Here is a 72089-nt window from a genome sequence, read left to right as displayed (position 1 = left end):
AGATAAATGAATTGAGCATTCAACTAAAATAAAACTGGAAAAAGAACAAATTAAAAAGTTCCAATTAAAAAACAAATTAAAAATTCTAAAAAACAAAGGAGAGATGAATAAAACTGAAAATAAAAAAGTTGAACTAATAAATAAAAGTAGGAACTGGTTTTATGAAAAATTCAATAAAATAGATGAAACACTGGCTAATTTGATGAATAAAAGAAAGAATACCAAATGGCCAGTATCAAAAATAGAAAATGTGAGTGTACTGCCAGAGAGGTTGTAATTAAGGCAATTAAGAATTGCTTTGCCTAAATATATGCTAATAAAACTGATATTCTAAATGGAATGGATATTTATTTACAAAAATAGAATATTTAAATAATATTATTTTAGAAAACCAGAGTGAGGCATAAAGTAATAAATTTCTGGGATCAAATGGATCTACAAATGTATTCTACCAGTGGCATCTAAGTGGCTCAGCAGATTAAGAATCAGATCTAGATATGGAAGGTCCTGAGTTCAAAAGTGTCCTTCCTATCTGTATGACCCTGGGCAAGTCATTGAACCTTTATTGCCTAGCCCAGTCTTGGAACCAATATACAACATTTATTCTAAGATGATATATAAGGGTTAAAATTAATTCTACTAATGATTTAAAGGATAATCAATCCCAATATTATATAACCTATTTTTTAAAATGGGTAATGAAAGAGCCTTATTAAATTCTTTTTTTTTTTGACACAGAGATGGTATTGATACCTAAACTGTGGTGAACAAAAACAGAGAAAGAAAACTACAGACCAATTTCTCTAACGAATAAAGAAATTTAGGCAAAGTACTAGCAAGGAGATTATAACATGTTACAAAGGTCATATTTTATGACCATTTAGGTTTAATAGCAGGAATGCAAGGCTAATTCAATATTAGAAAAACTATATATATACATATATATATATATTTAGTCTGTAGATCTTATAAGTAACAAAATGATAAAAATCATGTCATCATCTCAATAAATGAAGAAAAAAAAATGGATAGAAAGTGAAATGAGCAGAACCAGGAGAACACTGTATACCATAACTGCAGTACTGTAATGATGATCAACTATGAATAACTGATTTGATCTAGACCATGATCCAAGAAAATTCCAAAGGACTCATGATAAAATGTTATCCACCATCAGATAGAGAACTGATAATTTCTGAGAGTTGATTGAAATACACTTTTGCATTGTTTTCCTTTTTTCTTTTTTATGTATGCATGTATGAATATATGTTTTGAAACATGGCTAATATGAAAATATGTTTTACATAACTTCAATCTTATGTTGCTTATCTTCTTAAAGGTTAAAGTGAGATAGCAATGAAGAAAATTTGGAACTAAAAAAGTAAAATAAAGTTTAAAAAATTTAATAGACTTCAGAAATAATGAAATAAATTAAAATATACTATAAAAAGAATGGTTTGTCCTTATCAAAATCTCTTAGAGTGTTTTTATGTAATTGTATCCATAACCTCTTTTTACACAGTCCATCTGATCACCCTCAATTTTTCCAAATTTAATGTGAGGACAAGAAATATTGCTGGTAAGGATGGAGTGGTAAGAAATGATTATTTTGATAATTATTCTACCCTGTAACCACCTATTATTGTAATTCTTACAGTATTAGTGATTTAGACCTAGAAAGGGTCTTAGAAGTCATCAGGTCCAATTCTGTCTTTTTACAGATGAGATAGCTGAATTACAGAGAAGTTAATTAATTTGCCATAGTTAGCAATTTTATGATGTGGGATTTGAAGTCAGGTCTGATCTAAATCCAGTGCCTTACCACTATGCTACATATTTTTTATTCTTCCTACTCTATCACCTTCCTCCAACTTCTTTTCTCCTTTCTTATCTTTCTCTACCCAGACAAAACTGTTTTCTACAATGGACTGGATATAATAATGTCTTATTAAAATTTAAGAACATTTTAATAGATGTGGCCATGCTGAAAAATCATAGTTTCCAACTTACATGAATGGAAAAACTATTAGATGGCCAGTGGAAGAAAACATGCCATGCAGAGACAGATTAAACTACATACTATCTCCATATATTTAAGTTTGAGTTGTGGCAAAGACAGTTTCAGTGAGTCTACAGGTGAGTTTATAGACATTTGATATAATTAAAATGTTTTCATCCACTTGTGCAATATTCTATCCAATACTAAACATGGAAGGCAGCTAGGTAATACAATGAATAGAGTTTCAGACTTGGATTCAGAAGACCTTAGTTCAAATCCTTTCATAGCCACTTTTTATCTGCATGATGCTTTGCAAATCACTTATTTTTCTCAACTTCACTTTCCTTGTCTAGAAAATGATATTAATGACATTCATCTCACAGGAATAGTAAGAAGATGAAGTAAGATGAAATATATAAAGAGCTTCATATACCATATAGTTCTATAAAAATGTAGTCATTATTATTTAAAAAACAATAGTAGAGTAACAACTTGTCCAAGGGTCATTTATATCTGAACTCCATTAAGCATAAGATGAGTAGAATGAGGAAAAAGTAGCTGATTCATAAAATATGATTTACAAAAGACTTCACATAAATTGTTTGTTGCTATTTAACTTTTGACTTTGACTGGTATTTGATTGCCACCTACTACATTCAGTTTACCTTGATAAATAATAAAATAATGGAAGCTAGATATAGGAGAACCAGCTGTCATTGAAATATTCCCAGCCTTTCTGAAATCTGGTGCTCACACTGACCACATACCTTGATTTCCTAAGCTTTATGCTTGCATTCCAGGTACTTGACATCCAGAATTGACAATCTACACCTAAATCTTTCTTTATTAGATGAATAAAAGACTCCCTTCCTCTTTCCTTCCTTCCTTCCTTCCTTCCTTCCTTCCTTCCTTCCTTCCTTCCTTCCTTCCTTCCTTCCTTCCTTCCTTCCTTCCTTCCTTCCTTCCTTCCTTCCTTCCTTCCATCCTTCCTTCCTTCCTTCCTTCCTTCCTTCCTTCCTTCCTTCCTTCCTTCCTTCCTTCCTTCCTTCCTTCCTTCCTTCCTTCCTATCTTCCTTCCTTCTTTATAAGCAATTGAAATAGAGTGCTGACAACTTTTGAGACTTGATGTTTTTAATTGACTGATCAAACTGGAGAAGGACAAATAGGACTGGAAAGTATTGAAGAGTTTGGTTATCTGTTATTTCTCCTAGTGGGAAAATATTGAGTGTTATCACTTCTGTAACTTTATTTGTTGATGTTTGGAGATTCGACTTTTAAAAAAATAAAATTTTACTGATTTCTTTGGTTTGTTATGTAATCTGAATTTCTGCTATATATCTTTCCCACATCCTTCTAGAGAGCCATCCCATATGACAAATAATATTTTTTTAAAAAAGAAAAAAGATGAGTTGAAGGAAATTATCAGCAAATCTGGTTAATCCAAGAACAATTTAAAGACATATATGGAATGCACCAAACTTAATCTATCTCCCATATCTGCAAAGTAATGAATGGGGGCTATCTTTTCATTTCTCTCATTTTGGCATAATTTACTGTAGTTGTTATAATTTTGAAGCATTTACATTTTTTTTCTTTTTTTGAGATTAGATCTTTGTTTTACATAGAGGTTGGAAGTTGTGCCCACTTATGGGTCTGATCTCCAAACTGATCAGCATGGAGGCTTTTTGACCTGCTTCATTGATCTCTCTCTTCAGCCCTAATAAGAAGCTCAACATATTGGTGCTGGACTTAGTGAATGGCTTGGTTGATTGCAGCTCAGAACTCATGAGCTAAAGATATCCATTATCCTCAGCTGGTAGATCCACAATAGTAGGGATTGCAGCCCTGTGCCAACACTGGTTGTGCTTTGCATTTACATTTGTTTTGTAGTCATTGTATATATTATTTTCTTGGCTGTACTTCCTTTATTATTGATGAGAATGTGTAATTCTTTACATGATTCTCTGAATGCATCATATTAATAACTATTTAAGAAAAATTATATTCCATGGCAATCATGTATCACATACTGTTTTAGTCATTCCTTAACAAATGTGCATTAGCTTTGTTTTCAATTTTTTACTACAACAAAGAGCACTGCTATAAATATTTGGTGTATACTGAGACTTTCTTTTACCAACAGCATCTTGATGTATAAGCCCAGTAGCAAAAAGGAGTTTCCTTTTTTAAGAGATTTATATACACCTCAAATTTAACCCTAAAATTATGGTTTATTTCCAGCTAAGGTTGTTGTAATCTTCTTGGCTAAATGGTCTCAAATATCATCTATATGTAGCCATATGATTAAACATACTGTTAACCTGAAATAGAGATGAGAATCATATCATTTTTAGGCTTGACCCGTTCTTTCCCTTTTCAAAGAAAAAGGTCACTATTAAACAGCTAAATTTCACTAAAATTGCTATATATTTTAAAATTGAAGGATAAATGTTACACATTTAAGAAAATATGGCTCATAAAAGAATTTTGTTCCTTTCTAGCTAACCCTTAACTGATTTGATTGACTGGTTCTTGCTTTTTGTACTTGAAGAGGACCAAAATGACATCATTATGTTGGAATCAATGTAAATGTGGCCATTTGTGGCTTATCAAACTAATATAAGTTTGGGAAGTTCTACCATAATTCAGAGATAAAAGGCCATATGAATATTTGAGCTAGAAATGTCTCTAACTTTGAGGATTTCACATTTCTCTTGAGCTACTACAATTCTATTTTGCACAGTGCAGGCTTGACGTTGTTGGTGATCCTGTGCTACTGTCTTCTGTGTCTCACAATTGATATCAAAGTTCTTCAGAGAAACTTTTAGAGTGTCTTTGCATAGCTTCGTGAGAGCACTTTCTTTGTAGGAATTCTCCATAAAACAGGTTTTTAGGCAAATATACTTGGCATTTGGACAATGTGGACAGCCCATCAGAGTTGCACTCTGTGGTAGAATTTGAATGCTTGGTCATTCATCTTGAGAAAAGTCCTCCAAGGGTTCAGTCTTGCCATGTGATGAATCTTCCCAAGACAATTCAAATGGAATTGATTCCATTTCTTGGCATAGCCCTGGTATACAATCCAGGATTCACAGGCATAAAACAATGAGGCCAGTGCAACAGTTCTGTAGAACTTTAGTTTGTTATTTTTTTAATTGAATTTCATTTTTTCAATTACATGTGGAAACAATTTTTGACAATTGTTTTCTGACATTTTGCTATTTAGATTTCCTTTCTCTATTCCCTGCTTCATTTCTCCCCCTTTTCCCAAGGCAGTAAATAGTCTGTTATAGGTTTTAACAGTTCTTTCATGCAATGTGTATTTCCATGTTCCCCACATCAGGACTGAAGACGTGTCTCTTATACAATAAAAAACTTAATAAGGAACTAAAGTAAAGGAACTGATATACAGTTACATTCCAACAATTCCTTCTTTGGCTGTGGATAGCAGTTTTTAAATCACGAGTTCCTTGGGGGTTATCTTGGAATCCAGTTTTGCTAATAATTTTAGTTCTTCACAGTTGATCATCCAACAATATTTCTGTTACTAAATAAACTGTCCTGGTTCTACTCACTTCACTTTGCATCAATTCATATAAGTCTTTCCAGGTTTTTCTGAAGTCATCTTGTTCATCATTTCTTTATGACTTAGTAGTTTTTCACTACAACCATATACCACAGCTTGTTTAATCACTCCCCAATTAATGGGGAGTTTCCAATTTTTTGCCACTGCAAAAAGAGGTGCTAAAAATATTTTTGAACACGTGGGTCCTTTTCCTTTATCTATGATCTCGTTAGGCTACAAACCCAGTAGTGGTATTGCTAGGTCAAAGGGTATGCACATTTTTATGGCATTTTGGGCATTGTTCCATATTGTTCTCTAGATTGGTTTTATCAGTTCACAATTCCTCCAACAGTGTATCAGTGTCTCAATTTTCCCACATCCCCCTCCAACATTTATAATTTTCCTTTTTATAGATTTTCAGTTTGGTAGGTAGCCCCTTCTCTTCCACATTTCCCTTCAGAGCCTCCCCTTCCCAAACCCTAAGCTAGCTCTGGCAATGCGTGCACCAACCTTATAATCTATTTGTATATCCCTGGAAAGTATCCAGCCAAGGTAAGTGAACTTATTCATAGTATTTCTCACAGATTTTATTGCCATTTAATTCAAACCCCGATATCCCTTAGCCTTGATTAGATTGCTACTTTAAACTCAATGTAAAATTTTAACAGTTTTTGAATTTCTTTTGAATTTTTTGAATTTTTGAATTTCTCTGTGTCTAGGACTTTAGACTAACAACATCAGGAACTCTTTTGAGCAGTTCTCAAATTCTAGCTGTTGGCTACATTTCATGGCTACATTCAATTTATTTTATTCAGACTAATAGAGGGAATTAAAAAGATAACCTGAGTTTATCTTTCCAGCCTTTAGGTTATTTAGGTCAGTGCCTAATTTCTTTTGACTTTCTTATATTGACTCATATAGGTGAAAAAGAAAGTTAAAATTAAGAAAAAATAACTGCATCCAAATATTGAAAGAACTAAGTGATTTTTAGTATAAAATTTCTGTCCACTTTTATGTATATATATGTATATATATATGTCTGTTTTTCTCCATTTTTCTCCATTTTTCATATTGGGCTTCTCATCAGGTGTTTATTTTTGCTTTCACATAAAAAATGAATTTCTATAGCAGTTGAGTTTGCCCCAAGTAATGACTTAGAATGTTTATGACTTACCTGAGATACAAGCTGTGATTAGAAAGAACTTCTTGTATTGACCTTAGGATATCATTTTAACCAATATTTTCAAACCAAAATTATAACAAAGTTTTAAAACAATGATCATTTGGGGTTGTATCACAGCAAGAATTTTTGCTTTAAAAGATTGTATATATTAGTGCATGATATGTGACCAGCCTGAATGCTTCTCAAATCAGAACTTTCAAGTCCTGGGCTTATTTTTTCTCTTCTGTTATGCTTAGATGTATGACATGTTTGATTTTCTGCTTCTCTGACTCGTTGCATCCAATGCTGATGTACAATCTGGCCAAAATGACAGGTTAGCGTCTGGAGAACATTTTAAATTCTGTCTTGGGCTAACCAAATTGCAATTATCTTAAGACCCCCCAGTGTTGGGTTCCAACCAGTCCTGCTGTGTCCCTGTCAGCATTTAAACCATGGCTCCCTGTCAGTGTTAATTGTACTAAAAAAATGTGGTTTTGAAAATCTCATCCTTAGTGAAATAGTTTTCGAAAGTTAGTTTCTTTCAAGATGCAGTTCAAGTACTACTTTTTAGTGGATTTTTTTTTTTTGTGATTCACTCAACTTCTAGTGCCTTTTCTCCTTATCTTTTATTTAATCGTATATTTATATTTTATTTATTCTATTTATATTTATTCTCAGATACTTATATATTTAATTATTATTTTTCCCAAAAATGCAAGTTCCTAGACAGTTGGGATTGCTTCTTTTTTTTTTTTGCATTTGTATTCTCAATGTCTAGTACAGTGCTCAGCACACAGGAAGTACTTAAATCAATATAGCCTTTGTATTAATCTGGATGGGGATGGACAGGGCAATATAAGTATCATCGCATCTACTTCACTGATTTCTGTTTCTCTATTTAGACTCTGTTATTCTAACTGCCTTGAAATAATATACTACTGAATAAAAGCAAAAATATTTCCACTGCTTTTTAAAATGAATATTTAAAAATCACATTAGGAATTTTTCTTCAAAATAATTTGGACAATTGACCCACTCAGATTTCTAATTTAAGATGAACAACAAGGGAGACTGAGTCATATAATGGCAGGAACATTGATAAAACATTATAATATTTATTATATTTCATTATATATTATATTTCATTTGATCCTCACAGATCACCTGGAGAGGTTGGAACTATTATTACTCCCATTTTGCAGTTGAGGAAACTGAGAATCTGACAGTCGTGTAACTTGGAGAAGGCATTGAAGGAAAATGTAGTAGATCATTGCTTTGGTCTCTGAGCTTTAACATTGAGTAATTACTTATGTTAGGCATAATTAACATACTGAAAGCCATAGCAAAGTAATGCTGATTGGTCTGCATGAGTTATTTCAGCTTCTCATTGTTTACATTGCCCATATTGTGCTTGGACACGTCAAATGGGAGTGACAGATGAAGGTTTCTTTTACATATACCAAATATTTGCTCTTGCATTGATTTTATAATAATAATGGATTTTCAACAGACACTTGCCAACTGTCTTCCATTATATATATATATATATATACATATATATATATTTATATTTATATTAAAAAAACTTTACCTTCTGTCTTGGAGTCAATGCTGTGCATTGGTTCCAAGGCAGAAGAGTGGTAGGGGCTAGGCAATGGGGGTTAAGTGACTTGCCCAAGGTCACACAGCTAGGAAGTGTCTGAGGCCATATTTGAACCTAGGACCTCCTATCTCTAGGCCTGGCTCTCAATCCACTGAGCCACCCAGTTACCCTCTCTTCCATTATATTTTTATTTTTCATGACTTTTCAGTTCTGCGTAAATTTGAACACTGATAGAGTAAAACTTTACCAGTCAGTAGATTTGCTGATAGTCATTCTTTTTTTTTGGGAGTAATACCTCAATTTGCTACCAAGATTGTAATAAATTGGGAGTCTTCCTTATATGAAGATTTAAATAATTTTTAAGAGTATTCTGTAGTAGAGTATAGGAAAAAGACTTTCCTTGCTATAGGGAAAAAGGGATAGGCTGAAACTATGAAAACAATACAAGTTGCTTTTTCCTCCAGTAGTGTGAACATTTTGCACTTTTTGATTTTGGAAGTTTGAGGTAGGTGCAATTCCAGATGGTTCTGGGTTCATTAAGAATTTTCAGCAAGAATGTAAGGAAGAAGATCATTGTTGTACCCAAAAGATTTTGAGTAAAGGTCAAGAATGATGTTTAAAAAAATATGGTGTAGTAAATAAAATGTGATCACATGGTTGAATTGCCTTTGAAATGAAACATATATTAAGTATATTTAAGATGTAATCTTGATTGGGCTTCTAACTCATTCAGGGAAATTATAGTTTTCTTAACTTTACTTATCCGTCAGATTTCTTCTTTGTGAAATCAGAAAGAAATTAATGAAATCTCAGATCCTTGGATTTTTAGGTGGAAAAAAGCCACTGACTAGCATGAGAAAGAAAATAATTGAAATGATTATCATTGTTGCTTTTAAAAATTTGTATGTATCATTTGATACAGACTATATGGCTTTACTAAAACACATTAAATGCATTGTTCATTTAATTTGTGAAATCTTTCTCAATAAATACAAAAATATAATTTGTACTTGATATATACACATATATAATATTTTTAAAATTTTTATTTTTATTTTCCTTTCAAAATAACCCCCCCTCTCACATCTATTGAGAAACAAGAAATACAATATCTATTATACGTATGAAATCTTCTTTGCACATTAGCCTCATTATAGGAAAAAGGAAAGGGAAAAAAAAAGCTTTAATCTATACTCTGAGTCAATTAGTTCTATCTTTGGAGGAAAATTGCGTTTTACATTATTAACCTTTTAGCATTGTGGTTGATTATTATATCAATCCAACTAAATCTTTAACAGTTGATTATCTTTATAATATTGTTGTTATTATATAGCTTGTCCTACTGGATCCAGTCCTTTCACTTTGTATCAGTTCATATAAGTTCTACTAGATTTTTCAGAAAAAAAAAATCTCCTTCATTTGTTTACAGAAAAATAGTATTCCATCACCTTTATGCACTATGATTATTCAGCCATTCCACAATTGATGGACATCTCCTCAGTTTCAAATTGTTACTCATCATCAAAAGAACTGCTACTGGAATATAGACCTTTTGGATGAGTCAAAGGCACAGTTTTTAGCTCCTTGGGTATAGTTTCAAATGGTTATTCAGAATGGTTAGACTAGTTCACAATTCTACCTGCTTTGGTGTAACTATTTTTCTACATCCCCTCCAGCATTTATTTTCCTTTTCTGCCATCTTAGCCAATCTGATCTGTGTGAGTTGGTACCTTAAGGTAGTTTTGATTGGCATTTCTCTAATTATTAGTGATTTAGAGCATTTTCCATTATTTTTGTTGTGGTTGTAATTTGACTAGTTCTCATCTTTTTCCATGTAATTCAAATACAAACAGTTGTGTGATGAGTTGCTCTCATGCTGGTATTCTCTTATATTTAATGTTCTATTGACTATTAAACAGTTGGATGAAGTAACTACTTTATGTAATTGAATAAATGTGGTATAGTAGAATTCTAGTTTATCCTCTGCAAACTTGCTGAAAATTTATCTCTATTAAAACATTATTCTTAATTTTATAGATTGATATTATATTCAGATACTTATGACCAATAATACTGTCTCTGAAAGTAGTCCTCTTCTGTATTTTATTGATTTAAGGATATTTTGAGGGGCATATTTGTAGTATAAGAGTTTATTGTTTGGTAGGACTTAAAATATAGTTTCTGATATATAATTCTAGTCACCAAGCCATGTCTTCCTGAGTATTCTACAGGTGCTAAATTGATTTAGCCTTCAGCAATGTGTTGCTCAATTTCTAGAATTTCTTTGCTGAATCTCCATTTATCACTCTTCTTGAACTCCTTAAAGCAACCTTTTAGCAATTTTTGGTGATAATACCTGATTCCTTAATTGCCATTATCAACACTGTTTTTCTCCTACAAACAAATCTGCATAGCTCAGCCATTTCAATACTTCTTTATTAAAAAAAATTATTGGCTGTGTTCATTTGGACATTGCAAATTGAGGCCTTTTTGATTCTATTCTTGGATCTTAATATCCAAAAGTTATCTTGTTTCCTTCCTTCCTTCCTTCCTTCCTTCCTTCCTTCCTTCCTTCCTTCCTTCCTTCCTTCCTTCCTTCCTTCCTTCCTTCCTTCCTTCCTTCCTTCCTTCCTTCCTTCCTTCCTTCCTTCCTTCCTTTTTTCTTTCTCTTTCTCTAGCTGCTTTCAAGGGTAGGTCCCTGGTGGTCTTAGTCAGCTGCCAAAGACCTAGAGGTGCCCCTTGCTTCACTTGCTGATTCTATCATGCTGGCTCTGACTCTGGCTCTGTAGATGGAGTGGGGGAGAATAGATCACCTTGTGTTTTGGTGGGAGCTATTTCACCCCCTTATAGTGTGGAAATGCCCAAATCCCACATACCTTCAATGCTGCACCTTAATGGGGAATCCCTTCTTTCATCTGAATTTTTTTTTTCCTTTTGAGGTAGTTTATATCGGTAGGTGGTGAGGAGAGGAAGGGTCCTGCTTCTCCACTGCAGTCACGTTAACCTGGAAGTCCCTTGTGTCTTTCTAACTTGTCTAGTAACTGTGCCACCCAGCTGCCAGTGGAATGGTTGCCATGTCTTTTAATAATAATAATATAAAAAAGCTGGTTAGCAAAATGAAATAACCTGTCAACTTGGAATGATAACATATGCAATGTTTCACACACACAATCCCACTTTCTTCTTCAGTCTCAACCTTGGTGATTGTAATTACAAAACATTCAGTTTTGAGGCTTTTGTTGTTGTTAGTATTTCCTTTTCCATTGCTGTCATCAATGTAAATGTCACTTTGCTGTTTCTATTTATATCATTCTACAGAAGTTAATATAATATTATCCTACATTCATGCATTCTTCATAGTCATCATTTCTTACATTACCTTTTTATACATTTTGTTTAGCCTTCTCCCAATCAATGGGCATTTACTTTATTTACTATATTTTACCACTATGGAATATACTTTAATTGCAGCTTTAATTTAATTCAAAGTAGTTTAAAAATCAGGATGTGGATGAAAATTGTTAGGTACAGCTTAAGAGTTCAGTCCAAATAGTAAAGGATAAATGGAATTTGAGGGAGTCCTTTGAAATGGGAAACATTTGAACAGAAAAAAAATCTTGCTTTTAGCTATTTGTATAGATTCAGTTGTTGAAATTCTGCACCTCAGAGCTCTAATTTCTCTTCATCTCTGCTCAGGGTTTTCATCAATAATCCTTTGATTAAAACTCATGTGATAAGGCTAGTTAAAGGGAAGCTTTTGCAAAATCTTTTGAATGCCAATTGTAATTTGCTATGCTTTATACAATTTAGAAAGAAAAAAAATACTAAACCTAAAATAAAAGAACTTAAGAGTAAACAAATATACTATTTTTAAAGTTCTATAAAAGGATCTCTAGGTTAAAAGGTAAGTATTATTCATGATTTTTGACCTTAGTGTAATTATATACATAGAGTGACCTTCAAAAATTTCTTTAATACAGCATAGGTTTAGTTATATTTTGTGAGTCATGAGTCTTTTGATATACTGATAGATACACTTTTCTTACTAGAATCAATAATTCTTTTATGATAGTTTTTCACATGATCATATCCATCAATCTGTGTGTACCTGCGTGTTTGTGTATAGAAAATAATGGACAATTTTTGTGTAGATTGGTATGCAGAACCAACTTAGGTGGAAGAAGATTTCATTAGTGTCAAGAAAGCACTTAAATGGATTATTTAAAACTCACTTTTGATAAATTAAAAACCAAAATAATACAATACTTTCCTTTTAATAAAGAACTGAAGTTTTTCATTTTGTCTCAATTCAGTAAAAAATTTTGAATGATTTTTAAAACAATGTTTCATTTTAATTAACTTCAGAAATTTTTAATCTCTGAATCTAAACTTCATAAACATAAACCCTCACACTTGAGTCTAAAAATTAATTTCACAAAGACAAAATAAAAAAAGCCAGAACTAGACAGATATTCATCTGAGAACAAGATCTGAGGGTTTTGTTGGGTTGCAAATTAAAATGCATCAGAATTCAAAGATGGGTTTCAAACATTAATTAAACACTATGTACAAAGAATTGTGCTAGGTGCTGGAGATGCAAAGATAAAAATAAAGCAATCCCTGGCCTCAAAGAGTTTATGTTTTGACATTGCTGCCAAAGGAGTATATGTAATCTAAATGCATTAAGCAAGGAATAATGTTTAGAATGCAGGGGATAAAAGTCTCATCTGCCTTCTGTCCTGTCAGATTGCATCTGGATATTGTATTAAATTCTTAATACACATGTTAGAATGGATGTTGATAGACTGAATTTTGTCCAGAAGGGTGTTATCAGCATGATGATGAAACTCAATGCCATGCTACTTGAGAATTAGTTAAAAGAACTGGAAACATCTTAGAAATTGAGTACTTGAGAGATATGATGTTTCTCTTCTTCTAGTTGAGAGGCTGTCATGTGGATGATTCTCTTGTGCTTCTGACTTTTTACATCTCTACCATGACTCAACTGCCTTGAACTTCCCTCAAAGCTTAGAGCCTTCACCTCTTAGAAAAATCCATCCTCCATGCTTCCCTCTATGGTGAGTTCCTCCTTAGGGCTTCCATTTCCTTGAGTATTAGAGCTGGCCATGCTCCACTTTCCTCCTGGCTAGGCTTCTGATTCTCTGTGTTTCTCTGTCATACTCATATTTGTGTTCCTCCTCCATTAGATTATGAATGAACTTCTTGCTGTCTTTTGCTCTTTTTTTTTAATATCCTCAGCACATAGCAAAGTACCTGGCACATCCTCTTTATCTATCTATCTATCTATCTATCTATCTATCTATCTATCTATCTATCTATCTATCTATCTATCTATCTATCTATCTATAATAAATGTTGATTGATTGATTGATCTTAAAGAAAAAGAGTTCATAACAATGAGATCTTTGCAAAAATGGAATGAATTAATTGTCTTGGAGCATTACTATCAGTCTTTCTGAGAACTCTTTATGATTACTTGTCAGAACTGTTATAGAAGGAATTTCTAAATGTGTATAGTTTGGATTAAATGGTCTCTGGGTTACCTTCTTTTTATTATAATGGTTATGATTATGATTAGTTTTAATTGCCCTTACTTTCTGTCTTAGAATGAAGATTAAGTATCAGTTTTGAGGCAGAAGAGTGGTAAGGGCTAGGCAACGGGGGTTAAAGGACTTGTGCAGGGTCACACAGCCAGGAAATGTCTGAGAGCAAATTTGAACCTGGGACCTTCCATCTGTAGACCTGGCTCTCAATTCACCGAGTCACCTAACTCTCAGCTGGGTTATCTTCTAACACTAAGCTTCTATCATCAGCATTGTGATCATTATGAATTTAGAGTGATTTACTATAACCCTCTCATTTTATTAGAAGAGGAACCTGAGATCCAGAGATTTCCTCATTTCCTCAAGGTCACTCCATGTAAGGGGAAAAAATATGGTTGGACTGATTATTTAAGAGTATGGTCACCAGGAATTTAATTACTTAATTCCAAATTAATTACCCAAGTCAGAATGACTTTTATGGTAGTTTATTTACAAAATAGGGTAAGTGAAAGTAAAGAAAATGAGAGAGGGAGAGAGAAAAAAGAGGTAGAGAGAAAAAAAAGAGAGAGAGAGAGAGATATTCTGGCCTGGTCCAAACCAGTCAGGGCTTCAGAGGCTCCAGCAAAGGGGGGCACAGAGTATTAATTAAACAAAGCTTCCAGCCACAGGGCTTCCTCCTCTCTGAAGGATAGTGCCTCCAGAAAATCCAAGTTAAGGGAGTCAGCCCTTTTCACTCACCACATGTTAGTCCAATGGGAAGCAGTCTGAGCTCCTCCAAGGCCAAGTTCAAAGGTGAAGACCCCTTTACAGGAAGTTACCACCAAATTTAAAGACAGTTCTTTGCATCACTTCCTGTGCCTTTGATCCACTTTTACATATACCAATGGTGGCTTTAACAGACTAAGGGCAGTCAGTTGTTTTTGATTTGTCTCTTGCTAGCACCCGTGGGTCATAGGCCCCCTCGTCCTTAAGGATTAAGTAGGGTGTATATATTCCTGGTGGTTAAAATCTAAAGAATAAATAGGGGAGAGTTAATCCCATTTTTACATCACGGAGAAAGGTTAAAGAAAACATAAAGAAAATACCTTTCTTGTTTACTCGTCTATAAATAATTTATTTTTTGGATTATTCATGGCAAAGTTTAATTCTAGAGCACCTTCCTCTCTTTACATGTTGTCCCCCACTTTCTTTTTTTTCTCCTCCCTTCCTCTCATTGGCTCAGTATATGCCAGGTCTTGTCCCATTGTAGATATTTACTTAAGGTACAAAAGGGCAAATATTTCCAATTGTAGTTGGAAAAAAATATGTGGATAGAGTCCTTTTCTAAACAAAAAGGAATGAAATCTCATATTTGAGTTCCTATCCAGTGTAGCAAATATATTTCATGGATGTTTGCCTATGGGGTTATCACACTACTTGCTTCAGAGCAGTGTACTTTATCTGAGGGATCCATGTTGGTTTATAATGACTTCAAATCAGCATTATGCAATGGCCATTAGGTTATAAATTGATTCACTTGAAACAGTTTCTCTTTAAAAGTGCTGAAAGCCATTGGGCCTAAATTCAAGTTTAAATTAACTCTAATTCCCCCCTGTTGAATTAATAGTCATCCTTCTCCTTTCACAGAATGGTTCAGTGATTACATGGCTCCATCCTCGTCCTGTAGAAGCAACTGCCAGAGGCAAAACTCTGGCTTGCTCTCTGTGTCTGTTTAGCCTTTGTCCTGTTTCCCTGAAATGTCTTCAGAGTGCCAATCAGTGGTAATTGTGGTGTGGACACCTGTGCTTTGGAAACAGGATAGAAACCAATTCATCTCACCCAGGTCGTCCCTTCATCCCCAGATGGCAACAACTTTGGAATGCTGTAGACTTGCTCAGCCTGCAAATCTGTGACCCAGAGGTGAAATGCTTCATTACTTGTTACCTCTCCCCTGAGCTGCACCTCAAAGTTGGACTGCTTACTTGCATTTTCCCCCAGTCAGTAATACTTAGTCAATAGCTTTCATTTCATGGAGGAGTTTTCATTGAGTTCATAAGGTTGGTTAGAAAAATCCTAACACTAACATTTTTGTCATTAGTATGGAACTGTTGTTAATAAAAACAATAATAGCAGCATTTATATAGTGACTTACTTCGTTTATCACGTTTAAATATATTATCTTATCTACATATATTATCTCACAGGGGGTCTGGGAGAGATGGGTTCTATTATTATCACCATTTTAAAGAGGAGTCAGCTGATGCTCAGAGAAGTTAAAAGACTTGATCCAAGTGTTTTGTTTAATCTATCAGTTTCTAAGGCAACATTTTTAGTTCTTATTTTCCTGACTCCCAGGTCCTATACTTTATATGCTTTATCACAGTGTTTCTTTAGTTCTTCATGGAAATATTCCTGTAATTACTTTACATGTTCTTTACACATTTCATAATTACTTATCTCTGTACATGTTATCTCTCTATGAGAGGCAGCTCAGTGGTGGAATGGATTTAGTCCTGTGATTTGAATTTGAATTCAATCTCAAGTATTTAATAGCTATGTGACCTTAAGCAAGTCATTGTTTGTCTCCGTTTTTCTCAAGTTCTTGGGGATAATAATGCACCTACCTCCAAGGCTTATTGTGAAGATCAAATGAAATATTATTTATTTATATTTAATAAAATTCTATTTAATGTTTAATTATATGTTATATAATTATATATAATAAATTAATATTTAATAAATTTAATAAATATTTATTTATTAAATATGGTACATATCAGGTTCTTAATAAATACTTGTTTCCTTTCTTCCTTCCCCACAGGAGAATTCAAGCTTTTGGAGGGCAGTTGTCTTTGTATCCCCAACATCTAGATCAATGCCTGCATGGTATGTAGGAGGTACTTCGCAAATAATGGACTAGAATAGGGCTTACTAATGAAATGGTTTTCTGGTATACTCTTATTTGGTGACTGTGTCAGAAGTCAATTACATTGAAAATAACAAACAAACATCGGAAATAGGGACTGGGCAGGAACTTGTGATTTCATTGGCATAAGGAACTCTAGGGTTTATTGTGAGGATCAAATGAGAAAATCATTGTAAAGGGCTTTGTAAAAAATAGACTCGAATACAGGACTACAATCCCCACAAGCCTTTGCTCCACTTCCCCAAAATGCTTTGTAATCTCACGCAATTCTGAGGTGGGCCTAGATCGAGGAAGGATTTGAGCTGGTGGCAAAGGTTTTTGGGGCGCTTTTTGGACTTCCGTTTTGGAGCAGAGGCGTCTCTTCCATGATGTGAGGTTATTTTGTCTAGACCTCTGGCCTAGGCACATGTTTCTTACTTGTATATTCTTTAATCCTTAATCCTTAATAAACCTCTAAAAAAATATAATACTCCTTGCAGAGAGAAATTAATTTCTACCTGCCTCAGTCTCCCCATATTCCTAAATTTTAACTCTTACAGCTTAGAAACAGTGCCTGGCACATAGTGGACTCTATTCCTTACCCACCCTCATTTAAGAAAATTCCTTTTACAAATTTAGCGCCTTCTCTGAAATTAAGACAGCAATTCTTAAAATGTGGTCCAAGAATCCCTTGATATAATTTACTTTTGAAATTTCAACCATAATAACATATCACAAAAGATACAATGCAGCAGCAAGTATAAGAATCCAACTGTTTTCTATAAAACCAGATATTAAAGGAATTTGTAAAATCATGTGAGAGTGCTTCTCTCCTCACTATATTTTGAAAGTATAGTTATTTTAAATAAACTGTATTGTTTGTGTGAACATTTGATGGATTAATTATTGTTATTTTATGAATGCAATTATTTTTTTATGATTGCTAATTTCCAATACAGTAAATAGTGATAGATAAAACCCAAATAAACAAAAAAGTTTTTTGGGTTCCTCCAGAATTTTTAAAAGTATCAAAGTTCCTCAATAGATTTTAAGAATATGAATGAAGCCTGAGACCCCAATTTTAGCACTACCGTCTTATCAGAGATTGTGACTTTTTACTGGTCAGTGCATGCCAGAGCTAGGACTTGAAATTAGGATTTTCTGGCACATACTTTTTGTGTTCATAAAGATGAGGAAAATTATCTGAGTTAATGTATGAATAGGTTTTGGAATTTAACTACATCACTTTAAGATAACTCAAAACTCCCTCTTCACCCTAGACCCTCACACAATTGACTCATCTCATTTCTCGCCTGCTGAGGCCTCTGTACTAGTTACTGACAAACTAGTGAGCTGATTTTTTAAAACATTCTCTTCCTCCAATATAACATTCTCAAAGGTTTAGCACCTGGGTACCTCTTAGCGCATTGACTTTATTATTGAATTCAGAATTGGGATCCATTATCTTCTTCTGCTCCAGGTGGGCGCTAATAGGGCTTCTGTTTCTTTTATTTTTTCTTCTCTTTTTTGCTTTGCTTAAAATCTATAGACTGATACTGTTTAGAGTAGAAAATGTTCAGGCATTTGACAGCATATTTGGCCCCAGGGAGAATGGGCTGACTTTTGCCTGATCTATTTTGGAAGAGCAGAATTGATTGACAATCTAGAATCATGGTGTGGTACAATAAACGATTTTATTTCTGAAAGTTTCTATCTCCATGAAAATGCTTCATATTGATGAAGGAACCCAATTCCATGTATGTGTGTATATATAAAAATAAATACATATAAACATATATAGCTATGTATGTGAATATGTATTCATAATACACATTATATATATATATATATATATTTGTGTGTGTACGCTGATGACAGTTATTTCAACCCAAAGTTGAAATGAATAGAAGCCCTTAAACAAATACATTCACTTTACAAAGCTCAGATGGCTCAGCACTTCCCCAAGAAAGGAACTAAATTGTGATTATTATTGAGTTAGCTTTTTGCATTCTTTTAAGTTCCTGATAAAAATATACCTCAATACTATTTGAGACATTAACAATGTTCAAAAATGTTTGTTATTAATGCTTGTTCAGTGAAAAAAATAATATAATGTTTGGAAGATTTGCTTCCTTGATTTAATATCTAAAAAGAGTAAAATGATGATTGACTGCTAGTAAATAGTCAAGTAAATAATAACCTTTTCTATTCTGGAATTGTATGTATCAACGTATATGATCAACTATTGTGTATTACAAATAATTTAATTTGCCTTTCTGTTTTTAATTATCACAGACTAATCAACATGTCATTACAGTGAGACTGGCAAGGATATTTAAAAAAATTTAATTAATTTATTTAGAATACTTTTTCATGGTTACATAATTCATGATTTTTCCCACCATTTTTTCTCCCCCCTCCAGGAGCTGACAAGCAATTACACTAGTTTATACATGTCATCATTGTTCAAAACTTATTTCCATATTTTTCATATTTGAAATAGAGTTATCTTTTAATGCCAAACCCTAATCATATCTCTACTGAACCACGTGGTTGATCATATGTTTTTCTTCTGTGTTTCTACTCCCACAGTTCTGTCTCTGGATTTGGCTAGCTTTCTTTCTCATAAGTTCCTTGGTGTTGTCCTACATCATTGTATTGTTACTATTAGAAAAGTGTGTTACATTCAATTATGCCACAGTGTATCATTCTCCTGGTTCCGCTCATTTGCCTCTGCATCAATTCCTGGGGTTCTTTCCAGTTCACATGGAATTCCTCCAGTTCATATATCCTTTTAGAACAATAGTATTCCATCACCATCACATACCACAACTTGTTCAATCATTCCCCAATCAATAGATACTTCCTCATTTTCTGATTTTTTTAGCCACAACAGTGAGGCTATACATATTTTTGTACAAGTATTTTCCCTTATTATCTCTGGCGTACAAACCCAGCAATGGTATGACTAGATATAAGGGCAGGCATTCTTTTAAAGCCCTTTGTGCATAATTCCAAATTGCCCTCCAAAATGCTAGGATCAATTCACAAATCCACCATCAGTATATTGTCCCAATTTTGCCACATTCCCTCCAACATTTATCACTTTTCTTTGCTACCATATTGTCCAGTCTGTTAGGTATAAGGTGGTACCTCACAGTTGTTTTTATTTGTATTTCTCTAATCAGGAGGGATTTAGAACATTTTTTCATGTACTTATTGATAGTTTTGATTTCTTCATCTGAGAACAGCCCAACATTTGTCAATTGGGAAATGGTTTTATTTTTTCTTTTACTTTTTTAAAACTTATTTATTTATTTTACTTAAGTCCTTTTTGATTCGGGCAATTAAACCTTTGTCAGAGAGTTTTGTTATAAAAATGTTTTCCTAGTTTGTTGCTTTCCGTCTAATTTTGATTGCTTTGGTTTTGTTTGTATAAAACCTTTTTAATTTGATATAATAGAAGTCATTCATTGTACATTTTGTAATGTTCTGTATCTCTTGTTTCATCTTAAATTCCTTGCTTTCCCATAGATCTGACAGGTTTACTATTTTATATTCACCTAATTTATTCATGATTTCATTCTTTATATTTGTTATTTGCCCATTTTGAATTTATCTTGGTATAGGGTGTGAGATGTTGATCTAGACCTGATTTTTCCCATACTGTTTTCCAATTTTCCCAACACTAGCTTCCATAGGTCATTTACTCCAGGTCTATTTCACTGATCCATCCTTCTGTCTCTTAGCCAGTATCATATTATTTTGATGACCACAACTTTATATTACAGTTAGATTCTGATCCTTCAAATTTTTTTATTTACCTTGTTCTTCTTAATATTTTGTTCTTCCAAATGAACTATGTTATAATTTTTTTTCTAATTCTTTAAAAATGTTTTTTTGGTAGTTTCATAGGTATGGTGCTGAATAAGTAAGTAGATTAATTTAGGTAAGATTGTCATTTTTATTATGTTAGCTCATCCTAACCATGAGCAATTAATGTTTTTTCCAATTATTTAGATCCAGTTTTAATTTTGTGAAAAGTGTTTTATAGTTGTTATCATATATTACTGTTTTTGTCTTGGCAAATAGATTTCTAAAAATATTATATTGTCCAAAATGATTTTAAATAGGATTTCTCTTTCTAACTCCTGCTGCTGAGTTTTTTTTGGAAATATGTAAAAATGCTGATGGTTTCTGTAGGTTTATTTTGAATCCTGCAACTTTGCTAAAGCTGTTAATGATTTTCTCTAGCCTTGAGTTGATTTTGTTGGATTCTTTAATTATACCATCACATCATCTACAAAAAGGGATAGTTTAATTTCCTCATTGCCTACTTTAATTCCTTCAATGTATTTTTCTTCTCTAATTATCACCTCTACTATTTTTAATACAATGTTAAACAAAAGAGGTCATCATGGGCATCCTTGTTTCATTCCTGATCTTATTTGGAAGGTTTATAACTTGACCCCACTACAGATGATACTTGCTGATAGTTTTAAATATATACTATTTATTATTTTGAGGAATGGCCCTTCTATTCCTATACTTTCTAGTGTTTTCAATAGGAATGGGTGTTGTATTTTGTCGAAGGATTTTTCTGTATCTGTTAAGGTAATTGTGTGATTTCTATTGGTTTGATTATGATAAGGTCAATTATGTGGATGCTTTTCCTAATATTAACACCACCTTATATTCCTGGTATAAATTCTACCTGGTTGTAGTGAATAATGCTTGTGATAACTTGCTATAGTATTTTTGCTAGTATTTTATTTAAGATTTTTGCATCTATGTTTATTAAGGAGATTGGTCTATAGTTTTCTTTCTCTGTTTTTGGTCTGCCTGGCTTTGGAATCAGTACCATATTTATATCATAAAACAAATCTGGTAAGACTCCTTCTTAGCTTATTTTGTCAAATAATTTGTATAATATTGGGATTAGTTGTTCTTTAAATGCTTGATAGAATTCACTTGTGAATCCATTTGTCCCTGGGAATTTTTTCTTGGAAGTTCCTTGATGGTTTGTTTAATTTCTTTTTCTGAGATGGGATTGTTTAAGTATTCTATTTCCTCTTTTGTTAATCTAGGCAATTTATATTTTTGTAAACATTCACCTATATCATCTAAATTGCCACATTTATTGCCATATAATTGGGCAAAATTGTTCTTAATAATTACCTTAATTTCCTTTTCATTAGAGGTGAGATCAACCTTTCATCTTTGATACTGTTAATTTGATTCTATTCTATTCTTTCTTTTTTAAAATTAGATTAACCAGTATTATCTATATATTTTTTCAAAATACCAACTACTAGACTTATTTGTTAATACAGTTGTTCTTTTACTTTCAATTTTATTATTTTATCATTTATATTTTGGATTTCCAATTTAGTTTCTATATAGGGATTTTTAGTTTGTTCTTTTTCTGATTTTTTAAGTTGAAAGTCAAATTCATTGATCTCCTCCCTCTCAATTTTGTTGCTACAGGCACTCAGAGATAGACATTTTCCCCTGAGTACTGCTTTGGCTTTATCCCATAGATTTTGATATGTTGTCTCCTCATTGTCATTCTCTTTGATGAAGTTTGTAATTGTTTTTGTGACTTCTGTTTTGACCCACCAGTTTTGAAGAAGTAGATTATTTAGTTTCCAATCAATTTTAAATTTGCTTTTCTATGAACCCTTGTTAATTATCATTTTTATCTCATTATGAACTGAAACATTGCATTTATTATTTCTGCTTTTCTGCATTTGTTTGCAATATTTCTATACTTTAGTACATGGTTGATCTTCTCATATGTACCATGTAATGCTGAGAATAAGGTATATTCCTTTTTATTCCTATTTAGTTTTTCCCAGATAACTATTAACTCTAATTTTCCTAAGATTTCATTCACTTCCCTTATTCCTTTCTTACTCTTTTTTTAGTTTGATTTATTTAATAATTCTGTAAGGGAAAGATTGAGATCCCCCACTAGTTTGATCTTATTCTCCTTAAACTCCTTTAATTTCTCCTCTAGCAATCTAGATGCTTTTAAAATATTTTATTAGTTAATTTAGAATATTTTTTGATGGTACATGATTTATGTTCTTTCCCTCCCCAGTACCACATTATTTTGCTGACCACAATTTTATAGTACAGTTTAAGATCTGATATTTCTAGGCCCCTATCCTTCACATTTTTTAATTAGTGTTCTTGGTAATCTTTGTCTTTTGTTCTTCCAAATGAACTTTGTTATAATTTTTTCTAATCCAGTAACAATATTTTTTGTTAGTTTGATAGATATGGCACTAAATAAGTAAATTAATTTGGGTATGATTGTAATTTTTATTATATTAGTTCATCCTATCTATGACCAGTTCATGTTTTCCCAATTATTTAGATCTAGTTTTAATTGTATGGAAAGTGTTTTGAAGTTGCGTTCATATTTCTGTGTTTGTCTTGGCAAATAGATTCCTAAATATTTCATATTGTCTATAGTTATTTTTATTGGAGTTTCTCTTTCTAACTCTTGCTGCAGGGTTTTGTTGGAAATATATAGAAATACTTATGATTTATGTGGGTTTATTTTATATCCTACAACTTTGCTAAAGTTGTTGATTATTTCCACTAGCTTTTTAGTTGATTCTCTAGGATTCTTTAAGTAGATCATCATATCAACTGCAAAGAGTGACAGTTTATAGTCTTCTAATTGCCTGCTTTAATCCCTTTAATTTCTTTTTCTTCTTTAGAAATCTAGATGCTAAACTATTTAGTATTTAGATTTTGAGTAATGATAGCATTTATTGTTTATGATACCTTTTAGCAAAATGTAATTTCCTTCCTTATCTCTTTTAATCAGATCTATTTCTACTTTAGCTTATCTAGTATGGTTGCTAATCTTGTTTTTTTTTACTGTAAATGATGCAAAATAAATTCTGTTCCAGTCTTTTCCCTTGAATATATATGTGTCACCCTGCCTCAAATGTATTTCTTGTAAACAACATATAGTAGGATTCTGGTTTTTAATACCCCTTGCTTTCTGCTTCTGTTTAATGGGTGAGTTAATCCCATTCACATTCAGAGTTATGGTTATTAACTGTATTGCCCTCCATCATATCATGCCCTTTATAACCTATTCTGTTCTTTTTTCTCTGTGTTCCTCCTCACCAGTATTTTTCTTTTTGTCACCCCCACTTCCCCATCCCTTCAATTACCACCGTCTTCCCTTTTTCCCTCCCTCCACAAGTTTAGGGGAAACTCGGGCCTTGGCAGCCTGAGCCCCCTGAGAGAAAGTCAGGTTGACTCACTCCTGGGCAACAGGTGCTGAGTTAAAGTCTGGTCAGGTTTCTCTTCATAAGTCCCTTCAATTGGGAAGTGTTGGGGAGGAAGGATTTCTAGTCACCAGCAGGAAAAAATGGGTAACCCTCAGGAGAAAGTCTTTTTGCCAACTTCTCTCTTTGACTTCTCTAGACCGAGAGCTCCTCACTGTTCTCCAAGCCAAAGCCTCCTCCTCCTCCAGAATCCACTCCTGAGGCCCCTCTCCCAACGAGGTGATCAATTTCACATACTCTTCAGCTTGGCACTTTTTCTTTAGTGCCAGCCTCTGTCACACCCTGAACACAGATGACTCTAGAAGAGAGAGTGAGGTGAATGATATTTTTGCAGCTCTGCCTCGCTTAAATCCGATTTATCCATGAATCAAAATACATTTTATGATGTCATTCTCATCCTTTCTGTGTATGAAGGTTCTTACTACTACTAATTCTTACCACTATTCTACTCCTTTTCTAATATTGATTTATATGAATTGCTTCAACTATATATTATTCTTTTCTCTTAAAACCTTTGCCCCTTCATCCCATTGCCAATTATACTTTATTAAAACTCAAATTCTAAGTTATTCCCAATATCTTCTTTTTTATTGATTCAGATGCTGCAGAACACAGCTACAAGAAGCTATGAAACCTTAATGATTGGAAACTTTAGAAATTTTTGTCATCTAATCTTAACTGTATCCTTACAGGCACAAAATAATAGTCCTTATATTGCTCATGTTGATTTTCTATCCCATTCAATATAGTAGAAGTTCTAAATCTTCTCATTTCTTCCCAAGCCTACCACATCACCACTTCTCTCTATCCTTTCAGCTCAGGGCCTTGTCTCATGCCTTGCTGAAAAAAAAGTAGAGTTATACCCTTCTCACATATATTTAACATTATTCTCCATTCTAAGCATCACTTCAATCACTTATGAAGTGTATCTTTCTAGGAATCAGGAAAGAAACTAGTAGATAAGGAGTTATTTAAGATTAGGACATTATAGTGGAGGCAATAGTTAAGGGACAACAGTACTGAATGGAATCAAGGGTATATGTGGAGTAGTTAATTTTGGTGAGATGAGTGATATCTACATCAGAAACTACAAAAAAAAATAGTGGAGGATCGTGTCCTGGATTGTGAATTGCAGCAGAGGGGTTGTAGGATGAAGAAGGGACTAAGAGAAAGGTCTTATCTTTCATCTTTTTATTGATATATGAGATAAAGACCTCATTCCAGTAAGAATGAAGGAACTGGGTGAGGACTGAGGAGATTAAAACAAGGTCTGGCAGAGCAATTACAAAGAGTAAAACAAACTTAATTAGAGCAGTGATGATGATCTTAAAATTTCTAGAACAGTCCAGACCCAAATTTTATTGTTCAAAAGCCATTAAAATCTCTAGACTGTATGAAACTTACACATTATTTCCCATCCTGGATCTCTATGCTTCTGATTAGTGAAATATCATTATTTCTAACCCAATCCATACCCTCACAATGCAGTTCTCTGGCTATTTTCATGAAATGTTCTTCTGGTGGTCCAGGCTGGTGCTCCAGTTCCCAATCTGGAATTCTATTTTGTGAGATGTTATCATTTTTAGCCCAGTTGGCACACTGTATTCAATTTCCCAGCCACTTTTATACTAACCCTCTATGACTGGTGAAGTACCCTGTGTCCCTTCCTGCTCTAGATTTGGATTGATAAAATTAACACTACTATTCCTAGAAAGTACAACATAGATCAATTGTACAGTGACTACTCTCTCTACTCTCTACATCTTGTGACTTCCTAGTCGAAAATATTTTTTCTGGCCACCATTTCCTTTTTATGCATTGCTTTTTTTCCTATTAGAATATCTACTTACTGTATTAATGTTTCCAGTACTTAGCCTGACACATCCAAAGTGCTTAATAAAAGCTTTTTTTTTCATTCATTATATTCTTGTGGAAGAATAGGGAAATGTGGAATCAATGATGATTAAAATAGATCAATTATAGTTGATTGCAAAAATATACCCAAAGAATACATGAATGTCAGCTTCAAAGGATGGTCTTTATCCTTAGACCTACTCTGTACAATATTAAAAATATTTTGAAGTGAAAAAAGTCAGTAAATGATTATTAAAATTGTATCTGCAGATAATCTGGGAGTAAATTAAAAATAAATAAAGAAAATAAGAAAACATTCTACATGAAAATAAAAATGTCATTAGGAAAAAAAACATTTTGCAGCAAAAGAATACCTACACATATTTGCATATAACACAAAACAGAGAAAGCTGAAATATTAGGTGACAGAATCAGTATTCAGAAAAGATCTCAAAAGGCTTGGGAAATGGTCCCGGGTTAATAAGAAGAAACTTAAGAATAAATATGAATTTTTTCACTTTGGTTCCAAAGATTAGTTGCACAAAAAGAGAATGGAGAAGAGATGTAGTTTTACATCATTAGAAATACATAAGGATTGCAAATGATTACATGTACAATATGTACTAGCAGCATGTCATGACTGCCAAGAAATTGAATATAACCATAATTTGCTTTAACAGAAATGAATTTGTTAAAACAATGGGAAAATGGTCCCATTATAATCTTTTAAAATTATTTTTATTTTTCCAATTATTAAGTAGATGTTTTCTTTATTTCTATCTACTCTCATTCATTAGAAAGCAGAGAGAAAAAAAAGACACAAAGAATAAGCATTGCAAGTTTAGAATCTCAGTATTACATAATTAAGTAAAAACACACATAAAAAACAAAGAATAATCAATCAAAATTTTTTTTAAATCTATTTTGGTCATGTCCAAAAATGAATTTCTTGTTCTTATTACTCCATCATTGCTCTGTTTTGAGGTGGGCATAATTCTTCATCAGACCTCAGTAATCATGAAAATCATTCAGTTGATTAGAGTCATTTTTCAAAATTGTTTTTACAATAGTGATATTTTTTATACATAAATATATATGTAGTAGTGATATTATTTTGCTCATGTTACTCTGCATCAGATCATAAAAATATTTCCAAGCCTCTTTGAAACCATCTTTCTTCCTTTCTTAAAGCAAAATAGTATTTTATTGTGTTCACTTGCCACAATTTATTCAACCGTTCTATAATTAATTGACATTCCTATAGTTTCCTATTTTGGGCCATATCAAAAAGAGATGCTAGAAATATTTTTGTACATATAATATCTCCTCCTCTTTTTTAAATCTCTTTAGGGTATAGACCTAGAAGTGGCATAACAAGGTTACAGGGTTTGTATTAGTTACTAAGTTTTTGCACAAAATTCCAAATTGCATTCTAGAATGTAGGATCCCTTCAGAGTTCCACCAATAGCCACTGATATATCTGTTTTCTCATATACCCTCTAACATTTGTCCTTTTAATTTTAAAAAATCATCATTGCCAATTTGACAGAGAACCACTATTTTTTTCACTCTCCAGAACATACATGAAATTTAATTAAGAAAAGGAAAGTACTGTTCTGGATTGTGTTCAAAAGAACACAATAAGCATACAAAGAATTTGGAGACCAAGTTCTATTATAAAGTTGGAATGTTTAGTTTCAAATGACTAATTAGAGAAATCAGATGAGTTAGAGTAATGATTTGAGGATAATGATTGTTATATGGAAAATTTATCAATATTGTTGTAAGTAGCTTCAGAGCTTATATAATTAGGAACAGTGGTTCCATTTGGGGGCAGATTTCTGCTCACTCGAAGAAAAAAATACTTTCTAAGGAATAACGTTCAAAATTGGAATAGGGTTCTTTTTGAGATGGTGCCTCTTACTAGAAGGTTCCAAGCTAAATATGTGTCCACTAGACAAGAATATTGCAAAGGTTCTTCTTGTATTAGGTTGAGAGTCAGAATTAATGATTTCTAAATTCATTGCCATCTCCCAACTTAAGAGTTTATAAAAGCAGAATGATTACTTTTATTTTACATGTATACATCTTCCTTAGCTCTGAAACATCTCCATAGAATATTAAACTCATTTTATGTATAAGCAGAATTCTAGATATAGCATAGAGAATTATAAACATAATCAATTGCTTTCATTTACCCTCATGTAGTATAATAGAACATGATTAATTAATTATCCTTATCTTAGATTCAGTAGATTTGAGGTGGTCCTTTTCATTAATCTGAACTCCATACCAGTTTCTTCCTTACATAGAAATTAAATATATAGAATCAATATATTCAGTTAATATTCTATCTATAAAACCAGACATATGGTTATGTCTGGATGAGCTCAGGGTAACTAACATTTATATAGCACTTTGAATATCTTTCCATCTCTCTGAGGCAGGCATTACAGAGATTATTATCCCAAAGACCATACTGAGAGAGGCAGGATTTTATCCAAGAACATTATTCTTTAGCTATATTATATTGGTTGCTTCTTGAATGGTTTTCAGAACCATAACTAAAATATTTTAGGCAAATTTTCAAACTTAGTCTCAGACCCTTACTAGCTGTGGGACCCCATGCAAGACACTGCCACTGTTTGCCTAATTTCCTTCACTTTAAAATGAGGATAAAATAGCACCTTCCTTCCAGGGTTAATGTGAAAATGTGAACATGAGAAGACATAATATGTATAAAATATTCTAGCACAGTGCCTAGCACATAGTAGGTTGTTAGTAAATGTTTGCTAACTTCCCTCTCCTTCCAATGATCCTTTTCTTTAATTCTTCTTTGAGAATTCTGCTGAAATGGGCTTAAATGTTTTTATTTTTCTTAACCTTCCCTGGTTGGCAACCACCATCCCATATGCTCATATAAATGGGATAAATCAAAAAAGGCACAAGTCATAGCAAGTGAGTCCAAACTGTTGTGTACATTTATTCATCTACATTTGAGAAAGCTCAAGAATATATTTGCTCTGGCTTAAGCAGGGAGGGGAAGAAGAGAGAGGGTAAAATCAGTGCTGTCCATGCATGAAATTGGCTTTGGTAATTGACTTTGGCAGGACTAAGGTACTAAACTACTGTAGCTTCACTAAATGTGAGGCTGGGAAGAGTGGGCTAGGCAGTAATTAGCCAATCACTTGGACTTTTCCGACACGGCTTAGCATTTATTACTGTTTCACTTATTGCACTGACCTAATTCTATGACCTTTAAACCGGAAAATATTTCTTATTGCTTCCCATCACAATCTTCTCCTCCCTCCTCTCTCCCCTAACTCGCCACCTTCTCACCAAAGTGTGAAAGGTGGGAGAGAAGGAAAGGCAGACAGGCAAAGATAGACAGACACAGATAGATACTGAAAGAGTTAGGAAAGGGGCATATGTAAACTTATATACCTATATGTCCCTACACCTATGAAAGATGGGCTATTTTTTAGCTCCTCTGAAACATTGAGAAACTGTCATTATGACAAGAAAGTGCCTCGTTCAATTATGAGAAAGGGAAATTAGGTCACTGGAGATCAAGGTGAGTGGTATAGCCTCCTTTCTCACAAGTTTGGTTACGTATCATTTATTCTTGAATTAATTTGCTTTTGGAGAGTAAAAGAAAGGTAATAAAAAAAGGCCCATTATATCTTGTCCTTCTAAACAAAATTTTGCTCTGGGGTGTATAAGTAATGAGGAAACATAAATGATTTACTTTCAGCATTTTTGGATTGCTGACAATTAGGTACATAAAATAATATTTTCATAAAATCCCCATTTTTATTAAAGATTTGGGTGATAACTAAAAATTACCTTTTCTTTTTTTACTACAAAATTTTCATTAGAGGCAGTGAGGTGCTATAGTGCATAGACCACTGGACTTGGAGTCAGGAAGACTTCAAATTCAGCCTTAGACGCTATTTAGGACCTGGAACAAGTACCTTGACTATTTTTCTGCCTCAGTTTCTTCATCTGTAAAATAGGGGTAATCATAACTGCTACATCTTGGGATAAAATGTTTTCCTGTTGTGAGGCTATAGTGATATGATAATTGCAAAACACCTTGTAAACCTTAAAGTACTATATAAATGCTAGCTAATGTTATTAATTCACTGGAGCTTTCCAGAGTTAGAGATGTGAGATATCTGAATATTTTTATTGTGTTCACAGAGAAGGAATAGATTCCCATTTAAATAACAGAGCAAGAAACTCAGTAGGCATTGTTTTGTGATTCATCTTTTCCAGTTAATTTATAACAATATAATTATCTTTGAATAACAGAATCTCAGGAGCTGAGGAGCTTACAGAGGGCATCTCATATCTATTAAACTCATCCATGAACAAGAATTCTCCTATAAACTACTGAACAAACTTTTGCTTAAAGATTTTTAGAGTGGAAAGTCAGTAGACTGTACATTCCCTAACATTTAGGAAATTTTCCATTATATCAAATTTAAATCCACTTTTCTACAACTTTGACTTTCTCCTATGTTTGCCCTCAGGGGACAAGAAGAACAATTTTAATCCTTCTTTCTACTAAAATGGACATATTTTGTTACAGTAGATTTTCTCAAAATAGGCTTTTTAAAAATCCTTGATTTGACAATTCCATTTAAATTATTGAAGCATTTTAACTTCTTTAGTATCTAATTTAATATCCTTAGATTGAAAAACCAAGGAACAAGAAAATCATGTGCAATTTATTTGAATTCTTGTTTAGTATCAATACCACTCTTGTTTTTATTTTGTTGTCATCATCAATTCAATTTTTATTTTTACTTTTACATTCAAATGGAACTCTCAGGGAGCACTTGGAACTGATTATGGCAACCAGCTGACCTGGTGTGTTCGTTATACAAAGCCTGAAGTGTTCAAAATTTCGCAGATATATTTGGTGATGTACAGAACATTTGCAATTATTATTATTTATTATCCCATCAGTTAAATTTTTACTATCATATTTTGTTTAAATACCTGAAGGAGAAACTCTTCACTGCCAAATTTCATATAGATACTTTTCTTCTTGCCACATGGTAATTAGTACTACAGGTGAATGAAATATTTTCAGTGTTTTTTTTCTTTTTTTCTTTGATCATTTTCCAACATTATTCCTTGGAAACAAAGATCATTTTCTTTTCCTAACCCCCCCTCCCACAACCCCTCCCATAGCCGACACACGATTCCACTGGGTATCACATGTGTCCTTGATTTGAACCCATTTCCATGTTGTTGGTATTTGCCTTAGGGTGTTCATTTAAAGTCTCTCCTTATTCATGTCCCTTTCCCCCCCTGCTCCCCCCCGTAGTAAAGCAGTTGCTTTTCCTCATTTTTTTACTCCCACAATTTGTCCTCTGCTTGTGGATAGCGTTTTTTCTCCTAGATCCCTGCAGAATGTTCAGGGACATTGTATTGACACTAATGGAGAAGTCCATTATGTTTGATTGTACCACAGTGTATCAGTCTCTGTGTACAATGTTTTCCTGGTTCTGTTCCTTTCGCTTCCCATCACTTCCTGGAGGTTGTTCCAGTCTCCATGGAATTCCTCCACTTTATTATTCCTTTGAGCACAATAGTATTCCATCACCAACATATACCACAATTTGTTCAGCCATTCCTCAATTGAAGGGCATCCCCTCATTTTCCAATTTTTGGCCCCCACAAAGAGCGCAGCTATGAATATTCTTGTACATGATTTTTTTCCCTCATTATCTCTTTGGGGTACAAACTCAGCAGCGCTATGGCTGGATCAAAGTGCAGACAGTCTTTTATCACCCTTTGGGCATAGTTCCAAATTGCCCTCCAGAATGGTTGGATCAATTCACAACTCCACCAACAATGCATTAATGTCCCAACTTTGCCACATCCCCTCCAGCATTCATTACTTTGCATAGCTGTCATGTTAGCCAATCTGCTAGGTGTGAGGTGATACCTCAGAGTTGTTTTGATTTGCATCTCTCTGATTATAAGAGATGTAGAGCACTTTTTCATGTGCTCATTAATAGTTTTGATTTCTTTGGCTGCGAACTGCCTGTTCATGTCCCTTGCCCATTTGTCAATTGGAGAATGGCTTGATTTTTTGTACAATTGATGTAGCTCTTTGTAAATTTGAGTAATTAAGCCTCTGTCAGAGGTTTTTATGAAGATTGTTTCCCAATTTGTTGCTTCCCTTCTGATTTTGGTTACATTGGTTTTGTTTGTGCAAAAACTTTTTAATTTGATGTAATCAAAATTGTTTATTTTACATTCTGTGACTCTTTCTAAGTCTTGCTTGGTTTTAAAGTCTTTCCCTTCCCAAAGGTGTGACATGTATACTATTCTGTGTTCACCTAATTTACTTATAGTTTCCTTCTTTATGTTCAAGTCATTCACCCATTCTGATTTTATCTTGGTGTAGGGTGTGAGGTGTTGATCCAAACCTAATCTCTCCCACACTGTCTTCCAGTTTTCCCAGCAATTTTGTCAAATAGTGGGTTTTTGTCCCAGAAGCTGGGCTCTTTGGGTTTGTCATATACTGTCTTGCTGAGGTCATTTACCCCAAGTCTATTCCACTGATCCTCCTTTCTGTCTCTTAGATAGTACCAAATTATTTTGATGACCACTGCTTTATAGTATAGTTTGAGATCTGGGACTGCAAGGCCACCTTCCTTTGTATTTTTTTTTCATTATTTCCCTGAATATCCTTGATCCTTTGTGCTTCCAAATGAACTTTGTTATGGTTTTTCCTAATTCAGTAAAAAATTTTTTTTGGAAGTTCAATGGGTATAGCACTAAATAGATAAGTTTGGGTAGGATGGTCATTTTTATTATATTAGCTTGTCCTACCCATGAGCAGTTATATGCTTTTTCCAATTGCTCAAGTCTAGTTTTAGTTGTGTGGAGAGTGTTTTGTAGTTGTGTTCATATAGTTCCTGTGTTTGTCTCGGCTGATAGATTCCTAAGTATTTAATATTGTCTAAGGTGATTTTGAATGCAATTTCTCTTTCCAATTCTTGCTGCTGAGCTGTGTTGGAGATATATAGAAATGCTGATGACTTATGTGGGTTTATTTTGTATCCTGCTACTTTGCTATAGTTGTTGATTATTTCCACTAGCTTTTTTGTTGAATCTCTAGGATTCTTTAGGTAGACCATCATATCATCTGCATAGACTGATAACTTGGTCTCCTCATTGCCAATTTTAATGCCTTCAATTTCTTTTTTCTTCTCAATTGCCACTGTTAGTGTTTCTAGTACAATGTCAAAGTAGAGGTGATAATGGGCATCCTTGTTTCACTCCTCATTTTATTGGGAAGGCTTCTAGTTTATCCCCATTGCACATGATGTTGGCTGATGGTTTTAGATAGATACTTGTTTATTATTTTTCGGAAAGACTCTTCTATTCCTATTCTCTCTAGTGTTTTCAATAGGAATGAGTGTTGTGTTCTGTCAAAGGCTTTTTCTGCATCTATTGAGACAATCAGGTGATTTTTCTTGGTTTGCTTGTTAATATGGTCAATTATGTGGCTGGTTTTCCTAATATTGAACCATCCTTGCATCCCTGGTATAAATCCTACTTGATCATAGTGAATGACCCTCCTGATCACTTGCTGGAGTCTTTTTGCTCGTGTCCTGTTTAAGATTTTTGCATCTATTTTCATTAGGGAGATTGGTCTGTAGTTTTGTTTCTTCGTTTTTGACCTGCCTGGCTTTGGGATCAGAACCATGTTTGTGTCATAAAAGGAATTTGGTAGAACTCCCTCTTTGCTTATTATGTAACTGTCTATGTTTCTTGAGTGAGAGTGAAAATGTTGGTCAATCATTACTCTAACATAGAACAGTAATAATTGACTTTGTTATTGAAGGCAGATTCCTTCAGAATGGTATTATACCAGTCAATTTAATTATAATTCCTTGAATTAACCAAAATTGTTCATCTTTTCTTCCTTCTCTCTAATATCTCTTTTAGGTTTCCTTTCCTAGTCATTCCCATGGTCGTAATACTGTTTGTAACCCTAAATAGTATATGCAAAATCATTTTCTTACATTTTTTACTAGCTGAAATATTACTCAGCCCTGTTTTCAAGCATCCTAAAATGGTCACCAGGATGACCCTCATAACAATACTTTCCTTTGACATAAGCAAGTTGTTCCTGGACTGATACTGACTGCTTACTTCTATGGCACTGAAATTCTCTTTCTTGCTGAAAGATATGACTAGGACTGAATCCTTTCTTTCCTCTCAGAGAAAAAGGGCTCCCAATGCTACCTGGCAACTCTTCTTGGGCAAAGAGAACCAACTAATTCAAAGGAACTCATAGGGACCTGCTTTTGGCACAGTGAGAATAAGAAATAAGAAATGCTTTTCCTTGATCTATTTCTGTGCTGTCCTCTGGATGTACACAGCCTTTCCTTCATCCTTAAACATACTTAATTTTTGTTAATCTGAGATAAGAAAATGATAGCTGTGATCTCATCTAATAGATGTCATCTATATTCTCCTTTTCAATGTGTTTGCCGAGGTAGTCGTGTTATCATCTATGAATTGAGCATTAAATATAATCTAAGGAAATAATTTAGTGAAGTGAAAAGCAGGCCCAGAAGATGTGGACTTGAGCCCTGATTTTTGCCCATTGTGAATGTGTAAACTTTGGTGAGTCATTTAACTTCTCTGATGCCTAGTTTCCTCATTCAGAAAATAGTGATTATAATAGTTATAGTACTTCACAGGCTATTATGAAAAGAAAAAGAGACAATTTACATAGAAAACTTTCTAAAGTGGAGTACAGACAAGCTTTTCTATACCCTTGCCACGTTTCCTGTCTGTTCCCTCTCATCATCATGATGTACCTTTTTATGTTCTTCTTATTCATTCATTATTTTTTAAGTTACCCATCTCTCTCTCTGCATCTTACAGAGCTCACTTTGATCTTCTTAATTTCCCTCTCATCTTATTTCTACCTCCTGAGGAAAAGCAAAACAAAACATAAAGCATAAGAATCTGTATCCTGGGCTAGAGGAGTCCTTTGCTCTCATGATCATGCATACAATGTGTAAATGGTTATAAAGATTTATATAAACTTGCCTAAGTTAGATTGACCAGGGAAGGTGATTTATTGTGATCGTTTTTTTTTTAATCTTATATTACCTGGGGAAATTTGTTCTTTACCTTTTAGACAGAGACCTGTGATCAAAACACCAGATAGAAAGATTAAAGTCTGATTGAGAAATAACCAGGGAACAGAGAAATGGAATGAAGCTGAAGCAGCTGATGGTGGTTGAAAACCCAGTTCCTACATTTTGGTAGCACCATTTTGACAAATGACTTTTAAGACATTCTTCCATCTTTAAAACAACCTAGGATATAGGCACTAAGTAAGGTGAGTCCCAGAGGCCAGATTTTGCATATCTCTAACTTAATATAAGTCTCTGTTTCTAAATCTCTATCTATACTGATATCTATAGAAATATTTATATCTATATCATCTACATCTACTTATATTTATCTATCATCTATCTATCTATCTTTCTATCTGTCTGACTATCTGAATTATTAAAATAGTTTTAAATTCTTTAATATTTCCAGATTTGTATTATGGACATTATGTGGTCCCATATTTTTTACCTTAATATGTTGGATCATTTCTCCATGATGGAAGATTAGTTTGCTATTAAGCAGATTATTTGAATATTTTTAAATTTAGGTTGGTTATTCTTTATAATAGCTACATTAGAATCATAAATATCTCTAATTCAACAGTTACCTTTTTATATGACATCATTTCAAGAAAATTTTCTTGATACATTTCAATAAATATTTATGTTAAATGCATGAATTAATGAATGGGTATTTCTATCTCTGATCTTGGTATATTTCTTTCAAAAGATCATTTCATTAATTTCAGGTTATTGATAGTTTGAAAAGTTATTTATAATCTGTTGAAAGATTCTGGCTGCCTTTTCCAAAAACATCAGTTTAGGGGGCATCTGGGTGGCCCAGTGGATTGAGAGCCAGGCCTAGAGATGGGAGGTCCTGAGTTTAAATATGGCCTCAGACACTTTCTAGCTCTGTGATCCTGGATAAGTCACTTAACCCCCATTGCCTAATTTTTACCACTCTTCTGCCTTGGAGCCAATACACAGTATTGACTCCAAGATGGAAGGTAAGGGTTTAAAAAAAAAACCCAACCAAAACCCCCATCAATTTAATTAATGTTTCAAAAATTTTTTGCAATAATCACTGCATTGTAATTGTAACCTTTGAATATCCATGCTAAATTACTTAAGGAGTTCTATGATTTTATTTACTGTATGCTCTCTCCTACTCTCTGTGCACCTTTTAGCTTCTCTTCAACCTGTGATAAGCCCATTTTCATTTATACAAGTCTTTGATTATATCTTTTACTTCTGTGTTTCTTTGAATTTCCTTTTTGGTTATATGTTTTAGACTGCTCATATTGACCATATAACTCTTCATTGTTTTACCCTTTTTGTGGCTTTTATTTAAAATTTTTTTGGAGCTTGATATATTTCATGTCTGATTATTATGCAAAATCACTGATAGAATTAAAAAGGTGGGCCTTGAACTTCAAGAAAAATTTGAATTTCATTAAAGAGGTTTTTCAATTTCAAGACAATCCAAACTGCTCTCATCCTCTTGTTTAATTCCATACCCCTGTCATTATTCATCTGTACTGTGAAATTCTGTATTGTGTTTATCTCATATGTATGCACTTATGGACAATCTCTGTATGTTTTTTAAATATGTTCATGTGAAAATCTGGGCAATATAAATTCTTTATTCATTTGGCTTTTCCTGTATGAATAGAAAAATTTAACTCCTCTGCGTTTTTGGAGTACTTCTAGGTGACTCCTCAGTATCCCTCAGCTTGATGCAACCAGCACAGAGCCATCTATAAAAAGGGGCATTTGAAAATCTGCTTCTTCCCTTATTGAGATATCATTAATTCACATGTAAATAATGCAAATGAAAATTTATACAAAGATTTTGTATAAAAGGGAAAGTAGGCTGATAGGCTTTTAAATGTTGATATTGTCTTGGTGGTTGTTGCTAGTTTGATTATATTTTGGATAAAAAAATATCTGATTCACACACAGCATTAGTATCTTTTCTACTTTGGAAACCCTAAGTAGTGCTCCTTCAATGCCTTCATACTTGTGTTTCCACTAGAATGAATATCATTTATATATACCTGGTCTAACTGGGTGGCTTTTCCTATACTTACTTTAGTGTCATTTATACTACCTATGTAAGCACATCAAGGACTGTGAGCTGATGGTTTGAGTGTGATAGTTGAACAAATCTTGATGAAAAGAAACGGTTTGTTTTAATGATTTTACAAATATTTTTTATTTCTCTATTGTGCTCTTTCATTATCATTAGCAGTAACATTACTATTAGTCATCAAATGTCTTTGAAATGACTTTACTTAGTTTGATGGTTTACCAAGGGTTATTTAAATAGATTTTATTTTCTATTTTTTCTCTCTGCTTAATGAGTTGATGCTGTTTATAAAATTCATCATCCTTCATCCTAAAATTAAAAAAAAAACGAGTTTACATTTTAACTCAACATTACTTATGACAGATATATAAGTCAGATGTTTGCTACTTAAAACACTCTCTGTGATCTTTTGGTTTTCCTGTGGTAATTAATTATTATTTGATAAATTTCTGGACAAAATTATTATAACTGGTGCCATTGTCATTTCTCACATCCATTTTTTTGTAATCAGTTATTTATTTAATAGTTCAAGATTAAAAAGTTTCAATTGTATGTCATATCTTTTTTTGTTTTTCCCATCTTGCTTTTTACTAATTCTGATCATAGTTCTGAAGCATCAGTGTACTGACCATATATAAATAGATGATTCAGAGAGTGCTCTTATATCAATAGCAAGTCTTTCTTTGTTTGCTAAAAAATCATCCATTTCATGCTTTCAAGCTATGATTTGGCTTTTGCCATGCCTATAGCAAGTATTTTCTTGAAGAAAATGTTTATGATACAAAGATATTAGATTTCTGTGTAATCTACAAGTTTTGGGCCCTTCTAGTTCCTTCTTCTGGAGTCAGACTTTCCTATGTATTTCTTCTTTTCATCACCTTTAACCAGGAATTGTGTTTAATTCACCAAGTATAAGTGCGTATGTGGATTTAATCTGGAGGATACTTTCAAGAACTTAAAAATGTCTTTAAATCTTCATTTTCAGCATTTAAGGTTGTTTTATAAGCTGCAATTATTTTCATTATGATATTTTTGTAAGTACTTATCCTTAATACTATAATATTTGGGCACCAAATATCTCAGGAAATAATGTTCTTGTTGTCTTTGGTTATATAATAAAACCCATTCAGGCAACTGCTTTTGGGAAATATCCTTCCATTTAGCTTCAATCCCTGCCCCCTGACTTCTTTTTAGTAGTCAGGATTTTATGATTAATATAATTTGGGCCTACCAGCAATATGTTCATTTACTGGTCATTGAACAAAGTTTTCAGATTTTGAACACCAACAGTCAAATTAAAGTTTATGATTTGTCTAAAAATAATGTGATTCTTTGTATCTTCTGCCTAATCTCTTTCTATTTGGCCACAATCAAGGTAGAAAAAGAAGTGGGCCATACCAATCAAACCTCAACCCCCCCCCCAACTATTCTATAGAACTAGAAAAAACAATAACAAAATTCATTTGAAAGAACAAAAGATCAATAATATCAAATGAACCAATGGAAAAAAATGTGAAGGATGGTGTCCTAGTAGTACCAGATCTTAAATTGACTTTAAAGCAATAATCATCAAAACAATCTGGTACTGGCTAAGAAATAGTAGAGTGGATCAATGGACTAGAGTAGGGATAAAAGACCTCAGTAACATTGTGTTTGATAAACCCAAAGATTCCAGATTTTGGGATAAGAACTCACTCACTATTTGACAAAAACTGCTGGAAAACTTGGAAAATAATATGGCAAAAATTAGGATTGGATCAGTATCTCACAACTTATACCAAGATACGGTCAAAATCGGTATATTATTTAAACATAAAGGGTATTAGTATAAGTAAATTAGGATAACATAGAATAGTTTACCTGTCAGGTTTATGGAGAAGGGAAGACTTTATGACCAAATGAGATAGAGAACATTACAAGATGTAAAACAAATAATTTTGATTATACTAAATTAAAAAGGTTTTGTACAAGCAAAACCAATACAAACAAAAAATAGGAGGAAGCAACAAACTGAGGAAAAAATATAACAAATTTCTCTGATAAAGGTTTCATTTCCTAAATATATAGAGAACTAAGTCAAATTTATAAGGATCTAAGTCACTGCCCAATTGATAAATGGTCCAAGGATATAAATAGGCAGTTTTCAGATGAAGAAATCAAAACTTATCAATAATCATATGAAAAAATATTCTAAATCCCTCTTGATCAGATAAATGAAAATTCAAATACCTCTGAAGCACCACCTTACACCTATCAGAGTGGCCAATATGACAGTAAAGAAAAATAATAAATGTTGGAGGGAATGTGGCAAAATTGGGAAACTAATGCATGGCTGGAGGAGTTGTAAACTGATGCAACCATTCTGGAAGGCAATTTGGAATTATGCTCATAGAACTATTAAAGAATGCATAACTTTTGCTTCAATAATACCACTATTGGGTCTGTATTCCAAAGAGATAAAAAATGTGAAAGAACCTGTTTGTACAAAAATATTTATGGCTGCTCTTTTTTTTTTTTGTGGTGGCAAAGAATTGGAAATTAAAGGGATGTCTCTTAATTGGGGAATGGCTGAACAAATTTTGGTATATTATGGTGATAGAATACTATTATGATATAAGGAATGATAAACAGGTTGATTTCAGAAAGAGCTGGAAAGATCTACTTGAACTGTGAGTGAAATGAGCAGAGTGAAATAAGCAGAATGAGGAAATCATTTATTGTGAAACCATCAAATGTGATAGATTTTGTTACTAATAGCAATACAATGATCCAGGACAATTCTGAGGATTTATGAAAAAGAATGCTATCCACCATGAGAGAAAGAACTGTTGGAGTAGCAATGTAGGTGAAAACATATAATTTATCACTTGTTTATTTGGGTATATATCTTGGGGCTTTGGTTCTATAAGATTATTAGCTTACAAAAGTGAATAATATAGGAATATATTTTGCATGATAATGCATATGCAACCCAGATTGAATTGATTGTGAACTCTGGGAGGGTGGAGGGAACAAATGAAGGAAATAATATGGATTATAAGCCTTTGGAAAACATGTGGAAATTTGTTATTAAATTTTTTAAAATTAAAAATGAAACAGATGTTGCTCATGAATGAGCACCATTTTTTATTTTTCTTAGATAAATGGTTGTCATGAAAAACAAGAAAAAAATTACCAAGCAAATCAGCCTCTTAGTACTTATGGAAATAAATTCCTTGAAGATGGACTTTACCAGAAGCATGCTAAAAGCCAATTCCAGAGCTTATATTCTCTTGCTACTCTTGTCATTAAGTCATTTCAGTCTTTTCTGACTTTGTCATCCATTTGAGTTTTTCTTGGCAAAGGTACTGAAGTGGTTTGCTGTTTCCTTCTCTAACATTATTTTACAGATTAGAAAATTGAAGTAGACAGGATTAGGTGACTTGCCCAGTGTCACATGGCTAGTAATGGTATGAAGTCAGATTTGAACTTCCAAAGAGGAGACTTCTTATCTTCAAGCCAGTACTCTATTTAATGTACCATCTATATGCCTTTAAGAATTCAGCATCACCTATATTTTATTCTAAATATAGAATCATATTAGATCTTTATGGATACTAAAAATACATAGAGATGACATGCTAAAAGGCATACAAAATTATAATACTTGTGAGAACCAAGTGGAAAAGGGAAAAATGCATCATATTACTGTTTATGAGGTAATCAGTATAATGACAATTATAAGGATCAATTGATATAAGGTGTGCTAAAGTGCTTTGCTAACTAAAAGCATCTTTTATAAAGATCAGAACATCATGATTATTGCTAATATCATTATAATACTGGCAGTGACTTTATTATAAAACTTCTGAAGCATATATAAGAGCCATCTATTTAATTTTAATGCCAAATAAATAGTTCTAGATAATTTGTGTTGACCAACTTAAACAACAAAGTAAAGGTCAACCAAACCAATCTATCAACAAAAAGCATTTAATAACCTACCACTCTGAGTCAGACACTTTACTAAGATATGGGATATAAATATATGTGAGAATGTCCTGGAAGGTTCTTAATAATGTTTATTAAGTGATTGATTAAAATAATTTATGTTGCAATGGAAGAACATAATGTATTTAAAGATAAGTTAAATGCAAGAAATAACCAAAATAAATACATAATAATTTTTAAAGTAAGGGCACTAACAAGTAAGGGAAAAGCCTCTTAAAGGAGATAATAATTGATATGAACCTTTAGGAGATATATGGGATTCAAGAGTAAGAGATCATATTTAAAAGGATCTCATTTGCTTTCTCAGATTAAGTAATACATTACAAGATTAATGATTCTTTTGTTCAGTATGAATAATAAAGTTGTTTTATATTTTCTTCCAATTCCAATAGGTTTATTGACTATTAGTTGCCCTGGCTTTTTACTGTTTTGTCTAAATAATTAGAAACTAGTATTATGTATATCTAGTAGAAAAGGCTTTTAAATCAATGTGAAGAATTCAGATATTTTAATATTTTAATCCCAGGTGGCTAGAAAGGGGTGGGTCTGGATGGGAATAGTGGTGGCCAATAGCATAATCCAGTTATTTTTCTTTCTTTTGGTTAGTCTATTATGTCAACAATGCTGAAAACATTTTAGAAGGAGACAAATTCAATTTGCTAGCTCCTGCATATCTTCAAAAGTAAGGATGACAGATAGAATAATTTTTCATTTTGAAGGATAGATTCCATTATCTATTTAGGCCATAGACTTGGGTCTTTGAAAAACAAAACAAAAAACCAAAACACAAAACAGATAGGGTAGTATTCTCTCTATATGTTACTGGTTTGTAAGTCTTCTACTAATGATGCCATTTCAACTGGCTCACTTTTTACAAAGAATTAGACCATTGGAGTCATCCAAGGATATACCTAATGTTAACTTTTCTTTCTCATCTACCTTTGCCAGGGCTTTATTTTTTTAGTTCCCTTGGTATCTGATATGTACTTAAAGCCAGCACCCTCAGTTGTCTTTGTATTATTGTGTATGTTAGAGAAGGAAAGAAAACAATTAAACAAGGATAAGATTATGTTTCCTCTTCCCTATTCATAACTACTAACTATTTCTGTTTTATTTCCACAGTTGATCCAATGAATAAACTACCTGGACTACCTCATTATTTACATTTGAAAATGGCAATCCTCCAGTAGAACAGGTGTAACTAGGGTGGGATGAATGTACTTTTCCCAAGGTGCCAGACTTAGAAGTTATTGATAGAATTTGCTGTCATTTAGTACTCTAGAAATAACAGAATTAGTATCTAGTAAGGCAGCAGCTTAGAAGCAACAAAAGCTGAAATGTCTCTGAATATCCTTCTGTGCTAATCTTTAAAAAGTACTTAAAAAAGACAGAAATCCAAATTCCAAAATAAGATGGAACCACAGGACATTCTTGCTGAACACAAATTAAAAGATATGCAGAGAGAGTTGATTTCCACTGTATAAAGAGGAGCCACAATACCCCTTCCCCCATTTACTATACTGTGACATGTAATCAGATGCAGGTTGGTGGATTGAAAGTCAGGCATAGAGATGGGAGGTCCTGGGTTCAAATCTGATCTCTGACACTTCCTAGCTGTGTGACCCTGGGCAAGTCACTTAGCCCACATTGCCTAGCCCTTACTCCTCTTCTGCCTTAGAACCAATACCCATTATTGATTCTAAAGTGGAATGTAAGGGTTTATTAAAAAAAAGAAAATCCAAGAAAATAAACTAAAAAGCTAGAGGAAATGATTAAAAACTTTAACAAAGTTGCAAGATACAAAATAAACCCACACAAATAATCAGCCTGTCTATATATTTTCAATAAAATGCAAATCAAAACCACTCTGAGATATCATCTCATAGAAGTTTGCCTCATATGACAATAAAGGAAAATCATAATAAATGTTAGAGGAGATGCAACAAAGTTGGAACATATTTAATTCATTGGTGGTGGAGTTGAGAATTGATCTAACCATTCTGGAAGGTAATTTGGAATTATGCTCAAAGGGCTTTAAGAGAATGCATGCCCTTTAATCCAACAATTCCTCTACTAGGTTTATATCCCAAAGAGATAAAAATATTTGTACAAAATATTTATAGCCATACTCTTTGTGGTGGCAAAAAATGGAAACAAGAATGTGTCCCTTGATTGGGGAATGGCTCAACAAATTGTGTTACAGAATACTACTGTGCTTTAAGGAATGATGGTTGCTTGATTTCCTTAAGAACTGAGAAGACCTCCATGAACTGATGCAGAGTGAAAGGAGTAGAATCAGGAAAACATTGTACACAGTAATTGAGACACTATGGGATGATCAAATATAATAGATTTTGCTACTAATAACAATGCAATAATCCAGGAAAATCCTAAGAGATTTATGAATGCTCTCCACATTGAGAGAAAGAACTGTGGAAGTTAAAATGCAGAAGGAAAACAGATGATTTATCACTTATCTATATGGATATGGGACATGAGATTTTGGTTTTAAAATATTCTATTACAAAAAAATGAATCATATGGAAATAGATAATGAGTGATAATACATATATAACTTAGTGGAATTGCTTGTCAGCTCCAGGAGGGAGAACTTAAGAGGGGAAGTAGAGAACACGAATCACATAATCTTGGGAAAATTCTTAAAAATTAATAATTAAAAAAATTAGAATCTAGTTAACATGAATGGGCATAGGTATAAGGGCAGTCCTAATTTCATGGAGTGATTAATGATTCCTTGTTTTGAGAATCTGCTTTGGAGTGGACTGTTTTCTCTGAGGTACAGAGACCATCAGCCCATCTGCCTGAAATCCACTTGGCCAAGGTAATCCCAAAGGTTTTCTCCTGGGACTTTGGGTTTTCTAGTGAAGGCAACCCCAGGCTTTAGGTAAGGGCTCAAGTTCACCTGTGAGTCCTTTCCTCTTCCTCTTTTTGTTCATCCATAGTAAGTAGATTAGTTAAGATTCAGATAGCTTTTGGGGGTCTTAGATGGAAGACATAAGAAGGGCTTGAGAAGACCAGAACAGTGAATCCTGTGAGGGGAGGCATAGATTGGGGGAAAGAGATATAGCTGGATAGATTTAGGACTGTATTTGTCATTTCCATATCCTTAAAGAAATTGTTTTTACTAATTTTCAAGGGTTGTGCTTTACTGGCCCTGGGAAGGTTCCTAGGTGGATTTTATCATCTTCCATCCATCTAGGAAGGATTTTATTTTCAGTATTATATACACATTCATTGTTACTTGAGGTGTATATGTACACACACACACATATATACATATATATTTATGTATCTGTGTGTCTATATATATACACACATACTTATTATTGCTTAGTAAGGGTTTTTTGCCCTAGGTATTTTCTATCCTTTTATGTTGAATGATATTTATAATATAGGCTCCAATATTTATTGGCTATGTAATGTGAGGTCACTCTCTCTAAGATTTAGTCCATTCCTCTGTAAAATGAAGATAATATAGTACTTTCCAGGGTTGTTGTGGAAAAAGCACTTTATGTTATGGGAAAATAATTTAAAGCATATTATAAATGAGTTATTATATAATTATAATCTATTATTCTTACTGTACATAATACATTCTCACTTTTGCTAGTTTTATCCTCTTAACTCTTTGTATGCTCTTGTACAGGGGCCCCACATGACTATTATTTCCTTTTTATCTCCCTTTCCTTCAGTGCCTAATAAAAGCACTTATTCAGCATTGCTGGCTGATTTCTACTTATTCCCTCTTTTGGAATTTGCATTTGCATGTTACTTTCCTATCCACTTTCTAATAATATCTTAAGCTTTCATAGCAATTAAAATTTTTCAATATGCTTAAAGATAACTTCTTACTTGAGTCATAGTATAGCTCTGTGAAGTGGGCAGAAATTATTACTTATTGACCAATGTGGAATTGAGACTTTGGCAGGAAAAGTAATTTTTATTAGGCCCTATTTCTAGGTAAGACATCTGCAATATCACAACTCAGGTATTTTGATTTCTGGTCTTGTGATCTTTTTAACATACATCAATGCTTTTAATACTTAAGTGTAAAGGTTTTTGTTCATTTGGTCTCTCTATCTTCATCTCTTTCCATTCAATACAATCCTCCACATATTCCCCAAAAGTGACTTTTCTAAAGCACAAAGATAGCCATAACTTCAAGATCTCTCAATTACTTCTAGGCTCAAACACAAACAAAGGTTACCCCTACTGGTCTACTTGCTCACATATAACATCCCACCACTTAACTATGTCATTGCATTGTCCATTTAGCTCTCCTAAAAATCTAGACTCTTGTAATCCCAGTTTCCTTTGGAGATTTAGCTTGAATATAGTCCTCTTTCCTCTTTTCCTTAGCTACTAGAACCTTTCCTTCCAAGGTTACCTTTCATCTAATTTCTGCTTGTCTTGTAAAACCCAAATATATTCATACTGTCTCCATGTTAGGAATGAAAACTTTTTAAATTAATTAATTAATTAAGAATATTTTTCAATGGTTACATGATTCATGTTCTTTCCCTCCCCTCCTACCTCCCTTCTCCCTGAGCTGATGAGAAATTCCACTGGGTTTTACATGTATCATTGTTCAAAACCTATTTCCATATTAATATTTCTAGTAGAGTGATCATTTAAAGTCAAAATCCCCCGTCATATACCCATTGAACCATGTGATCAGTCATATGTTTTACTGTGTTTTTGCTCCCATAGTTCTTTCTCTGAATGTGGATAGCATTCTTTCTCATAAGTCCCTCAGAATTGTCCTGGATCATAACATTGCTGCTAGTAGAAAAATCCATTACATTTGATTGTGCCACAGTGTATCCATATCTGTGTATAAGGTTCTCCTGGTTCCTCTCCTTTCACTCTGCATCACTTCCTGGAGGTCTTTCCAGTTCACACGGAATTCCTCCAGTTTATCATTCCTTTCAGCACAATAGTATTCCATCACCATCAGATACCACAATTTGTTCAGCCATTCCCCAATCGATGGACAACCCCCATTTTCCAAATTTTTTTGCCACCACAAAGAGTGAGGCTATAAATGTTTTTGTAAATGTATTTTTCCTTATTATCCCTTTGGGGGTAAAACCCAGTAGTAGTATTGCTTGATCAAAGGGCAGGCAGCCTTTTAAAGCCCTTTGTGCATAGAGGAATGAAAGCTTTTTGAGGTCAGGTACTGTTTAACTTTTGTACTAGTGTCCTAGAATTTATTATAATGCCTGGCATATATTAGACAATGAATGCTTCTTGATTTAAAGGAGGTCAAAAGTGAGGTAGTGCTTCAGGGATCTAGGATGATTTCAAGAGTAGCTTGTGCCAGTGATATGGGAACTATTTCAGTGGGTCTCACAGGAATGATCTTTTTCATTGGAAGGGTACAAGGTTCCAGAATCAACTTGAGTTTTCACAAAAAGTCTTATATTTTATATTTCTGAAAAATTTAGAAGGGATTACTAGGCACTTTCCAAATTATGATGATACTAGAATAGGCTTTCTCAGGTTTCTTAGATATCCCTTGGAATGAGATATGATAAGTAAAAAAAAATTATCCAGATATTCAGGTATAATTTGAAACAGAGTACCAACATTGTCATATAGAAGTGCCATCATTCTGACTCATTTCAAAAATGTCAGGATTCACTTTTAAGACTTTCTCATAATTCAAAGAACTTTGGTCTCTTCAACAATTGAGCTCTCTTCTCTATTTTTCTTTTGTTAGTCATGTTTAAAAATTTCACTAAAACAGAATCTAGTTGCCTTACAGGACACTTTAAAAAAATCTATGATTTCAGAGAATTATTATACTATCTTACTGCTCAAAAGAGGAGTAAATAATAGTAAAGAAGGAAATTAGACAGTATCTTTTTATATAATATTTTCAGAAAGGGCACATATCAAATGCCTGATCCTTGAAACCTTTCCTTATCCTTCAGAAGTGATATTTCTATCTTGTGAACTCTATATAACTTTGTTTATACATCTATGACATTATCACATTCTGATTTGCATAGTTAACTCTCTAGCACTATATTATGAGCTCCAGGAGGGCAGAGTCTGCCCTGTGAGACATTTTTGCCTGGCCTTAATGTTAATTTTATCTTATACAAAGTGTATGAAGTACCTGAGACCTGCTTAGTCAGAGTCTTACTGACAAAGAGGAAGTAGTTGAGGAAATAAAAAGCATCAGACATTTGGGGAAAAGTGGCCATGTAATAATGCTTGTGTTTTATAAGGAGAGTGATATTGGACATCATCTTGTATATTCTAAATTCAGAGAGGGCAGATTTTAAGATGACAGGAAGGATAATTTTGAGTGGAGAAGACAGTTCAAAAGGATGTACATTTAACAATAATAAAGCTTCGATGACACAAAAGTAACATGGAAGAAAAAGCTATTTAACAAGACCAATGTGTGAGTGTTTTTTTTTGTGTGTGTGGATATATGTTAACATATAATATATATATATATATATCTTTTAGATAAGATATGTAAAGTTATAATATATATCTTTTATGTTTATATATCTAAGGTTTAGCAATCTTGACACTTTTATAAAACTGTACCACTTTTTCATATTCATCCTCAGTGTCTTGTTCATTTTTTCATTTTGTATATTTTATTTTCATTATAAATATGTGCATGCACACACACATACACACAAATGTGTATACCTATGGGAAGAGTGGGGCATAACATCTCCACAGTCTGACAGGAGGAAAAGCAATCTAAAGGACATTTATTCCAGGAGAGGGAATATATATTCCCCCAAAGAATCCAGCCCTTGTTCCACCAAGGTTTGGAATTGAAGGTGGAGAGCTTGGGAGAGAGGTACAAAGCCAGCACGACCTAAGGAATGGTGACTTAGAGATGAGTGAAGAAGTGAGGTCGTGCCATGTTCAAAAGGACTATAATATTCAAAGACAGCAGTGTTTAATCAAGGGTGTTTAAAATCAAGTTCATGAACATATTTTAAAGCTCTGTTGAGACTTGTATTCTAATATAGTTTGCTTCCTTTGAAATTTTATGTGTTTTGTTTAAAAACATGATTCTGAGAAGAGATCCATAGCTTCCACCATGCTGCTGAAGGGGTCTATGACACAAAAACATTAACAACCCCTGTTCTAGACTATAATGGTTAACCACCTTGAGAGAAATTTGGAAGAATAATAGTGTAGTCAATAGAAATAAGGAAGTTGGAAAGAGGAATATCTTTTAAGGAAAATATATTAAGTTTTGTTTTTACATATATTGCATTTGAAGTACCTAAAGAATATCCATTTCAAAATGTCCAATAGGTAGAGGGTATTATCATATTAGGGCTCAGAAGAGAGCCAAAGGCTGGATACTTAAAGGGATCTGGAAGACATCTTCAAAGAGTCATTCGCTATGAATGTTCTGTGATCCATGCATTATTCAGTATGTCATTACTTAGTCTCATTTTATGTCTTCAATTTTATTAACATTCTGACTTGCCACCAGCTTTTTCAAAAGTTCTGTCCTACTTTTATGTGGGCCAATGTTAATTTTTGTGAATATTCTATTTTGAAAACTGGTTTCCCCAGGAAGGAAATCCCCTTTCAGAATATTCTATCCTTTGTCTATTTGTAAAATTGCTTATTCCCCTCTTCAGAAGTATTTACAATTGTAGCAAATGAATTAATACATTTTGCAATAGCATGCCATTGAACTACGGTATCTGGGAAAACTATTGATATTATTTCTAAGGTGCTAGTGCTGTGATTTTATAGAAGTGACCATGGTGTAGCTGTTTTAAGTACTAAGCATATGGTAGAAATAGAATTTACCTAGGTGGTCATGGCTCTTAGCCTCAACTTTTAGTGCTTTAGCCTGACTTTCTCTTTCAGGTTAGGAATAACTATAAAATCCATTACTTTCTCAGGAGTCTACCTCTTACACCTATCCCAAATCCCTTTTCTTTTCAATATTTGTCATGACCTAAAAGGATTACTCAGTTAGATATTAAATTACATTTTTTTTAAAAAATAGCACATTAATCGGGAAAACATGAGGCTAAATGCCTTAATTGTGGCACATGGCCACAATTAAGGCAAATTTTGAAATCTTAACTTTTCTGTACTCTTTACTGCAATAAAAATTAAAATGACATAATATACTGGAAGTAAAATTGATATCAGAGTCAGAAGACTTTGCTTCAACTTTTGCAGTTGTCACTTAATTTGATAACTTGGGCAAATCATTTAGTCTCTCCAGGACTCAATTTCCATAGCTGTAAAATAAGAGAGTTGATTTAGGGATTTGAAAACTATAACCCAAGGCCCAAATTCAGCCTGTTGCCTGGTTTTGTATAATTTGAATTAATAATGGTTTTCACATTATAACTTTATTGAAAATTGTGAAAAGAATTCTTAGCAAATTATATATAAAATCTATATATACAAAAATTGGCAGCAGGGTGAATTTGGACTTTGAGCGCCATAGTTTACTGGCTCTGAAGCAGATGGTTTCTAAAGTTTCATGTAACTTAATGATATTAAGAGTGTAAATTGTAGAATTTCTGAGTAGTCTGGTAAATAGTCACTTACTAGAAGTTCAGAGAGAAACAATCCTTATTTCTTGCAGTGTCTGAAAACTCAAATTTGCCCACTCAGCCTTCTAAACATTGTTTTTCCCAGATAGCCAATTGCCATTTTAAGGAAATGCTCAATTATACCTATTTTCCAAGTCTCCTGGGGAAAAAAGGAAATCATCTTACTTTCATCCTGTTCCTGACTATCATCCTGGATAGTGATACTTCAACAAGTCAGTCAATAGATGTTTGAAGCTCTGGTGTCAATTATCTGTCTCTGAAATGCTTCTTTGGTTTCTCTATCATCATCTAATGTGTAACATAAAGAGTGCAAAACACTTCATTCATAAACACTAAAATTCTACATAAATTGGAACTCCTATTCAAAGAATAACACATGTCTATTAAGACTTTCCTAAGAGTTAAGTTGCATTGTGCCAACAGCTGGGGATGGGAATACAAAAGTGAGAAAGTCCTTCCCTTCAAGTTCCTTGAATTCTAATAGGCAGAGATAAAACATATAAGAGAATTATGATTAGGATGGAATGTTTTGGTCAAAGAAGTCACAGAGATAGAGAGTAGGACAATCTATTTAAATACTCCCTGAAATAGCATTGATTTGAATTCAGTTATTAGAATAAGATATGGACATGGAAAGAAGGGCATGCTAAAGATGCTTGATCCCAGAGATGTCAAAGCTGAGTAACTCTTCTCGGAACTGGTTTCTGGAGATCCAGTTTGAATTATAGAGTAGCAGCAGCAAGATGGAAAATGTCCAGGATGTAGAGGAAGATACAAAGTATTAGGAAATTTAGAGCCAGGAAAGAAGACTCTTGTTGTAATTGTTGTGGTGGTGGTAGTTTTTGCTTTTGTTGCTATTATTCTTGTATTCTCTTCTTTGATCATTATAATTATTTTGTAAATTATATATTTTTTGATCAATTTCAGATAGGAACATATTTTGGGACAGGTCACTATACTGGTATTGTTATTATTAATAATATTATTATGCTTATGATGAACTTATTCTCATCTTTTTTCCAATGGAATTCAGATAAAAATGGTCCAGGGAAAAGTTATTATTCTATTCTTATTTAATGTTCTTTGAACTACTGTGTAGGAGGAGATTATGGTAGCTAAATAAAGGTATGAGTTCATGCTGTGCCAGCATCCATGATAGAATCCCAGTGGCTGACTAGACTATAGGGATAATATGTTCTCTTTTCTATTCCCATAGGAATTTTGTCATCTAATAACTCTCTATGTTTGGAAATCATTTCATTTCATATATCCAGGAGATTATCAGTATTTTTCCAGTGGCCAATTAAAATCAATATTCTTAAGTGTTAATGGGTAATTTTTATGTCACCAAATTTTGGGTAACACAAAAAATATTCTAGTTTCATTCCCTTTATTATTTGAGTTCTCTAGAATATTTTAAGGTCTGCATTTGCATTATGGGGATTTGTCCTCTATTAGTCAATGAAAGACATTTAATTTCTGATACATAATTATAGCCACTGGGTCACATATTGTTTAGTTGTTGTTCAATTGTTCAATTGTGTCTGACTCTTCATGACCTTGTGAACTATAACTATTGATGAAGTTTTCTTGGCAAGGATACTGGAGTGGTTTGACATTTCATCTTTCTGCCAGACAGAGGTTAAGTGACTTGCCCAGGGTCACACAGCTAGAAAGTTCTGACACTGAATTTGAACTCATGTCTTCCTGACTCAAGGTTCAGTGCTCTAATCCCCGAGCCATAAGCACCTCTTATGTATTGTTAGAAGGTACTAGGTTTTTAAAAAAAAAAAAAAAGAATGGCAGTAATACATCCTACATTGCTACATTGCTGCCATTTCTTCGCATAATCTACATTGATCCTAAAGTCCAGACTTTTTAAGAAATAACTCTTAGGTAGTTTCTGTTGCTCATGACAAGTTCCTGAATTACCATAAAACTCTCTGTTTCTACAAAAAAGTTCACATGCCTAATTCATTCATTCGATGTTTCTTTGTTTGAGTTCATGAGCATATTTCCCTTTGGTCATGAAGAACTTTTGATTCTCTTCTGAATTTTACTCTTTCCATAGGCTTTATCCAGAAGCAAATGATTTCTGGTTACTTAATGCAAATTCAATATGTGTGTCTATTACCAGCTTTTAAATTACGTGGTGTAATAATATATATAAGTTCCAAAAGTATTTCTGTATGTTTTTGACCTTTTGATTGTGTGTTTTAAGAAATGTCTGTCTCTTAATTCTCTTGTTCCTTTTTGGTGAGGGGTTGCTGCTTTTTCTAAAGCTGCCATAAGGTATTATTAGATTTATTATTATTGTTTCCTGACTTATCTAGTTTCCACTGAAACCCAACCCCATTTCCAAAGCTTGCACTCTTAGTCTACTCCTGTTCCCCTCAAGTAATAATAATATCAAATGTAATAGTGCTTTACAAAGTGATTCATCTATATTATCTTCTTTAACCCTTATAGCAACCTTATAAAGAAGGTACAGCAAGTATTATTACCTGTACTTCACAGATGAGAAAGCTGATACACAAAGAGATGATATGACTTGGCTAAAGACATATACCTAGTTATTATATTGTAGAAATAGGACTTGAACTTTGAACATCTGACTTCAAATATAGTACTCTTTAGGAGTGCTAATTCCCTAAAATTTTTATTCCATATACCAACTGTAACATTTCTTTTTGCCTTTTTGAAGAAGATCCAGTAAATTTCTTTCTGGGATAATGAATACAAGTTAAATATTCATGTGTACCTACATGGGGACTGCATATTTATGGTACAAGGAAAAAATAGTAGCACACATTGTAAAATTAATAATAATCTTTACTTGTATTAATAACTTAGTTTAATGGTGTTTGTAAGTAATATAAATATAGAACAGGCTTTTAAGTTGTATCTTAATAAGAACGATTATTTAGCTGTTTATGGCTAGCATTTTAATTGTGGAACATGTAATGATCTTTGAGGAATGAAATTTTATTGCAATGAGTAATTGGTAATAAGAAGATTAAGCAGATCAATGAATACAATTTTTATGTTGACATGTTACAACTTGCTATAATGTCTGCATCTGGAAGGTATGTCCAGTGGAGAGATTTTGCTAATTGAGTTTTGCTTTTTTCTTGGAAAGATGTCAGATAACTGGGAAGTTGTATCAAACTGTTTGTTTCTGGTGCATTATGGTCTTAAAAACTTGTTTTTTTTTAATTTTAAAAAGCTTTTTTCACGGCAAAGAGATATCCCAACATATGCCTTCAATAGCTCTTGTTCATCAAAAAAACAGAAAGACAAATGATATAGTGAATACATCTGACAAAATATGATATATTTCATGACCATAGTCCCCATCTCTCTAACAAAAGGAGGTACTGTGTTTCATTATCTTTTATAACCAAAATTTGTCTTCACACTTGATCTGATCTCATCTACCTTTTAATTTTATTTCTATTTGCTTTATTGGCATCATTGTATATGTCATTATGGTTAGGTTTTTGTGCATCTGAATCAGTTCATATAATTCTTTCCATATTTTTCTGAATTCCTCATAGTCTCCTCTCAAATACAATAGTGCTAGCTTCCATTTCTATGTCATAATCTATTTTGCCATTATCCAACTAATGAGCGACATTTTAATTTCTTGGTTTATGCTCCTATGAGTATTTTGATATAGATGTAACAATTATTTCCCTCTTTGATCTCCTTGGGGTTTATGATCACTAGTGTGATTGCTGTGTCAGTGGGTTGGAACATTTCCCCAAAATTTCAATTTGTTTTTCAGAAGCAGAAAATCAATGCATTGCTTTTCCAAGTGTTTTAGAGTGCCCATCTTTTCATGATCTCTCCAACATTAATTCCATTTTTATCAATTTTTGGCATCCTGATCATTATAAATGGAAAATTTGGGTTTGTTTATATATTTTTCATATGGTTGAAAATGATTTTCAATTCTTTTTTAAAAACAAATTTGCTCATATATTTTTGATTACTTCTCTATTGGCAGAAATGCTATTAGTTATATATTTTTGTTTTCTATATTCCTTGAATATCATGTTTTTCTCCATAGAGTCCTACTCTGATGCCTCATTGTGGATGGAGTTGACTCTGGCTTCTTGATGGCTGTGCTAGTGGAATATAAGTTTTGCCAGCATGAAAGACTTCAAATGTGGTAACAGATTGAGTCTAATTACTGAGGATTAACTTCACTAAATTGTACGACCACTTGGTAATTATGCTTTTGGCCATTACTACCAATGGAAAAAGAAAAACATTCAAACTTTCAATAATGTATGGAACTTCTCTCAGTTTTTGTAATCATGATGGTATCATTATCATCACATCAATAGGAAAGGGGACAGAGGGTGGTGAGATCATGTAATGTTTAGAATACCTCAATTTAAATTTTATTCTTGCTACTCTAAGTATGATGGCTAGATAATTTATTAAAAATTCTCAGACCATTCTAGGGATATATAAATGTTTATATATACACATGCATAACTTTTATATACACATACACACATATGAATTACCTGCTGAATTTTTATGCTGTATTCATTTTTTGGAGAGACGCATCACTCTATGATTGTTTCCATTACTTTATTTAGTATTTTCTTTTGTAGGGGTGAAGCTGTTTATAAAGAGTGAGGGCCTCATAAAATCTTTCATCACTTTGCCATAAGTACTTTGAATATTAATTAAACTTTATTTTATAGAAACTACAGTGTGCAAAAATACCATTTCATCTTTGCATTATAGAAGCTTTTAAGGGAACAAAATACTGATAGACAATCAAAAGAATACAAATCACTTATTGCTCATCACACCTAATATCCTTTCCCTTCCTTATCATCTCTTAGCACAGTGTCTAGCAAATAGTTGATACTTTAATAAATACTAGTTGGCTGACTCACTTTTCACTAGGTAAAAATGTAAAGTCAAGTCAATAAACATGTTAGGTGCCTACAATGTGCTAAGCACTGTATTAAAGGCTGGAAACACAAAGGCAAAAACATTTCCTACCATAAATAAACTCCTAATCTTATGGGAAGAGAGGAAACATGCACACAACCTATCTCCTCTTTTTTCACACAAATTTCTAGAAAAATCCTAAATATGTACAGGACTAGACAATAGAGAAAACCAACTGCCTCTATTGTAGTAGTTAATGTGGCCAAAGGATGGTTACCTTTGTGGGTTGGTTGAAAACTCAGTATGTCCAAAAAGTCAGTACCAAATGGTTCTGGAGGAGATACTTCTACTGATTCTACCATTATAAACTTATCTTTGAAAGAATGTTTCAGAGTTACCCAAAATGATAGTGCAAACAGGAGAATTTTTAATCTAGTCATTTTATAAAACAGACACTACAACCTCAATTTGATTGACAAAAATCCAAGGTGGGGTAAAATTCACAGTTCTTAGCACCAGCTTGTGGTAAAAAAAATGAGTAAAGAGCAGACATACCTTCATAGAGCCTTCATAATATGTTTGGTTAGTTTTATAGTTCTTCAGCATTGTTTTTATAGAAGTTGCTGAGGCAAGTTCAGAAAGAATGACTGCTGATTATAACACAGAGTGAAGTTTAGCAATAAAGTTAGGCAAGTCTTGTTGACCATTGTCTTATCACATTCTACTTTTTGGCATACTTAATAGACTGTACCATTTCTTTACCATTTCCTTGAGACTGATGGAGTACCTAAGGGGACAGTTTTAATATTGCTTTTCTTTCCACAAATTCCTTATGCTCAAGTGAGAGATGAGGACCTAATGTCAGGAACAATATGCCAGAATCTTACAACAAGAATGTGTGTAAGAGAATAAAGAAGTGTTTAGAAAATATTATTAATATCATTATTCCTGATCTTGAGTGATAGTCTTATCATTTCACAATTATTTTGAATATATTTTGTCTTAAGGTCATCTATATGAACTTGTATTATAGCTCACTGATCAAGATTTTTCAAGAGACACACTTAACCCAAGGGAACAAAGTCATAAACAGATGGGACAATTACCCAGGTATCCACAGTCTCAAAAGTTTTACTGCTTTGACCAGTCACATTTGGTTCTTATATTTTAAAAAATTATCAATGCCTTTTTTGGTTTTATATCACAAACATTTTCTGAATCATAATTTCTTCCTTTGAACTTTCCCTTGAAATAAAGATGACAGTCAAGAAAAGTTGTTTGATAAAGCAATCCTGTCTGACAGAGTATTTGGTATTTAACACCTATCCCCCCCAACCTCTGAAGTAAAAGATGGGAAATACATTTCATCAGCTATTCTGACCAAGATTAGGCAATAAAATTAATTTGAGTTTGCATTCTTGTTAGCTTTATATTAATTTACATTATCACAGTCATTGGACAAATTGTTCTTCTGGATATGATTTCTTTTGAGCAACATAATATAATATAAACCTTTCTATATTTCCCCTGAATATTAATATTCATTACTTCTTAAGATACAACATTCCATTATATTAATAGATTATAATTTGTTCAGTCATTCTTTATAACATAGGCGCTCATTTTGTTTTCAAATTTTTGTAATCATCAACTATGTCACTATGAATATTGTAATAAATATGGGTATTTTTTTCTGACTTGACCTCCTTAGAGTATTTGCCCAGAAAGTTGTTGCCTGAATCTGATTCCTTCCTTCCTTCCTTCCTTCCTTCCTTCCTTCCTTCCTTCCTTCCTTCCTTCCTTCCTTCCTTCCTTCCTTCCTTCCTTCCTTCCTTCCTTCCTTCAATTTCTTTTTATAAACATTGATATTTCACTCAGTCAAAAATATTTAAGCTATAAAAATATTTAAGTAATATTTACCTGCTATGTTTCAGAAACTGTGCTAAGTGCTGATGATACAAAGCATCTTGGCAGATGGGATAAACCAAATTGAGAGTAACCTATAAGCCATAAATGCAGCAGTGAATTAGGGAGGCACCTATCCCAAGCATGTGAAGACTTCGTCCAGTACAATGGATGTATGAAAACAATTTGTTCCATTAACCAGGAAGATAGCTGAAGTAGGTGCTATGGAGTACTTCAATCTTGGTCAATTTGGGTCATCAGCAGTTGTTTTGAATTTTGTCTTGCCACTGAATTTTGTTGACTGGTAAAGTAAGACTGACAATTTTGTGCAACTCTGCATCACTTAAATACAATTACCATGCAAGTCAAGACCATCCCTTATTTACATCAGACCTATTTGAAAACAGACAAACAAAAAATAAAGGATAAATAGGAAATTACTAAAAAAGGGACAGCACTGTAATTAATATGGTTCAGGAAAGCTTCCTCTAGAAGATAGGATTTTAATTGAAACTAAAAGCAAGTCAGAGAACCCAAGGTAGATGAAGAGGGATAGAGTTCCAACTTTTGCTTACTGCCAGAGAGAATATCTTGAGTTTAGAGAGAGTATCTTGTTCATATAAGAGTAAGGAGGCCAGTGTCATTGAGTCAGTTTATGTTTTAAGGAGTAAGGGGGAAAGACTGGAAATTAAAACAGGGGCTAGGTTATAAAAGACTTTGAAAATAAAAAAAAAATTATCTTTCTTATCATGAAGGTGTTAGGAAGCTATCCATGATCAGCTCTACACTTTGGGAAAATCACTTTGGTGGCTGAATGGAAGCTGAATTAGAATAGAGACGTGTGGCAGGCAGACCTATTAGCAGGTTAATTCATCCTGTTTCTACTATTAACCATGTGATCATTTTTCATTGAATCTATATTTATTCTCCAAAATGAAACAAGTTGATGGAACTTCAATTATCTTTGTTCACCTCCTATTCCCTTACCCTTTTAGTTTCAAGTCTTCATTGTGTGTCTTAGACATAAAAATTATTTTGTAAACTTTTCTGATTTTTTTATATGGGGTTCTATTCAGCTTTGAACCATCTTTTTCTTTGGGTAATCTCATGACAGTCTATTATATCTTCTTTTAAAATTTGAAACGATCTAAATGAAAGAGGTGGTTAACCAAAGCTCAGAGATAGTCACTTATGAGAATGAGAATGGCAAGAACAGAAAAGATCTCTCTAAAATCATAGAAAAGTTTTTCTAACTTCAGTGAAAATAGTCCTCAGCAATAAATACTAATGAAAACTTTTCTTCAAACTTGAACCTTCTTTTTTTAATCAAACTGAATATTTAAATATAAATCCCTTCAAGGCAGAATATTTTTAATGTATCCACTATCTCAGATCTCATAGTTTCTGAGGATAGTAAGAAATTATGTAAAAGAAACTATATTTGGAATCAGAGGACCCAGATTTGAATCTTTTCTCTGCCACTTAATAGTGGCAAAAATAATTTTTAATTATTTATATAAATAAAATTTCTATAAATTTTATATAAATAAAATATATAAATAAAAAATAATAGTGGCAAAAATAAATTTTCTTGGACAAGTCACTTAGCTTGTTATATTCAGTATTTTTAGAGAATTTATTATAAGGATGATGGTTCTGGATTGGCCTCAATTAGCTCTGAAGGCACTGAAGATATAAATCCCAGATATTTCCTGGCATCTGGGAAAGGATAAAAGCTATTGTGGCCTCAACACTCAGTATGAAAAGATGCCCTCAGATAAGTTACAAAAAAAAACCCTTCCTCCATTGCCCACAGTTATTAATTTTCCTCATACCATGTTCAAAAATAGAACAAGGTCCAGGGATATGCATCCATTTATGCTCTCTATATGCACTCTATATTCATTTTAGCACAACTCTGTGCCCTCTGCCTCCTGCTTCCAATAAGATGAAAAACAAGCAAACATCTCTTGTCATTTTTAAGGTATAGATGCTTTTTCTCACCTTAGGGTTTTGTATTCAAGAGCTGAGGGAAAATCATAGCCAATAACTATATATTAAATAGCATGAATACTTGAAGTTTGTCTCAAGCTTTCTTTTACTTAGGCAACTATGAATGCCATTCTGAAGGAACAGCCTATGGCATGCAAAAAGAGGGTTGGTGGGGAATAGGGAGGTTAATAGTGATTATTAGGGAGCTGCTAACTGCAATGGATTCTGGTCTAGTTGATGTAATCCATTTGTGATTCATCTACCCAATCCTCAAGAAGCACTTGAGTTTTCTGTGACTCAGCATCTATTGTTGTCATCATTTTAAGCTAGAGGAGAATGGGCAAATGAACGAGATGACACAAACTTTCAGCTGAAGGATGTAGAAACACTATGACTAGGAAAATGTTAGTGTCTCTTCCTTTACTTCCCTGTCTTTCTTCTATCCTTGCACTCTCAAAGGAAGAAAAATAAAGAAGTAGAAAGATGAGCAATAAGAAAGAAATGTTTTACACAGACTCAATTTTCAATAATAATAATAATATTAAGCTTATGTAAATATATTTATAGAATAAAATGTTTTTTAAAATTATGTCAATCCAATTTTAATATTTTTTTTCTGACATTTTGCAATCCATATCCATTCCTCCCATCCTTCATTCCTCCCCAAGATGTCAGGCAAAATGATAGAGGTTGTACATATGTTATTATATAATCCATATTCCCATTTCTATCATGTTATAAAACAAGATACACATTGCTTGCATTAGAGAAAAATTAACAGAGTAAATAAAATGAAGGATGGTATGCTTCCATCTGCATTAGGATTTAGTTCCTTCTTAATGGTAAATAACTTTTTTTTTTTGTCATGAGTCCCTTGGAGTTGTCCTGGATCCTTGCTTTCTTGATAATAGTTAAATGATTCACAACTGATCATTACACAGTGTAATTGTTACAGTGTATAGAATTTTCCAGATTCTGCTCACTTAACTTCACATTACTTCATATAAGTCTTTCTAGGCCTTTTTGTGATTATCTTGTTTATTATTTCTTCTGGCACAATAGCATTCCATTACAATCATATATCACATCTTGTTTATTCTCTAATTTAAGGACATTTAGTTTCCATTTCTTTGCCACCACAAAAAGAACTACTATAAATATTTTTGTACAAATAGATAATTTCCCTCTATCTTTGATCTTTTTGTGCTATAGAACTAGTAGTGGTATTGGTGATTCAAAAAGATATGCAGAGCTTTATTGTCCTTTAGTTCATATTGTTCTTCAGAATGATTGTGCCAGTTCACAGCTCACTCAACAATGTATTACAGTTCCAGTATTTCCACATCCCTTGCAAAAATTGCCATTCTTTTTTTTTTGTCATGTTAGCCAGTCTGATAGGTGAGATGGCATCTCTTCTATTTCTCAAAATTAATTGTTATTTGGGATATTTTTTTGTATGACTAAAGGCTAATTTTAATTTCTTCATTTTAATAGTGCCTGTGCATACCCTTTGATCATTAAGACTATTATGTTAATTATGATATATAACATATTAAAATATTTTAATATTTTCCAAGTGGTTTTCATACAGTATTTCATCAGTTCCTCAGAATGACCCTAAAAGTTAAGTGCTTTTACTATCCTTTTTTTATGATAAGGAAACTGAAACTGAGAGAAATTAAAGAACTTGCCCAGGGTCATATAACTATTAAGTGGCTAAGGCAGGGTTCAAACTTGAGTCTTTCAGATTCTAAGTCCAACACTCTATTTCCTATACCACCGAGATGTCTCAGGGAACAGAGGGAATAAAAATGACTTCTAACTAGCTTTTGATGTCTTAATTTGCCTGTAATTTCTATCTATCAGACTTCAGCAGCCACTGGCCAATTCCTAATCTCCTCATTGTAACCAAAAGCCATGTCAACCTTGCTCCTTTTGGCCGGAGATAGTCAGCACCTTATGGCTGCTTGGCAAGAAGAAATGACAACCTATTATCCCTCTGCTGTGAGCATAAATATTTAGCCCCTTCTGTTGGGCAAAATAGAGTCCCACAATGAATGTCTATAACATGCTCATTTCATAAATGTTTTGTTTCTCAAAAGCCAACAGGAGCAGAAGGACCTTCAGTCTCTGGAGTGCCCTAACTTCTCTTTAGTTTTTTTAGGTTCTCCCACTTCTCTCTTACTGATCTCTATGAGAGAGTCAGTGCCTTGAAAAAGAAAAAAAAAAGGTATATCTGTTTTCTTCATGCCTGAAATAGGCAAAATAAAGATTACTTTGATTATACCATAGACTCATTGCAAAAATCAAATGAGAGATGATCAAAACAATGACCAACCTTGATTCCAGAAGACTAATGATTAAACTTTCTACATACTTCCTGATGGTAGTTGAAGTCCCTTCTTATTCAAAAAGGACCAAAATTATATCACCAGGGTGATGTCTTTTGACTCACAGATTATATTTAAGTGAGGCAGAGTTACATAAAGTCATCAGCTCTTCCAAAGTCATCTCTTTTCCAAAGTTATTGAAGTTCAGTGGCAAGAAAAAAAATGCAAGATGACTGGTGATGGCTTGGGTTGCAATGGATAACTTTGGCTTTTCTTTTATGTATAATCAAGTTGTAAGTGCTCCATTGTACCTGCTTTAGCCACCTCCATGTCATTGGAACAAATTGTTCTCATTCATCCCTTCTTCTGGGGGTAGTCTTCACATATCCAGAGTAGACACCCCTTCTAACTCACCAATGGGTTGGTGGTCTGTTGGTTACTTTCAATCTGGTTTAGCCTGAGATGGTTTACTAGAATGTGACCACTATGCATGCTGCAACTTCTTGGAGCCACAGATGAGAGCTAGGAGGTAGAGAGACACCAATGGAAAAAAGAAGCCTTATAAAGGGATTGGCAAGCTCCTATCCCAGAGGTACTAGACTTCTTTGAATATCCTGTACACCCCATATCTCTTGCTAGAGGTGATAGAGTATTGTTTGAAACTTTTTTTTTAAAAGAACATGAGGTATTTTGCTGAACTACGCAAGTTTGTAATTGTTCTTTCTTTCTCAATAGGGTGGTGGGGTGGGTTGTGGTAGGAAGAGAAGGCAGATTTTTGTTGATTGAAAACAATAATTAAAAAAGAATCAATTGAAATAAAAATGTGAATATTAAATGCTTTTCCTTGTGTCTCCTCTATCAGTGTGCTATTCGTGTCAGAAAATGAGTTGAAAAATATTCTGTTGTATGGCAGATAAAGAATAGAGTTCTCATGTTTTGCTTTTTGAAGTTTAAATAAAAACAATTTCCTATTAAATTTGGAGTAATAATGACATTATTGCCTTTTATAATAAGTATTTTCCATGAGGAGAAAAAATGTTTTTCATTTTTGTTTTTAGTAAGCTCTTGGTAGGGAGTTTTAATTACCTGATATTAGGTAGTTTTCCAAAGTATATAACTTGATATTATGCTAAATATTAAAGACTAATTATCCTATAAATATCTGAATTTAGAACTCAAGCTCAGAAATTTTGATAAAACATTTGGGGACAAAATGCCTCTTCCCCTATTAAGTCAACGTTAAGAAATGATTTCCCCTGGAGTGGTAATTTCAGATCAATTCCTGGTATTGGTGGCCTCAGAAATGATTTCCAAGTAATCATTAATCTATACGGTGTGTAGACACAACTCAATTCAATTAAAATATTACACATATAAAGAAAGACAAAATGGCCTCTGATCCCAAGAACTTATATAAAGTTCCGATTTGATAGACCATAAATTCAAAGGTCTAGGCTTTATGCTTTTGACTTGCTTTAAGGATTTTCTATATCATGGAAAATTTTTTTCAGAACTTGTATCTATAAAACTATTTCATATCTTTAAAAAATTTTAATTTTTTAAAGTAGCAATTATTTTAGATCCTGAGAAAGGATGATTCACCTAAGTGTAACTTCAGAATTTTTGTTACTACAAAATTAGGAAATTTCTTTTCACTGAAAATAGCTTCATATTTTATGTTGCCCTGTGGATATCAGAAAAGGTGCTTAATTGATGAATTCAACATAATGGGATTTTACACCCTAGCTCTAAGACAAGACCAATCTATTCCCCAAAATGAATAGAATAAGATTCCTCCATTTATATATTGCTGCTTCAAGTATTGAATTATCTTTCATTCTTTTTCTTTCAGAATATGTCAATATGTTTTGTTCTGGTATGATTGATATTTTCCATAACCACCCAAGCCAACCTTTTTAGAAAAGGCATTTCTCCTCTTTCTAGGGGTGGAAGAATCTTTGTGCCAAAAGTTTTGGACATCTTGGTCACGTCATTTGCATAGTTCCCAATTTTTTCCAAATAATTTATGCCATTCAAAAATCAACCAACACTGACAGTTACCATGTTTTGTTAAAAGATAAAAACTTGTAATTCTTTTGATTTGTATTTTACTTATCATAAGTTATTTGGTATATTTGCTATATATATGTATACATTTGGGGTATGTTTTTATAGTTAATAGCTAATAATTCTTCTTTTGAGAACTTTTCATAACCTTTGACCACTTCTCTATTGGGGAATGTTTTTGGTCTCATATATTTCTCTTAGATATTTATATATCGTCCTTAACTCAGATTTTGGATCTCTGTGTAGTTGATACAATTATTCAATGCTTTTTTTCTCAGGGGATCACTTTATCACTTTTCAACCTAGGTGTTTTGTCTGTGCAAAACCTTTTCAATTACATGCATCACAATGATCTATTTTATGTATAACAATTGGCTCTGGCCATTTTTATAGTAAAGAATTCATCCCCTATCTAAGATGTTAAAGGTATATGACTATCTTCTCTTTTAAGTTTTATTTGTATAAACTTTAATTCTCAGGATATTTATCTATTTGGAAATTGTTGTTGTATATGGTGTAAGATCTTTTAAAATGCAGTTTCTACTATATGACTTCAACATCTTTAGCAGGTATTATCAAATAAAGTAGGGGTTCTAAACCTAAGGCCTGTGAACTTGCTTAATATTTTGATAGCCACATCTCTAAATAACTTCTTCTAGGAAGCTACATATTTTATTTTACTCATTTAAAAACATTATTCTCAAAGGGAATCTATTATCTTCACCAGGCTGTCCAAGAAACAAACAAAAGAGAATCCCTGATAAAAAAATCTTTTCCTACGTAATTTATATTTTTATGTTTATCAAACATTGAGTCTTTTCTCTTATTTTCTAAGGAAGTATTCTATCTACCCATTAGCACAGTATATACTCACACTAATGAAAAATGAAAGGTTAGGATCTGCATCTAATTAAAAAATGTTACAGTTTTGATGGACAGTTGAGGTAAGTCTCAAATGATGTTAACTTCACATAGACTCAAAAGCATTAAACTCTTAGGAATCCTTCTTTTTGTTTCATGTTATATTATATTGCCTTATTTTAGGTTAGAGCATTTGAAGATACCTTTTCATGCACTAGTCCAAGGACTTTACCACCTTTTGATCTGAGGAAGAGAAAAGTTCCTTTACATTTGAACTTCAAGATATGCTGCAGTTTCCAGTCAAGGTCTTGAACTTACTTTCTATAAATCCCTTTTTTTTTGTCTACCTCAAGGACTCATCCTTCTTCTGAAGCTATACTTTTGCTGGCTCTCTAAACCATTCTGAATCAGTTTATTGATTCTTAAATTTTTGTTTTTGTTTTTATTAACTTAATTATTTTAATTAATTAAGTAATTTTAAAAAGTAAGTAATTCCATGATTACATGATTCATGTTCTTTTGCTCCCATCTTTGTTCCCCCACCCCAGAGCTGACAAGCAATTCTACTGTGTTATACATATGTCATTGTTCAAAACCCATTTTTGATATTTCTAATATTGGCAATAGAGTGATCTTTTAATGCCGATACACCAATCATGTACCCATCAAACCATGTGATCAATCATGTGTTTTTCTACTGTGTTTCTGTTCCTACAGTTCTTTCTCTGGATGTGGTTAGCTTTCTTTCTCCTATAACCCTCAGGATTGTCCTGGGTCACTGCATTGCTGTTCCATTACATTCATTTGTGTCAAAATGTGTCAGTATTTGTGTACAATGTTCTTCTGGTTCTGCTCCTTTCACTTTGTATCAATTCCTGGAGGTTGTTACATGGAATTCCTCAAGTTCATTGTTCCTTTCAGCACAAAAGTATTCCATCACCAACAGATACCACAATTTATTCAGCCATTCCCCAAATCAATGTTCCAATTTTTGCCACTACAAAGAGCGCAGCTATAAATATTTTCACACAAGTATTTTTCCTTATTATCTCTTTAGGATACAAACCCAGCAGTGGTATGGTTGGATCAAAGGGCAGATAGTCTTTTAAAGCCCTTTGCACATAGTTCCAAATTACCTAATAGAATAATTGGATCAATTCACAACTCCACCAGCAATGCATTAATGTCTGAATTTTGCCACATCCCCTCCAACATTTATTACTTTCCTTTTGTGTCATATTAGCCAATCTGCTAGGAGTGAAGTGATACCTCAGAGTTGTTTTGATTTGCTTTTTTCTAATTATGAGAGGTTTAGAACACTTTTTCATGTGCTTACTGATAGTTTTGATTTCTTTATCTGAAAATTGCCTATTCATATCCCTTGCCCATTTGTCAATTGGAGAATGATTTGATTTTTTGTACAGTTGACTTAGCTCCTTATAAATCAGGGAAATTAGACCTTTGTCAGAGGTTATTTTTATAAATATTTCCCCCAGTTTGTCACTTCCCTTATAATTTTGGTTGCATTGGTTTTGTTTGTACAAAAATTTTTTTTTATTTAATATAATCAAAATTATTCATTTTAGATTTTATAATATTCTCTGTCTCTTGCTTTCTCTTAAATTATTTCCTTTCTCATAGATCTCAAAGGTATACTATTCAATGTTCAACTAATTTACTTATAATTTCCCTCTTTACATTTAAATCATTTACTCATTCTGAATTTATCTTGGCGCAGTGTATGACATGTTGATCTAAACCTAATCTCTCCCATACTGTTTTCCATTTTTCCCAGCATTTTTTTTCATATAGTGGGTTTTTGTCCCAAAAGCTAGGATCTTTGGGTTTATCAAAAACTAGCTTGCTTAGTTCATTTACCCCATGTCTTTTCCATTGATCCTCCCTTCTGTCTCTTAGCCAGTAGCATATTGTTTTGATGATCACCACCTAATAGTACCATTTAAGATCTGGTTCTGCTAGGCCCCATCCTTCATCATTTTTTTAATAGTTCCCTTGACATTCTTCATCTTTTGTTCTTCCAAATGAGTTGTATTATAATTTTTATATAATTTTTGTTTTTCTAAAAAAAGGTCTCTTTTATTGGAAACTTCACTCCCTTTACCTTTCCCTCTCTCCTGGTATCAGGGCACTAGATCTGGCTGAAATGCCAATCATCCCACATTTCTTTCATCCCACCTTGTACTCCATCTAGATGTACAGTAATATATATTCACATGTTAAAAGTAACACCATCTGTTCTGGAGAATAATCTATTCTACTCAATTAAAATATTTTAAATACTATCACCCACCATTTATATTTTAACATGTAACTTTTCATTTAGCTCCTTACCAGGGGGTGTTCCTATATCTATAATAATTTTTATTACTGATACACAGCAAAATACTTAACTCCTCCAAATAATAATGCAAATATTTATTTATACAGCCACAAACACACATGTATATATGTGCATATAGACACATACATTTATACATAATTTATATATGTGTATCTATTAATTGATATACATATAGATGTTTACACACATATGTGTACATACAAAGATATACATATCTTTGTATCTATCTATACATATTTGGTTAACATCATTCTTTTGAATAATGTGAGTGGAGGATGGAATCTAATATTAATTTTAGTGACAGGAATTCGGAAGAAAAATTACACCATACTATACCAAAAGCTCAATATCTTGGGCAAAACCTTTAACTGTGTTATATGCCTGATGGGAGTAATTTTACCCATCTCTAAAGTGATGGTTTCAACTAAAACATCTTATTTCAATGCTCTATTATTATTCTTTATATCAATAATAGTACCAATCACTAATGTGAACTGTCAAAAATTACTCCTAAATATTTTATCCAGGAAGCAAAACAGAGAGAGCAGAATGACTACTGAAATGTAAAATATGGTTAATGTCCCCCAGTTGGTGGTATGGATTATGGGAAGAAAGAAATAGCATGCAGATGACAATGACAAACTCATATGAAAACACACTAAATGTTAAGAGAATCTTGAAAAAAAAACAAGGCTGCTTCTACTTATTTTTTTCCTTTCAATAAAGAAATATGTAGTTGTTTCAACAGAAAATACAAATTAGGGAAAATCATGGAATTGGTGATAATTGATCCTAAAAGCTATAGAATTATCAGTGGAACTTGGGTGGAAATATTCATGTTACATTCCCACAAAATGTCAAATAAATTTATTATGATAGAGTCAATTATAGTGAATACCAAATCAGTTTAAAATGATGGCATACAGAATAAAATGATTACTATTAAACAGGATAGAAACTTAGCTAAACAGAAAAAATACCTTTCCCACCTTACTGCCTTATTCATAGACACATTTTTAAAATTCCCATATTCATGAGGTTAGGAGGAATAGAGAACCTGTATATTTTAAGTGCCCATTTTGGCTTGAAAATTCTTTCTTAGAAGTCAAGCTTTTGGGGGGGGGGTGTAAAAGAGGGAATATATTTATCACTCATAAAAGACTATACTTCAGTAAGTTAGTAAATATGGTTATGGATACAACCCTAGTTCAAGTCCTTATAACTTTTTGTCTTGATTATTGAAATAGCATTTAATATATTTACTGATATGTACCTATTTTATATCACCTAATTTTTTCTTTTTAATTTAAGCATACATATATCAACATACATATTTATGTCATGGCATTTCATCCTATACAGTTTGTCACTGTTCCCTCTAAGTATAATTCTTCTAGCTACCCAGGTGATAATATCAATTTTAAAGAGTTACCAATGTTCCCTTTTCTTGTAGGGATACATATCATTTTAACTTATTGGGTCCCTTAAAAATGTTTTGTTTTTGTTTTTGTTTTTTCCCCTTTTCTTAATATCTTTTGATGATTCTCTTGAGTTCTGTGTTTGGGCATCAAATTTTCTATTCAGGTCTGGATTTTTCTTTACAAATACTTGGAAGTTTTATATTTTATTAAATGGCCATACTTTCCCCTGTAAGAATATGGTTAGTCTTGCTGGGTAAGTGATTCTTGGTTGTAGACCTAGTTCCCTTGCTTTCTAGAATATCATATTCCATGCCTTTTGGTCCTTCAGTGTAGATACAGCCAGATCATTTCTTATCCTCACTGTGGTTCCATGGTATCTGAATGACTTCTTCTTAGCAGCTTGTAATATTTTTTTCCTTGGTCTGATAGTTCTTGAATTTGGCTATAACATTCCTGGGTATTGTCAGTTGGAGATTAAGTACAGGAGGTGATCTGTGGATTCTTTTAATCTCCACTTTTCCCTCTTGATCTAGAATATTGCAGTTTTCTTAGATAAATTTCTGTAGGATGATGTCCAGACTTTTTCTTTTGTCATGGTCTTTCAGCAGACCAATGATTCTTAAGTTGTCTCTCCTCGACCTGTTTTCTAAATCATCTGTTTTGTGGATGAGGTGTTTAATATTTTCCTCAATTTTTTTTCATTTTTTCATTTTGTTTTATAGTTTCTTGCTGCCTTGTTTAGTTGCTTGCTTGTAATTGTTGTATTCTAGTTTTTAAAGACTGTATTTCATTCCTGGCTTTTTGGTCATCCTTCTCCTTGTAGTCTTATTTTCTTTGGAGGTCATCTTTCATTTTCTTTGCCTCATCTTCCATCTCCTTTGCCTCATTTTCAAGCTGATTAATTTTGGCTTTCAAGACACTATTTTCTCATTTTAGTTCAAGTGCCTCTGTTTCTAGATAACTTATCTTGTTTTTTAAATTTCTTTTTCCAGTTGTCTTCAGCCTTTCTTAATTGTGTTTTGACTTGTATTTTGAGTTCTTCCAAAGCCTGTGTCCAATTTGCTGGAGTTTCTGTGTTTTTGCTTGGTGTCCCTTGATCCTCCTCTGTTCCATTTGCTCTTTGTTCATTGTCTTGATAGAAGCTGTCAATTGTAATTTCATTTTTCTTTTTCTGTGGTTTGCTCATATTTGCCCCTTCTTTCCCCCCTGTAGTTGCCTGTAGTCTTGATCATCTCATTATGTGCTGGATATGTGGGTTTGGGCTTTTCTGTCAGCCTTCACCTTTGAAACTTAGTCAGCAAGGATCTCAGAGCAGTCTGTGGGGGGAGGGGTGTTGGAGCTTGAGCTTCCCTGATCTCTGAAGACTTCATAAGATTAAGCCAGGGCAGAGTTGATCTTACAGAGCTGTATGTGTCCTGAGGCCAAAACATTGGGAAGAGGAGGGCAATATGGAGTGTCTCTGCTGCAATTAGGCTGCCTCCTCAGTACTTCTCTTCCAGCTGCCTCCTCACCTCCTGTGTTCAAAGCCCTGAGCCTGGCACAGCTTTGCCCAGAAGGTACTCCCTACAGACTAGCTTCCTTACCTGCCTGGAGATTCCAGCCACTGCTAGAGCCTCAGTAATGTAGGTGGGGCAGGGGTCCTGGAACCTTCCTTCTTCTTTCCCCTTAAACCTCAGTGTTCTTGAATTCAGGCTTTTTGGTGGTGTACCTTTTATGTTGAGTCCAACAGGAGGGTTCCTTAGCTCAGTCCTGTTGTTAGATTTGGTTTTCAGTACCCTAGAAGCATTTTGTTTTTAATTGGTGAGGAAGGGTTTTCAGAGGTTTGAACTTTCACTGCCTCTACACCACCATCTTGACTCTGCCTCCCATCATTCCACAACTGAAAAATGGCCAAAGGATATGAGCAGCCAGTTCTCAGAGGAAGAAATTAAAACTATCTACTCATATGAAAAAAAGTTTCCAAATAGAGATTTGCAAATCAAAACAACTGTTAAATACCACCTCACATATATCATATTGGCTAATATTCCCAAAAAAGAAAATGAATGTTTAAAAGGATGTGGGAAAATTGGAACACTAGCAACTAGCATACTTTTGGTGGGACTGTGAACTGATATAGCTTTTCTGGAGAGCAATATGGAACCAGGTTCAAACTATGCATATCCTTGGCCTAGAAATACCACTTATTGGGGCTATATCCTGTAGAGATGGGAGAAAAGAACATATAAAATATTTTTAGCAGTTCTTTCAGAGTGGCAAAAAACCATCCATTACTTGGGGAATGGATAAGCAAGTTGTGGTATATAGTTGTAATTGCATACTATTGCAAGTTAAAAAATGATGAACAGGATGAGTTCAGAAAAACCAGGAAAGACTTTTATGAAATGATGTAAAGTGAAATGAGTAGGACTGGGAGAACAATGCAAAGAGTAACAGAAATATTATGTGACAATCAACAGAGAAGGACTAAACTGTTATCAACAAATCAAGACCTCAGGATATTAATATAGTACCCATGATGAAAAATGCTATCCATGACCAAAAAAGGAACAGCTAGAGTCTGACTAAAGATCAAAGAATGCCATTTTCCACTTTATTTCCTTCATGCATTTTTTATTGTATGTGTGACATATTTTCTCTCATGGTCTGAGCAATATGGAAATATGTTTTTGATAAATCCACTGGTATAATCCAAATCAGACTATTTATTGCCTTGTAAAAGGAGGGAAGAAAAGGAAGGCATAAAATTTGAATCCTTAAATGCTGGAGAACAATCATTGAAAATTGTTTTTATATGTAACTGAAAAGAAGTAATTAAAAGAAAAGATCGATAGTGGATTTAGTCGATGAATGAGGAATACCAAAGAAAAATGAGATTTAAAGAATTGTATGATAGGAAGAGATATGGACTGATCACATGACAATAACAACATATGACAAAGGCCAGAATGCTCTGCTCTTTTAATGTTAGGAGCATGAGAGGAATGTTTTGTGATTCTTTTTGGCACACTGTTAGAAAAATGTGGACAAAAGTTTCATAAGATGAGTATGTATGGAAAAGCAGTGATCTACATTGTTGGAAGGAATTCTTTAACTGATAAGTCCAAGTCTTTGAGGAAGTCAACCAATGAATGTCATAAGGCACAATAAGTTTTCTACTATTTCTTTTTAATTTACAACCTTTTTGATTTGATTTTAAAGAATCCAGGCAAATACCTTTATCTATTAGAGATACGTTAGACTCAGCCGATAACCCATCATTCCTCCAGTTCTAAACTAGGATCCAGAAATCCACTTGTTTGCAGACATCATTTTCTTTTTTTTCTTTTCTATTAAAATATTTTAAAATACTTTCATAACTCATTTTCTTTCCCTTCTCTCTTCCCTCCCCACTCCCAGTTACTGGGTTGTATAAATGTTATTTTTCCATATTATTCATTTTTGCTATAGAGAGATTTTTTTAAAAGTCTAAACTCCAAATCACTTACCCATATCGTCATTTTCTTAACTAGCTATTTATTTCCTAATGCACTCCTCAGACATTGGTGATGGTAAATCAGAATTCCAAATACAAACCTTGCCTTCAGCCTGCCCCACACAGTCATCATGCAAGCAGGCAACTCTAATGGAGACATGGCCCTCAATGACCTTTTCTAGTGTTACAATCCCCACCTCCCAAGTAGCAACATCTATTGAAGACCCAGAAGAGAAAACTCTCATGTCCAAAGATCCATCAAATGCTTCAATACTAGAAATTGATATTTTTGTCAATAGGATTTAAAATAATGAAGACATGTTTAAAAAGCAGCTTTCTCTCCCCTCTATCCTCTAATCAAATTAAGATATTTTACATCTAGAAAACACTAAGGATTTTAAGTCTTTCCATCTACCCTGAAGCAGATCCCTCTGATAAATGTCCCTCTTCCTTAGGATGTGAGCTATTTGAAAGCATGGTGTGTCTCACTTTTCTATTCATATACCTAACATTTAGTGCACAGTAAGTACTTAATAAAAGAGTTTCATTGATTAATTGATGGATGGATTCATAAGTAGATCTAGGAAGAGTAAGAGAGTTATTGGAATAAAAGGGGCAAGGAGAGAAAGAACCATTGGAAATTTCTTTTTATTATCCAACATATATTTCCATGTGTGTCATGTTATAAAAGAAGACACATATTGCTTACACTAGAGAAAAAAAGTGAAGAATGGTATGCTTCAAAAAGGCCCTTGAAATGTATAATTAGGAGGTCATTAGTGATAATCGAATGAGTAATTTCAGTGGAGTCTTGTCTTCCCTAAATCTGTTTTCCTTACTTTTTCAGGTTGCACAGTCTTTCCTTGTCATAGCTGTTTTCTTTCTCTTCTTTTCAAGCTACTCTAATTAACCTTCCAATTGTTAAATATCACAGGAATGAATGTCACTGTGTATGTGCAGAAACACTGGACTTTTCTG

Source organism: Monodelphis domestica, chromosome 7 (genome assembly GCF_027887165.1).
Source record: "Monodelphis domestica isolate mMonDom1 chromosome 7, mMonDom1.pri, whole genome shotgun sequence".
NCBI lineage: Eukaryota > Metazoa > Chordata > Mammalia > Didelphimorphia > Didelphidae > Monodelphis > Monodelphis domestica.
This window is presented reverse-complemented; position numbering follows the sequence as displayed.